This window comes from Rhinopithecus roxellana, chromosome 12, assembly GCF_007565055.1.
Source record: "Rhinopithecus roxellana isolate Shanxi Qingling chromosome 12, ASM756505v1, whole genome shotgun sequence".
NCBI lineage: Eukaryota > Metazoa > Chordata > Mammalia > Primates > Cercopithecidae > Rhinopithecus > Rhinopithecus roxellana.
The window spans coordinates 52,860,385-52,932,473 of NC_044560.1; the positions used below are offsets into that span (position 1 = coordinate 52,860,385).

The window sequence follows — 72,089 nt, forward strand, 5'->3', positions numbered from 1 at the left end:
ATTTTTTTAAAAAATGTTTTCCCTTTTGGCTGAAAGAGATTCAATTAGGTTTACATGCTGCAGAAGAAAAGGAAAGGTTAGAGCTCAAAGAGGGGATGATTGATGAAGCAAAATTTCAGAGAGGACTTAACCAGACACTGGAGGAAATAGTGGTAACTTTATCATCTTAGCGGCAGCTGGAAGTTCCTCACAGTCACCTTCATTTCGGGTTTTGGAAAGACCTGGCTCAAGACTCATCCTGTCTCTGCAGACTTTTCCATGGGTTCCTCTGCCCGATTTCCATCAGCTGTCACAGCTCAGGATATATCTTGGCTGCAGTGGGGAGGAAAGGAAATCAAGAAAGAACTGAAGAGAAGGATCCAGCATCTGCTTGCAGCTGGAAGCTGACTCCTACACTCAGCATCTTCCCCACACCCGGCCTTCTGCTGCTTGGGCTTTGCACTTTCCTGTGGAGTCCTCTTTATTTTTTCCCCCTGAATCAGAGTGGTTTGGGAAATATAAACACAAGAGTCATGACAAACTTGTCCATGGGGGAAAGAAAAGATGTCACTGCAGTTTTAGCGGAGCATCTGAGTAGCAGTTACAGCAGAGAAAAAGCAGGAGGACGTCTTTATGGCTAAAACTTTACTTCTTTTCCTTCCTTTCTTCCTCATTAAATAAACTCTTCTTTGTTCTATGGCAGAAATTCAGAGATGAAAAATTCAGAGATTCCCTGTCCTCAAGAAATTGTTGGTAAGTTGAGTAGAGATGTAAAAAATGTGATGTAACAAGGACTGAGACCCCTCCCGACTGAGTGGGAGCAAATTTGCAGGTGGGTTATGTCCGATCCCCAGGTCTGAGAACTGAGGATCCTAAGACAAGGAGAGACAAAAATCTGCCTGAAGGAAGTTTGAGCATGCACAGAGTGGGGTGCTGATTCTTCCTCTACAGCAGCTGGAAGAAAGAGAATAGAAAAAAGAAACAAGCAGAAGTAGAGGAGAAACACTGTTCACTGCTTCTTTAAACAATTAGAGGGCACCTACTGTGGGCCAGGCACTGGGTGAGAGGACCTGCAGCAATCTCGGTGGTGATAGCTCCCTTGGGCAAACTCAGAAAATTATAGTCTCTGGCCCACTGATCCCCAGCCAGGGCTTTCCAGACTTGTAGAGGTACAAGAAGATAGCAATGATAAATTGATGGGGTTTTAAAAAATATTTAAAACCTGAACTTAAGATATTTCAATAAGACCAAGTATAGAATCCAAGAGTGGGAGGGGCAGTTGACAACTCGCAAGGCATTATAAGCTATAACTCACATTCTGCCTCTGGTCATACTGAAATATTTTTCAGTTCTTCAGGAAGTCACACCCTGGGTGTGTGACACATACTGTTCCTTCTGCCTTCTCTCCTTCCTCTACTAGTTAATTTTAATGGGTCCTTTGAGACTGGGCTCAGATGCCATGTTATCAGGCCCAGAATGGGTTAGATTTCTCTTCTAGATTTCCATACCGCCTTGTGCTTTCCCTATGTGAGCTTTGATGACGCATTCCACGTTGGAATTCTGCTTCCTTTGATGTCCCCCCCAAGACTGTGAACCTCTCCAGCATTGGAAATATCTGCGATTCCTCCCGGAAGCTTCAACAGCCAGTGTGATGTTTCAGCTAACACAATATCCTACCTATGGAAGGTGCTTCATAAATGTTTGTTTAGTGGAATTACGGTCGGAGAAAGAGCAAGAGTGCTTCATCATGATTAAAAACTTTACTTCAGCCTTTTTCTTGTATTTTTTTTTTCTTTTAGCTGCTGTGGAAGAATCATCCGTATGACTGTATGGATGTTCAAACTTCCTTTCCCAGAAAAGAATTCTCCTTAAATTTGTCTTGGGACCCTCAGTTTTCAGTGTCAGGGACCCCGTAACTCACCCTGAAAGATCTCTTCTACTCCGAGGGGACGTGGCCTGATACTGCATGGGGCAACGCAAAAAGCACCGTCCAGAGAGCCCCAAAAGGTGCTTTCAGGGTCTGATTCTGCCACTAATTCCTTCTGTGGCTTTCACATGTTATTTTTCCTCTCTAAATTTCACTTCCTCCTTCTTAAAGTAAGGAGTGAGGAAGGGTTGGGGACCAGATGGGAAGCAGCATAGTGTGTGGAAACAGGAACAATATGGAATCGGATCTATCAGGGATCAGCTCCCAGCTATGCCACCTGCACTCTTTGTCATGGAACTTCCCTGAGCCTCAGTGCTTTCTGTGAGAAAAGGGAATGACAATATCTGGCTCTTCTAACCATTGTGAGAATCATAGGCAGGTATCATGTGCCTGTCATTGGTACATACTGAATAAGTCATATTCTTCCTCCCTTAAGGCATCTTTAGTCCTCATATTTTCATATTCAAGATTCATTATCTTCATGCAGTCAGGCTTAGTCAATACTCTCTTGGACTTTCCCTACATACTTACTCAAATACTTCATTCTTTTTCCTTTTTTTTCCATTAAATTATTTTTAAAAATATTTATTCCACTTATCCATTCAGTATTTTAAATAATTCACTTGGAAAAAAAAAATCCTACCTCTACTTGATGTTGACTGAGTGATCCTAGACTAGTGGTTTTCAGTTTTTTTTCTGGTCTCAAGAACCCATTACACTCTTGAAAATTATTGAGCAATTCAAAGTGCTTTTGTACATTCTATCTAGTGATATCAGAATTAAAAGCACTTTTGTTTATGTAGGTAATATCTATTTATATTAGAAATTAAAACTGAAACATTATTTTTAAATATTTATTTTAATATAATAATACATCATTACACACTTACAAAATAACATTTTTATGATAAATAACTATATTTTCTTTAAAAACAGTGAAGAGTGTAGCATCGTTTTATATTTTTGCAAATTTCTCTTATGTCTGACTTAATAGAAGACAGCTAGATTCTCATATCTACTTTTGCAGTCAGAATCTCTGCAATATGTTGTCTGAAGTTTATGAAAAAACCCAGCCTCACACAAATATATAGTTGGGTATAAAATTAATATTTTAAAAACCTTTTTAGATAAGTATGGGTATTCTTTGATACTACACCAAAACTTGGCAAGTGGTAATTCCTTAAAGATTACTTGCAATGTGAAATATAATGCCACATCAATGAGCTTGTTGTATTCTACTACATTGAAATTCACTGGTGGATCTCTTAATTTGAATGGATTATTTTTGCCTACACCTAGTTTTGAAACATTCTGCACTGGCTGTATGGAAAATATCAGTTCACTGAGTTATGCACATCTTCAAAATGTTGACTCATTTCTTTACACAATATCAAAAAATCACATTTCTTAGTATCACCAGAAGTCTACGTCATCAGAAAAGTCTCCAAGTATTAGTTTGATGTCAAGCTGCTGAAGGCAGATACAAGTTTTCCAAAGTTTTAGTTTTTGCTTGAAAATGTGAATTTAATCATTGGCAGAGAATGCCATGAGTTGTTTTCCTTCAAGGGACAGGCTCTTTTCATTCATTTTTGAGAAAACTTATGACATATACCATATGAATAACCATAGTTTGTCAGTTGCTCTTTCAAGTAATAAAATTATTTTTAATGCTCCATTAGGGACATTTTTAAGTGAAATTGACATTTGTTTTTATTTCTGTTTTTTAACTATGAGTGTATGTGTTAAATAATACAATAACTACTAATAAAGTTTATTGTCACTGCCTTGATTCCTGCTAAGGTACCTATAGTTTTACCCAAAGGATTCATGAACCACATTCTGGGAAAGATTGCTAATTTTTTTTAAAGGCAAAGTAGCCTCAACTGTAGACCAGACTAGACATCAAGTCCAATTTGAGAGCAGTTCTCACTTTTCTTTGACAATGACTGTGGCTTCTTTTCCAGATGACATCTGCCTAGTATGTAATTGGTGACTACATCCAAGTAAACATGTGGAAAATGAGGGCAAGAGGGTGTGTGGGCTCAGGGGGAATTGCTTGTTTGGTGGATGATGGAAGAGTGCAGTTCTGGAAAGAGATCAGTTCTATGAGTGTGTATTTCTGGTCTTCAAAAGATTACCACATACATGCTGTCATACAATTTATAATGTGCCAGAGGGAGATAAATTGATATGGAGAAAGAACATGGGCTTTGCAATCAGCCAGGCTTGAGTTCCAGTACCAACTCAGTTGCTACTGTCTATGCAACCTCTGCCAAGTTACTTTACCTTGCGAAGCCTTAATTGCCTTAATCACTTTGCTACAGTGCTTAGAATATCAGGATGCTGGCTGTTTAAAGGATGGAATATTGGATAGATCCTGTTATGGCCACATGGAACCCCTCTCTCCTTTCAAGAATGGAGGACTTGACTTCCCTAGCTGCAGGAAGGGATGCTGAAGACAGCCCTCAGTTTCAGTCCTCCTTAGCCAAGGTCACACCTCCTCTTGAGAGTCAGCCTGCCTCCTATGACTGATCTATGTCCTGGCCACTATATTCCAAATTGGTTTAATTCTGAAAGACCATACCAACACCAGAACTCCCCATGGGGTAAGCTGAGGCCTTTGTTAGAACTATATATTACAGCTTAGCTTCTCACTGTGTGCACCCTGCATTTTTTTCTTCCCTTTCCACAGCTCTCATCCCAATTAAGTACGCAAGAGCTCCCCAGTAAAGTCCTATAAGTTAATCTTCAATTCAGAGTCTGGTTTCTTTTGAGATCAACCTGAAGCAGATGTTTTATTAATATTATAATTTGTATTTATAGACCTCCACTCCCTCCCATGATGGGTGGACCCTCATAGCTGGAGAGCCCTTTGTATACTGAGTAGCCTGAGGATTGTAAGAGGAGCACTTGATCCCTGGAGCCAGGATAGGGCTCCAGCAAACTCTATATTAGTCTCCATAATTAGGTAGGAGTCAACATACTTTGTGGGAGGAAGAAATCAAGTTGTGATGAGAGAAGAGGTAGGGATGCTGGGAGAAGAGGATTAGAAGAACCTCCGGAAGAAGAGTAAGAAATAGGAGACTGGGGTTCAGACATGTCTGATGAGGATATTTATATAGTAAGGATTCTGGAACCATCCTGCTTGGGTATAAGACTTGGGTATAAGTCTGCCACGTACTTGCTTTATAACTGAGCAAGTTACTCTATACTTTTATACCTCATTTTCCTCATCTGTAAAATGAGAATAGTAAAAATTTCTACTTTCAAAGATTGTTTTAAAAATTAAATAAACTAATTAGAAATTAGAATATGAAAAATGTATATTTTCTCATATATTTGTTTCCTATCCAATAGGAACTGGGAGAAGCACACAAAATTATAGTAATGAATTTGTATGATGTGGATGTACATAATTTTAGTAACTGCACAGAAAATAGAGCTCCTTAAGGTCATATGAGAGACAGAGAAAAGTCGTTGCAGAAGTGGCATTTGAGAAATTGTAGAATAAGTAGGAGTTTGCCAGGAAGGAAAAATAGAGAAGATGACACTTGAGAAGGGTCAGAGATTGCAAGAATTTTGGAGACCACAAAGATTTCTAATGTTACTGGTTTGCTCTGACTGGAAGGTACAACAAACACCATAGCCATTCTCTCTCTGATTAATATGATGGCTCATTCCATATAGAACTATAGTTTCTTATTCTTTTATTTTTATAAATGTCTTCTAATTTGGAGGAACTTACATATGTTCTCTCTGGAATGGTTGGAGGGCATTTGTATGGCAGTATATAGTGTCACAACCACAGACATTCCTTTCTGTTGACCTTAACTTCCGAACACTATGATCTACTTTTAACTTATAGTTATTTCCTGGTCAACTCTGAGCTTGAGGACAAGCTCAGAATAAACCACGTTTGCTTGAGAGTTTCAACACTTATCAACTGGGGGAAGCATATTCCATACCCTCTTACCTGTCTCTCAGGCACAGTGTAATAAAATGAGAAGAACATTGGCTTTGAGGTCAAATATGCCTGTGTTGATCTTAGTTTTGTCCCTACTAGTTGAGTAAACTTGCCCAAGTTACTCAGCTTTGCTTATGTTGTCTGTCCAATGGAGGTAATTGTTATCTCATAAAGTGGTTGAGAGTATCAATAAATTATTAAATGTCAAATTATTGGTATAATGCCTAGTATGTATTGGGTACCTAGTAAGTATTAGTCCTCCTTTTGTCTCTTTGCAAATATGAAACCTGTTGGCCTTCAGATGTGCGCCAGTGCACATGAAGTCAGTGTGGGGAATGGCGTTGGCCTCTTTCACCTCCAAATTAAAATCAAGCTGTGCAGATTCTTAAATGCACCCAATTTAGACTACCTATAGATTAGAGAGCCACAGCACACTTCAAGTGATAAACAGTAGGATTATTTTAGTCAATTTGATGAATTGCTTTTAACAATTTTACAGGGGTATCTGTTATGCAATACTAACCCTAATCTTACTCATGTCTTTAATATTATCCATTCACCTTGCTGCTTCCAGTGATTTAAAGATATTTTATTTTTTATTGACACATTTTTGTAAGCTATTGCAAATTCCTTATGGAAAGAGTAAGATATACAACACACAAAACAATGGAATGAAGTACGATAAATAAAATAGCCAAACAAAGAATTTATCGAGGGCAACTTTCTGCCTTAGTGTGTGCTTTGCATCTTAATTAGGCTGAAAGCCTTGGGAAGCATACCATTTTATTGAACAAACACTGTTTGGCCTTTCTAATATTTTATTTTTACCCACAAAGAAAATATCCAAAGAATGAAACTTTCTGATATGGAACAAATTCTTTTTTTTTTTTTTTTGGCACATACTTTGTACGGGCTTGTCAAAGACAAAGGAATAAAGGCTCGCTGAGAGCCATGGGAGCGTGTGGTGTTTTCAATGCACCTGGCATTCCTGGCTCTTCTCCTACTGGGGCATAGGGCTGTGTGAAGGGCTGGACATTTTCAATCACACACTCTTGCTTTGTCTATAGCATTAACCCTGTGAGCCTTCTCCACCCTTTTGATGACACTTGGCAGCTAGCTCCTTCCCCAACCCTGGGCTGATAGAACAAACTGGTAGAAGCAGTTGACACAATCTCTATTAGAAGCAACTGGGCTCGTCTTATCCACAGCCAGTAACGCACAACACACAAGATGGCTGAAGTCCAAGGTTCCTGCACATTAACAGATGGAGGGGAATTATCAGTGGAGAAATACAACCAAGCACCATGTGGATGGGTGACAAGAAGTCTTCTGGCCAGAGGAACAGATTACATACCAGCACTGTCTTGGCTCACTGCCCCGAAGAAATACATAGCAATCCACACTCAGGGAAAATTCCATGAAATAGCAGAGCAGGAACATCCTGAAGCCAATGGCAACACATTCCAAGAAAAACATCCAATGAACCAAACCCAAAACAACACAGACCTCAGAAACGTAAATAAGAATTAACTGAAAAAGGAAACCTTCAGAGTCTTGGGAAGCAACACAACAGATTAAGTGACCACAAAACACTAAAACACCAACTAGTTATTTACCCACTGCTTTGCGGTAAATATAAGGCCCATAGTCTCCAGGAGGTTATTTCTGGGCGCCAAGGACTTAGCACATAGGCCGGCAAAGAGCATGGGCTTTATTTTCCTACCCAGGGGAAGTAGCATTTGTAATGGGCCTGAGAACCAGAAGGAAGATTTTTTTGAACTTCTTAGTCTTATGGCTATTTATAAGGATGAGAGAAGATCAGAGGGTGGGAAAAGCACTGGGCTTCAAGTTAGAAGACTAGGGTTTGCATTCTTACTCTGCCACTGACTAGCTCTGCTGTCTTGGCAAGCTACTTAACCAAACTGAGCTTTGATTTCCTCACTTGGAGAAATGAGTGGATAATAAAAATTATTATTTGTTCCTCATGGGGTTGATCTGAATATTAAATGAGAAAATGGAAGTAAACAGTGCTTCCTAAGAGGCAGAGTACAATGCAGTAGCCAGTCATTATTATGGTTGTTTCTATTGCTGTTACTACTTCATTACCCTAGGATCATAGGAGAATTCATGTTTGCTAACTTGAGGTGAATTTCCTGATAGCTGAGGTTTGCCCTCACCCCCAAGCATCTATCTCAATGAATTATCTACTTCCTTGAGAAGGCTATTGTACATAGTTTAAACTTTTCTTGATGACTTAGAACCAAAGATATGAACCTCTATTATTGTCCTCAGTAGCTTACAGTTAGTTTGATTTTCTCTCTTTCTTCTGTGAAGTCAAGCTTAGCCACAACTCACAACCCCTGACTTGTCTATATTTGTTTATTTATTTATTTTTGAGATGGAGTCTCACTCTGTTGCCCAGAATGGAATGCAGTGGTGCGATCTCAGCTCACTGCAACCTCCGCCTCCTGGGTTCAAGTGATTCTCCTGCCTCAGCCTGCCAAGTAGCTGAGATTACAGATGCCCGCCACCATGCCTGGCTGATTTTTCTATTTTTAGTCGAGACAGAAATTCACCATGTTGGTCAGGCTGGTCTCAAACTCCTGACCTCAAGTGATCCGCCCAACTCAGCCTTCCAAAATGCTGGGATTGCAGGTGTGAGCCACTGCACCCAGCCAAAACTAATTTCTTCCTGAGCTGTCTTAATAGCTTCTCCTACCTCCATTTGGCTTGCCTATTTCTAATTTGGTCAACCTGAGATGATCACACTTGGTAGAAATGAGTGCTAACTATGAAACAGAGAGTCTCTATTTAGAATCTTGGTGTTAAATACGAGGCATTCATACAGGGACTTTGAGATCACCACAGTAGAGTGTAGAGACGTATTTTGGCTTGAGATTAGAGAGTGGAAGGTGTCAGAGAAGCTAACCTCAGGGTGAGCACATAGTGTCTGAATTAGGAATGTTTTGGATATGTTTGGCTCACTCACATATCTCTCTCATTTTGATGTAGGTAGGTGCAAGTGTGATAATTATCAATTTACAGTTGGTGGGAAACAAAGCCTGAGTCAGCCTCATTAGGGGCAAGGAAGTATTTTAAAGACCTGCGGGAACAACTCACATGTGTCAATCAACACATAACAATTTAGATTGTTTTGACTAAATTAAACTTACTATCTAGATCTAGAGTCTTTCAGTTCAGCAAAATGACATCAGGGATTAGCTTCTTGGCTGAATCAGCTCGTCGTTTTACTGATTTCACCTAAACAAACTGTTGTTTAAGTATCCCAGCTTTTCACCATGGTAGAATTATGATAAAGTCACAGGACATAATGCTAGAAGAGCCCTTCCAGGTCATACATCTGTGTGGTTCCCAAGTATCACTCTGAAGACCCATGTTGGTCCACAACAAGTTTTCACAGGTCTGTGGAAAAATGAGAAAAAAATAAGGACAATAAGACGATTCGGCATTTTTTCCATGAGGTTAATATAATCATTTTAAAGTCATGTCTTATATTTCATAATTTTTCTTTTGTGGAGTTCCTTGTCCTTTAATTTGAAATGATTATAATGGTAAGTGACAGTTATTTTTCAAAAATCTATTTCTCAGATCAAAAAATTGCCCATATTATGTTAGGCTCCTGGTTGATACTATTTTTGTTGTTGTTGTTGTTGTTTATTTATTTGTTTGTTTGCTCTATAAACTTCAGAAATTTGAGAACTTCAGATCTAGACAAGCTCCTTCTTTTTCAAATGGAGAAACAGACTTCCCCAAATTGTCGAAGTTCACACAACTGGGAAGTTAGAAAGTTAGGACCAAAGCTTGGCCTCCCTGTTCTCTTTGCCCCATAGCTATCTCCTTCAACAGGTAGAATGTTATAATTATTACCAATTCTGTTGAATGAGAAGAATGAAGTTCTGAAAGAAGAAGTGGTCAGAGCAAAGGAAACTTCTTTCTCAAGTACACACCAACATGCCAGAAACTGATACTTCATGTGTGTTATTTTCTTTATCTCTTACAACAACCCTAAAAAGAGATACAATTGAATACACATTATAAATAAAGAAAACTAAGTTCAGAGATGTGATACACCTTAACAACTCAGAATCCATCAAACTGTAATACCACCAATTTACATGTTATTCAACAAATATCTATTGAGTGTCTTTCTTGTGCCAGGTAAGTCTAATGCTAATGTAATGGAAAGATTTTAGCAAATTATAAAGTGATAAGCAAATATTAAATGACTTTTTTTTAAAACTATCCATCTCAAAAATTCCTGTGAGGCTGGTTATTATTATTTTCATTTTATAGATGAGAGGCTGAAATTAGTAGAGTTCAAATGTGTTACCCAAAGTCATATTTTGGCATGTTGCTGAGACTAGCTTTCTGATTCCTAATCCTGTTCCCCTTTCTCTATACTCTGCTAAAGATATCTTTTTCCAGAGAAGAGGCATGGTGCACCAGAAAAACCTTAGTATGCAAAGAATCATGGGCCAATAGGCCACAATTATTTCTTTGAAAAGGTAGGAGTGAAAGAAGAGTTGATGGAGACACCAGGCATGAAAGGGTCATAAGTTCTGGGCTTTCCAATAATAAGCCATTCTCCTCCAGATGATTTTAATAATCTCTAGCACATGTGTTCTAACCCCTTGATGCTGTACAATATGTGTAACCAAATAAAAGATCTCTCCAGATTTAGAGATTTACTGTTTGTGATGGGAAAAGGCCAACCAGATGACATCATTTATATTCCAAATATGAGCTGCTGCCAAGGCTGGTGATGTTAAGCTGGAGAAATTGATCCTCAACATTATTCTTTGAAGGGAAAAATAAAAATGGTCTTGGCCTATATGGTGTCTTTTAAAAAGTAATTTATGTAAATATGAAGATGAGTTTAATAAACTATTTTATCCAGAGTTGCTTATGTCCAATGTCTGGGTTGTTTAGATACAAAATCATTTCCAAATAATTAAACAAACTGGGTTAGGGCATACGAGTTAACATTTTGTTGTTGTTGAGTGGTAATTGGTGGGGGATTGACCTGAGGCTCATCTGCCCTCAATCAGCAAAGCATGTAAGTTTCCAGGGCTGTGGTCACTCATTCAAAAGCAAAGGTGCCCAATTTGTAATTGTGGAGAACAGTAGACTCCACATCCATCCCTCAACTTCTTCCTTTATATCCTGGAGGACATGGATGCCTGAAGAAAACCATGGTTGTGTTAGGAAGGAGACAAAGGAAAGATTGATACCATTTCTAGTTCTAAAGATAGATCTCAATTAATCTAAGACAATAAACAAGTGACATTTCCCGCATGGTCGGTGATTTAGTAGTGACCTGTAACAAAGGTAAAGGAAAAGACTCTATTCCATTCTTGAGGAAAATACTTTTCCTTCTCTTTCTTGGTGATGACAATAAAGAAGCATCCAGCCCCAGTTGCTGCTGGCATCCATGTTACAGTCTCAAGGGGGGCCAACTTTAGGATGACACTGAATGCAGAGATGGAAAAAGCCAAAATGCTTGATTATACTATTGAGCCACTGATTGTGCTATGCCTTCTGAGTTCCTAGAGCTCCTCTTGTGTAGTTATTGCATTTCCTTATTCTTTAAGCCAGTGTGGGTTTCCATTTCTTGCAGCTGAAAGCATCCTGACAGGGAGCAATGACAAAATTTGCTTCCTGAGGTTCCATCAATTTATTGAACCATATCCTCATGCTGTTTTCAAAGATAGTCTTAAATTTGTTTTGATGGTTTTTTGTATCCAGCTGTCACCACCCTCACAGTGATTTTCTAAAACAAAAACTACTGCTAACACTCCCTGGCTTCTTGATATAGCCCCTGCTACCCTTCCAACTCCATCTCTCCTCAAGCCCACCAGCCCTCTCCCAAAGTCCTATTATTCTAAAGTGCCATACTTTCATCTCTGACCTTGTTCCTGCTCTTTCCACTGCCTATAACAATCTCCTCCACTACCTTCTTCCCCACACTCACCTTCCATCAAATCTTGGCTTAGGCATGACTTCCCTTGGGAAACCGTCCCTTCGTTAGTCCTCCTAATACTCTCCCAAGACCCCATTCATCCCCCATCAGAGCATTTTTCACACTACATGCAAATGACAGTCATTTCTGTTGGACTGTGGATCCAATGAAGACAGGAAACACCTGTTTTGTTTATGGTTTTGTCTCTAGGATTTAACATATAGTTGGTATTACATAAAATATTCATGGAAAAATTATGAACTAATTGCTTGAGCTATTCAAATATTCCCTCATTGCCTAGTGCCCAACTTACTTTAGTATGGTTTTTAATGATCTTGCCCTGACTTCCTGTCCAGATACCTCTCCTACTACTCACCCCTAAATTTCTTATTTAAAGTGCACTGATTCATGCATCCTCTGCTGTTCCATGTCCCAGTACCCATGACAGGCATCTTGCTATGTCCTGAAACTGGCCGCTGTTGTGTAGTTCTTCTTTAGGTTGAAATGTTGCTGTGAATTAGTGAAATGAATAAAAATTGAATTCCATACAGTATTTTCTCAGTTGTATGACACTGGGTGGTGTAATTAAACTCTCATCTAAAATATGAGAGGGAAACTGTACCCAATCAGGTTCTTGTGAGGATAAATGAAGAAATGAATGAGAAGTCACCTGGTACAATACTGCTTATGCCAAGTTGTTGGAAAAACCCTCTCTGCTGAATCATTGTTGAACTCTGCCCTCTAGTCTTAGAATGAACCATTAATTTAAAACTACTAATGTATTGCTTTGAAAAAGTAAAATCAGAGAATAAAAGCTGAGCATGAGTCTGGATTTGAAAAGAAAGTATCTGAGAAATAATAAATTGGTCTTGCTGAGTCTCTATTCTCTGCTTTAAAGTAGGGAGAGTTTCGGGTTAGTGAGAATGCTGTTTGGGGTTAGTGGCAGTACTGTTTGGGAATTTATTTGGTTTGGCTAAAATGGTTACTTCACTATGGCTGAACCTGCAATTTCCAGGAAGTAACTGAGTTCTTGCAGCTTCAATAACAATTGTGGAGCCCACAGGGCAATCCTTCAAAGCCTGATGGGAGCACCATGGCAAGTGTTTAGTGGTGCCTTTAAGATGCTGCTGGGCAACAGCTGAAGTGCTAGGTGGAAGCCCATTAAAGGCTTTCCTGACTGCTGGGGGGTGGGAAGAAAAAATGCTACATTTGCAGAATGAGCTGGATTCGGTGTTCTCACGACTCTTTCCTATATTCCTGGATCTTATTCTTTGACCACCCTCCTGATTTCTGATGTCAGCTTCTGCTGTATGCCTCTGTGGTCTGGGGCATCCTACCACCCTGGATAGCAACCAGCCTTTTCTAGAGACATCTTGGAGGGGTAGAGGAGGGGAAGAAGATAGCTTTAAGAAAGAGGTGAAGAGATTAGTGCTGCCTCTAAACGGGACTTTTTCCTTCAATTAAATGTCTTCATTTTGGGGGTTTTAGTTTCATTTTGTTTTTTCTTTTTAGACCCCATCCAATGCCCTATCATAAATGTCTTCGTTGAATAGCAGGGAAAATGTATGCTTTGAAACCAGAGAACTGGGTTTGAATCTTGGGTTCATCTACATACTAACTATAACATTTTAAATCTCAGCTTTCTCATCTATAAAATGGGATAAATTTGTCCTTCAGTTTTTTTTTTTTTTTTTGTAATGAAATGAGATCCTAGATGCCAAACATCTAGCTGAGTGCAGACTGCTTCACAGTGTTCAACAAAAGTGACTCTCTTGCTAATATTTTATCATATTGGAAAGTATATGTTTCTTGTAAACTGACTTTGATCACCTCAGTCAGAGTGTAATGGGAAGACAAGTTCTCTTTGGATTGGACTTACAACATGCAAGGGAAAAGACATATAATCCAGGAAGTATCAGAATCATAAGCATTTCACATTTTGACCTTTCTGAAAGCTTTATTAGTATGTCCAACACAATAATTTAGAATGTCAAGATCTAGATCAACATTCCTTCTTGTGGATGGAATGGAGCTAAGGGTGAAGGTGAGAGGTGGGAATGAGCTCTTCATGGATGAAGGGTAAGAGTGAGCTTAGAAACAATGGTTAAATGGGTAGAGAGAATGACAAGCAAATGTAGAAGTAGGGCTCATGATGATGTCCTGAGACTCAGTTTCCTTATTTGTAAAACAAAGAAGTGAGATGAGATTGGGGTTTCCTAACTGTGTTTTGACCTTTCTGGAAAGTTTATGAGTGTGTCCAACACAATAATTTAGACTCTCAAGATCTAGATCAACATTCCTTGTGGATGGAATGGAGCTAAGGGTGAAGGTGAGAGGTGGGAATGAACTCTTCATGGTTGAAGGCTAAGAGTGAGCTTAGAAACAATGATTAAATGGGTAGAGAGAATGAAAAGTAAATGTAGAGGTGGAGCTCAAGATGATGTCCTGAGACTCAGTTTCCTCATCTGGGAAACAAAGAGGTGAGATGAGATTGAGGTTTTCTAACTGTGTACTGCCAAATTGCTTATGTTTTGTTCATGGGATTCAAGGAGAGAGAATACAAAAGGAAAGACAGAGAGGGGAGAAATTGAATACAATCACTCTTGCTAAGAAGCAGGAAGGGGCAGGATAAAGGGAGTGATATTTTGTGCCTTTAGTCCATAGACTCATGCTAATGGTTAAGGTCTTCTCAGCTCTTTTCTTTCTCCTCTTTTCCTTCTCCTTCTTCTTCCCTCTCTCCTTCTTCTTTGTGTAAATTAAGAAGCAACAAATAATGAAGTTCGCAAGCAGAATGAGCTCAGCTCAATGAACATTGGTGAGGCAACTACGAGCAGTTATTGTACTAAGTGCTGAGGATATAAAGATGATTAGAATATGTTTTATGACTCCAATGAACCCTACAGTCTAGTTGGAGAGACAGATGCGATATGAGTTCTTGACAGGGGAAGCCCAGGGCTGTGGAAGCTCTGGGAAAGCAACTTGGCCGCAGACGTCAGGGAAGATGTCTCCATAGAGGTGATCCCTATGCCAAGATTTGAAGGATGAATAGGAGTTAGCCCTTCAAGGAGAGGTAAAGGACAATGTACCTGCTCAGAGCAACGATCCTAGCCATCCTGGTTTATTCCTCCCAATCACTCCCAGGACAGAAACATGGAAATCATTCCAAATCATTGGCTTGGGATGGTTTATTTTGGACGTGCTCAGCACTGAGTACATATTTTTCTAGGATTTGTGAGGAGATGGATTTCCATGTGTGCTGTGCTTCAGGGTGTCTCCTTGGGTATTTATTTACTGTGCTTTATTCCATAACCTAGCAGGGTGTCACAGCTGGAGGCAGCTGGTGATAAATAAACAGCTTCCATTACCCAATCCCATCACCATCCTCCATCCTGCTTCAAAAACAGGGTCTCGGCCCATGGATTCCTCTACCCTCAAATCCGTTGCAAAGTGTCAAAGCCCTGCAGAGTTGTATGAGTGTTTCCTTATAAAAATGAATTAAGAGGTAAAGCAAAGGACACTGTAGAGCACTATGGAATTCAGACTCTAAGAGAAGATAGCCTGTCTTAGGAAACTTTGATTATTACATAGGTTCCTTGATAGAAAAAGACACAAACTAACAAACAAATCAAACTTCTCATCTTGTGGTCTTCTGTGAAGGTGATTTGGAAGTTATTCAATTAAACATGGTTTTGTTGAGACTTTCCTATGTGTTCTTTGCTTTCACACATTTTATCTCATGTGGTGATTTTATGTTAGGTTTGTCAAACCAATAATGAATGAGGATGAGACTCAAATATGTCAGGAATGTTGGACTTATCAGAGTGGGAATTTAAAACAATTATGACTAACATGCTAGGGGCTCTAGTAGATACAGCAGAGAGTATGCAAGAACAGATGGGAAATGTAGGCAGAGAGACTGAATTTCTAAGAAAGAATGAAAAGTAAATGGCAGTGATATAGCAGAGTGTGTACCTTTTTCCTAGGTAGTAGAAATTCTGATACAGACTCACCATTTAACATGGCTTCATCATTTCAAAAACTACATCACAGAGAAGGAGGAGGCTATTCACTAGTTCATAGCCCAGCCACTCTCACCCCTTAACACCTCAAAATCACAGTTTTTCAGTTGTACACAAATACCAACTAAGATCTACTAGTTCTCCTCCATCTGAGAGGAGGGGTCTAATGGAATACAGGAAAGGGACAGATCTCATATTTATTAGTGGAGAGACAGGAAAGACTTACATTCCTAGGTTAGCCAACTCCAAGAAGGCTCTAAGAAGAGGGCTGAAATATGCATTTGAAAGTGAACACGGCTGCATCCATGTCCCTACAAAGGACGCAATCTCATCCTTTTTTATGGCTGCATAGTATTCCATGGTGTATATGTGCCACATTTTCTTAATCCAGTCTGTCACTGATGGACATTTGGGTTGATTCCAAGTCTTTGCTATTGTGAATAGTGCCGCAATAAGCAGCTGGAAACCATCATTCTTAGCAAACTATCACAAGAACAGAAAACCAAACACCACATGTTCTCACTCATAGGTGGGAACTGAACAATGAGATCACTTGGACTCGGGAAGGGGAACATCACACACTGGGGCCTATCATGGGGAGGGGGAAGCAGGGAGGGATTGCATTGGGAGTTATACCTGATATAAATGACGAATTGATAGGTGCTGACGAGTTGATGGGTGCAGCACACCAACATGGCACAAGTATACATATGTAACAAACCTGCACGTTATGCACATGTACCCTAGAACTTAAAGTATAATTAAAAAAAAAAAAAAAAAAAAAAAGAAAGTGAACACAGTATTTATCCACTAAGATAGTTAAGATTTATAAGTGGTCAAAGTATTTGTCCAAGGGAGAAAACTGAATAGCTATCATTTTCTTATGACTCTGTCTTCCTAACTCTACTGACCTGCAGTAGTGTCATGCTATAGAGGTACTTATATAATCTTTATTATCAAGCATTTTTATGTACCGATTTATACATAGGTGACACAACATAGCATCTATTAAATGTTACTTTCCTACCCTGTCCCAGCTCTTGTCTCCTTTTCTGGCAATAGAAATAGACTGGATGAAGAACCTATAAACATAGGTGAAGGGTGAGATTAATGCATAATTTAGGTATGTTTTCTTCATTCAAATCAAAGAGATTAGATTATCTGCTTTGCAATTGTAAAGCCCTTGAGGTCATAGAACATCATATGAGTCATAGTCGTAAAAACTCATCTAGCATTGACAAGCATGACAAGAATCCTCATAAATTTATCCAACAAGGATTGTATGCAGCAACCATTCTTTTGTACTGTGCTTCTCTTCTTGCTGCAGCTGTATGGTTTCACCACCACCACCTTACATGTTTGGCTTTGTCTTTTCCATTGAAAAAGGCCAGCCACTATGATCTCATTTTCTTGTTTAGAAAGTGGGAATAAAATTCCTATCTCTGAGGAGAGGAGGTCATGTGGGTATTAGTCAGATAATACTGTATGTACTTCCTGATATTGAGCAAGTTTTCAACATGGTAATTCTTGCCTTCCATGTCTCCCTTATTCTGAAGTTTAATACTCAATACTTTCTACTTCAGGAATAATCTGAAGTGCCCTAGTTAAGTGAGTATACTGACTAAGCTTCAAGTTAGTCTACCTGATAATTCTGCAATGGCAGTATGCCTCCTCTTTAAAGACTAGGGTTTGTTGTTGTTGTTTTAACTTTAATCTTAAGGAAAAAAATCCTCACCTTATACTCAAATATGAGCCTTTGGATCCCTCTGGACCAAATTTCCTAACTGGACCTGGTTGATGACCTCCTCCTCCCTGCTGTTCAGAATGAGCCCTGAGGCTTCTATGGCCTGTCCTGCTCCTCCATAGCTTCCTGGCAGACAATGGAAAGGTAGTCTAGCCTCACTTACCAATGGCCATTAGCAATAGTCTTAAGTAACATAGCTGGCTGATAGCTCTCCTTGAGGTCTAAAGAAGATTGGTTCTGGCCCTTATTTCTCTGCTCTTCCCAATATGCCTGTGATTTTTGGAGGCTTAAGTACTCATGGCCACCTCTGACTTCACCTTCTCTCTTGTGGATCACTCACTTTCATCTACTGTCTCTGTTCTGCATCATGTCAATCCTCTGCCTTGATTTCTCTACAAAAGCAGTTCAAAAAATCTGTATTTGTGGTACATTTACTAAAGATTGAAAGAGTGGTCAGAGAAGGAATTTACATTGCAGCAATGCAAATAATTTTAAATTTAGCATAAGGCTTGTGGTAGATCAGATCATTGTTTAGCAATTATCCACTCTTACTACCAGCCCTCCTCCATCAGAGGAGTTTACTTGCTCACTCCATTGATGGTGGGCTTGGTCATGTGAGTTGCTTCTACCAAAGATTATTATCAGAGGGAACATAGGAAGAGGCTTGAAATGTGCTTTCGAGGAGGGCTCCTATTCTTGTAATTGTGTTGTTTCCAAGAGAAAAATGTGCACTATGTAGCCCATTCATCCCAGAAGGATGAGAGCCTTGTGTCATAGACCTGGAACAGACACATGGCCTGGAGCCATACCCAGCCTAGGCCAGCCAACTTTCAGCTGACCCACAGATGCGTGAGCAAGAAATAGTTGCTTATTGTTGTTTTGAGTTTTGAGGTCATTAGTTATGCAGCAATATCTCACTGATACAAAGCTTTATTGTTCCTCAATGTCTTTTGGCAACCTTGGCAGTGAGGAGCTTTCACTTTTCTCTTCATGTTGTACAGTGGCCTATTCTCATGCCATTTCACTAATTGTTCTTCATTTCTCCTTCTCCCCAAACCTCTCTTTCCAATACCCCCAAACTCCTATTAATTTTTGATGTATTGTACATTATTTATCTCTTTTGGCGACCTTAGCTCATGCCAATGCATATCTCAAAGTGATGATTTCATTTCAATCTGCTTTAAAGAATTTTAATAAACAAAGATTCTTTCTAAGGGGAAAGAATGTCTTTCTGTGCTACCTGTTAAGACAATAACACTTTTTATTCTCATCTATTATCTGCTCCCACCTCTGCCCCTCATCACAATCTGACTTGGCTATTCCTTGGAAAATTAAACAATTTTATCAGGCAGAAGGCCAAGTCCGGGTGGTCTGCACTTGTGCAGGCTATGTTTTTGCTTGGAATTCCTACAGATCTGGGCTTTTTAACTAGTCTGATAGCTGCGTCATTAAAAAGGATTTAAAACCCCCTTATTCTGCCCCCACCTTTGACCTTGTTTCCCTGTCCATCCCAGCATCAATGTAGCACTAGGTCCTCTGGCTCTGTCTTCTGCTCTTCCAGTCTCCGTCACTGGCTTTGAACCTGGCATGTGTTCATCTTCTGACCTTTCCTATTCCAGGCCCTTCTGTGCAACTGCCAGTCCATCTTCCCCTCAAGTTCAATGACAAAAGACCCCCATGCCTCAGAATAGCACCCTGGTTTCCCTGATTGGAGGCTCTGAGACATGGATAACAAGAGTTTCTCTATCCACTCAGGGCTTCATGGAGGGATAGGGCAAATGCCACCTTCAATCGAGCCAAACTTGCCATCGCCATTCCTGTTTCTTGCCAGCCCTGTGTCCAGAATATCTTCCTGATGTTTCCCTCCACATTTTGGGTCAATTTTTCTGTCTGTGTTGTTTCTGGAGCTGCAACCTTTTCAGATCTAGGCTCCTGAGCCACTTATGTCCTGTTGCTGGTTGATTCTCAGGGTTCCTAGAACATGCTGTACCTGCTAGCCCTGTCTGGCTATGTGATTTGTGTATTAGTCACCTCTATTGAGCTGCCCGTCCACTGCTTTTTGCCCCATGTTCTTAAGCGTGCTGTTTCCCACACTCAGTGCCTCTCTGCTGTTGGCACATCAGGTGGCAGGGCCATGGGAGCTTTACCCTATCTTCTCTTAGGGGCTCTTGTTGACACTCGGTACCCAAGTACCTCCTGGATCAGGACCAGGGTCTTTATATGTCCACAGCACTGAAAGCATCATATTTCTCTCCCACATATGTAATTCAAAAATAAAATCAAATTACTTATTAGCCATTCCTCCTTTGCCAATGTCCTAAGCATGGGTTTAGTTCACTGCTGTTAGAGAATCCAGGACTGATGCACTTCTCTCAGTCTTGCTCATACCCCTCCTCCTTCCTGCCTGTGCTACCTGTGAGGCCTGTTATATACCTGCCTACTTTGCACTTCCTCTTACCATGCCCCTCTGGAAAGATGAGTGTTCTGCTATGCTGCTTAGAAAGGACATTCTCTTTTGTCTTCTCTGTTGGAGGGAGGAATTAACCTGGTTAGTATTATCAGTGGCTATTTAAATTGTGCTTTCTTGAATCTGGCTATCTTAGTTTTCTTTTCTCTCCCATCCACAGCCAGATCCACCTGACACCTATTTTTTGCAAAAGCTGTGGTGTTTATTGGGGAGATGGGACTGCCAATGGAGAAGAGGCTTCCTGGGGTCCTTTGGCAGCCAAGGAGCAGCATGAGAGCAACTGAGTTGGTAAATCATGGAGGGGAAGGTGCCACTACAAGGCCTGTGTCTGCCGGAGAAAATAGCAGTAAACACAGCCTTTTGTCTATATGAAGGACTCTACAGTTTATAAGGCGTTCACAGAATTTTCTCAATCCATCCTCACCACAGTCAATTTTATATTATCCTAATATTATCCTCATTTTATAGGTGAGGAATTAGAGCCTAGAGAGCTTAACTCACTCCCAAAGTTACCCAGATGGTATAAAAAAACTTAACCAACTGGAGGATTTTGTCAAAGTCTGGCCCATATTTGAGATTAATTTTGGCCCATTTCAATGCATAAAACTGAAAGAAGTGAGTTTTTTTTTCCAAATTTATTTATTTTAAGTTATTTGCACATATTTATATTTATACCCCATCTTATTTCAGACAAGATTTAAGCAAACACACATATACACTTACACATATCCCAACTGAATATGTGGGAACTGCATTTTTGAAAGATTTTTTTAACCCAAAACCTCAAATGATTTGTTTAGCTCTTGGTCAACAAACAAGAGCACTTGTATTTGTATCACTAAGTTTTTGCTTTTGCAGGGGGGTGAGTAATGTCTAGCAAAGCCTCCTCTGTTGAAACCCAAATACACTCAAGTCGAGCACTTAAACCCAGGCAGAGGAAGCCAAGACCCAGGAAGCCTGCCAGATGTTTATACTGCCTTTTCATGGAAAGCTAAGCTTTTTATTTTAGTTTGCTTATTTGTCGAGCTGTGGAAGGAAGGGAAGTTTGAACAAGACCCATTCCAGGGCAATGAAGGGCAGAATGTTAAGAGGTACGGATGAAACACATGGCTGATCTCTATGTGGGTAATGGTCTAGCTACTTGATAGCCAGGGAAATCTGGGGTCCTTGGAAGGCAGAGGGCACAGGACACTGGTTCTGGCTGTCACTTGGATAGCTGTGTAGTTGGTGGGCAAGTGACTTGCCTTGGGAAAAATGACTTTGCCACTAAGAACACAGGCCCTGCAATTAGGCATTTCTGGGCTTGAATCCTAGTTCTACCCCAGGTAAACCATATCCTATCTTTGAAGCCTCAGTTTCCTCATCTATAAATGGGAATAATTTCTTATTGGATTTTTGTTAGAAATTAATGATATAACCTCATTAAAGCCTTTAACAGAGTGCCTAGCACTGTCCTGAAGCTCATAGTTTCTTCACCTCCGGCTGAGCCATTAGGCCCCTTCTGGCTCAAATACTCTTGGGCTCTACGTGATGCCAGGATTGCTCTGGGCTGCCTGCTTTCACTGCCAGCTACCCTTTTCTTGGCCTCTAGATCTTCTCAAGGCTTGCCTTGTCTTTTCATGTTGCTGGGACAACTCAGGCACCAACTTGAGGGAAGCCTCCCTTCATGTGAATAAACACGTTGACGGTATGTATGTATCTTGGACCAGGGGCTGTGGCCTGTGTAACCAAAGAAGAATTTCCACTGAGTTACAAAATTAGCCACTGGCATTTAGACATTGGAGGCTGGAACATGCAAGGGCATACGTTTTGGGGGCTTTTTCTGTCTTTTCTTGGTACTTGCTCATATTGGACCCCTCACCTACAATGTCCTCTCCCCTCTTGACTCTGCATCTCAGACCTACTGAGAGACAGTATGGAGCAGAAGAGGAAGTGGGTACTTCATAGTCACGCACACCAGGGTTCCGTCCTGCTCCTGCTACTGCCTCGAAATGTGAACTTGGGCATGAATTTAAATAATTTAGTCAGTATGGCATGATGGTTAAGAGCATGGAAAATGGATCCTGAGTGTCTGGCTTCAAATCCTAACTTTACTGCGTATTAACTCTGTGACCTTGAACATGTTATGACCTTGCTCTGCCTCAGTTTCCTCATACTTAGGATGGGCAACTCTCATTGTTTGCTACAAGGATTACATAAGAAAGAGAGAGGTAGACAGATGAATAGATAGATAGATAATAAATGGATAGATGATAGGTAGACAGATAGATAAATAATAAATAATAAATGGATAGATGATACGTAGATAGATGATAAATAGATAGAGAGATAGATAGATAATCACTTAGAATAATGTTTCATGCTTAGTTAATACTAAGAAAGAGTTTGCTATATTATAATCTGTTGTTAAATTATTTACCTGTAAAATGAGTGATGATAATCCTACTTCTTAGAGTTATTTTGAGGTAAAGTGGTTGCTTTGCTTTACTCATATCCTCAGCTAAGCTCAGTTTCTATTTTCATTGTTTTCTTTTTTCTTTTAACTGTAGGTTTATTTTCTTTTCCAAAAAGTTCTGTCTCAGGACATAAATACAAATCAGAAAAAAGCGCAATTAAGACCTCAGAATATGGAGGACCATATGTAAGAGTGATATCATTTTTAGTTGGTCGAAAACAAAGCTGTAAGAACTGCTTTCACTAGAAGTGCTCTTTTCAAGGTTAATAAATCAACTAAGATTTAAAGTCATATATACAGTACAGCCCTCTCAGACATTCTAGTAAATACACAGGTGCGAACAACAACATAGGCAATACTTTTGTTCAATGTATTTTTTTTTTGGTACAATGTTTGTTGATGAGAAATTTGTTAGACAAGTCTGGTTTCATCATGACCTTTTAGCTAACTATGGTTGTCTTCTGATCCTTCCAGTATACATTGCCTTCCTCTTTCCATCTTTGTGTCCCCACCATGTGATACCTATTAAAAATTAAATAAATGTTGATTACAAGGATGATTAGAATAGCAGTCGAGTGCTTTCTTTCAATTTATATACCCTTACCTTACCAAAGTTATTCCTGGATTCTCCCAGGGTAGCTCTCTCTCAGCTTTTTCTATGTACTTGTGTTTTTGAGAGATGGTGATAAAAGCTACAAGGGAAGCGCTGTTTGCTCTTGATTAATAATCAAGACTGCTAACTGTCCCCAAAATTCCATTCTTCCCTGCCGATGTTTACACTACCTCTTTATGGGAAATTAAGGTTTTAATTTTTGTTTGCAAAAATACATCAAGATGAGATCTCCAGTTTCCCTTACATGAGGTATGACCATATAACTCAGTTCTCTGCAAGCCAGTGTGAAGCATGAGTAATGATCCCATCTCCAGGTTCAGCCCCCATCACCCTCCCCAAATGTGTCTCCATGCTCATTCTCTCTCCTAGCCCACTGAGATGTTGACACCTTGGGTAACCTTGGAAGCACCAGAGTAAATATATCAAGTTACCATCAGTACGGGGAAGAGTGACTCTGACAACACCCACCTAGAAGTATTACGTGTGCAAAAGTACATTTTAATTGTATTAATCCACTGAAGTTTTCTTTCTCTTTCTTGCCATAGTTTAGCCTAATGCAGTGTAGGACACATAAACAAATAGAATCTTTTGTCTAGGAAAATACAGCTACTAACTCAGCTGAGCTCCCAAAGTGAGGGGTAGAGGAAACTAAAATTCCTTTTGTGCTAAATACCAGACATAATACTTGGCAAGTACTGGGTGCACTGCAGAATTCCTCCCATGTAATTTGTCTTGGAAGCCCACGATGTTAGGTATTATGATCCCTGTTTAACAGATGAGGGATATGAAACAGAGAAAGGAGATATAATTTGCTTAGCAAGTAACTGAGAGAACTGAGATTCAAAGGCAAACCAGATAAAGTCCAAAGTTCTTTTTCCTGCTGGTGCTGCACCTGAGAGATGTCCAGTCAACTGCTCTATTCTCAAGATGTTTACTGTGGACAAAGAAAGCATCCTATAAGTTGATATGTAAGTCAGTCTTGTTTTTAGACACTTTGAATGAACAGTTTTTGCTTGTGCTTTTTAACCACATACACTTGAACTGTCTCCTGAGAAGTCTGCACTCCTTCAGACTGGGGAATTGTCCATCTCGCATGCTAAGTATTCACATGGGAGAGTGTATAGACAGCATGATGTGTGGCCTGGTGCCAGGTCAGGGCAGCTGACCAGCTTTCCTGGCCCTTTTTAGGGTTCATGGCCTTTTTGGCCTCTGTCATACCCATACTCAAAGTGGGTGCCTTGTCTACATTCCTTAGTCTTTCTGTATAAACAGAACACCCTAGCCCATTTATGCAACTTTCAAGAGAGCTTTATAAACATAGAGATGCCTTTAAGCCTCCTTTCTGTCACTTGCTCTAATAAAGTGCTGGGGTATAGAAACCAGCCTTCTTCTTTTGGGTCATCCTGAGAACATCTCTGGGCTTTAGTTTCCCCGTCTCCAAAAGAAGAAGGGGCCTAGAGCTGGAACTTTTTAATTTTCTACCACCAAAGATACCATTTTTGTAAAACTTTAATCTGAAGGAGTCCTAAGTTTTATGAAACCAAAGAACCATATCTTATCTTCAGTGCTTAGTACCATACCTGGCACAAAACTGTTTTTTTGCTAAATATTTGGTGAAGATACACAATCTACAAAACTCCATAAACTTGATAGTCATTACGGGTCTTCACTAAATATTTCAAATGCTCTCCCCTTCCAAGAACCGGATGGGATCACACTGCCAGGCCCCCAGGGCTATGCTGGGTCACTGGACTTAATCGGGCCAGTGATCTGCAAGAGAAACATTTAATCACCAGTGCAAGGTTCTCAAGAGTTCTCATCTTCCTCCACAGGAAGAATGCGATGTTCTAGATAGAAACTGTTTTATTGGCCTGGGTCTTGGAGTGAAAAAACACTGCAGAGCAGATCCCCCGGCTGATTCAGCGGATGCGCAGTGGAAGCAGACGGAAACCTCTGCTGTTTTGAGGCACTGAGATTTTGGAGTTGTTTGCTGTCATAGAGTGTTCTATCCTCTCCTAACTGATTCAATACGTTTATCACAATGCATTGGTTTTTCTCAGTCTTAATAACCACAGAAATACACAGCTGTCATTCAGAGCCTCTAACGAGAAAGTGGTGTGACTCATTAAATCGATAGCACTCCTGCCAAAACCAAAGCAATGTGATCATTTCAGTAGCAATTGTTGCAATAGAACCGTTTTATTATTTGTAAGATAAATGTAATTTCTGCTAGGCTTTTTCAGCCTCTGGATATAACTTAGATGCTCATGACTACTTCAGCTCTTGTTTTTACTGAGTGTGCTTAGTTCAGTTATCACTGGCTTATGTATCCCAGGAGCCCTTCCAGTTGGGCATGCTGGGAAAAAAAAAAATCATGCTCTTTGGAAGTATGTTTTTGGAGGTTCTTGAACCTCTCTGAACCTCAGTGTCCTTACTTATAAAACAGGAATTACAAATAGTACCTCACAGAGTGGTCATGATCATCAAATGAAATATCATAATTGCTGCTCTTCAAGCAGTGTATGGCACAGATACAGCTGACTCTCTGAATGGGTCAGGCACCTTTCAGCTCTAAGGAAGGTGGCCATGAGTTTAGGCTTGCCTTAAATGCTCCCAGTTTCTGCTACTTGTTCTTATATAATAATTATTATTTTAAAAATAATGATGCTTTTAATTTAATCTGGAGAAATTTTGTTCAGTCTTCCTATGTCTTTTGTGGCATTGACATTTTTATTTTATTTATTTATTTTTTTTTAAATTCCCCCCTTTAATTGACCAAAGTAAAGCCATGACATTTCATTTGGTAACCTGTTTAGAATTATAAAAATCATTTCATTTGTCCCAGCCCATACTGCCCAGGACAAATTCTAATGCCATCCAGCTTTGTTCTTACAAACTGCATACAAAAAAAAAAAAAAAAAAAAATCTTCAATGTCCTAAATGTGATGTGCCCAGTGCGAAGCATATCAGAGCTGGACGTGACATTTATGTCCTTGACAAGCCTCGATTATCCAGGTCCTTTACCTTGTATATCCTGACCAGCCAATGTTCTGTGGTATACGCTTCCTCCAGGACATCAAGCTCAAAGTCTTTATTCCCAATCTCAGCATTTCGGACACGGTCAAAGCCTGGAGGATGCTTGGCTTCTGTGTAAACCTGTCCAAAGCGGTAGTAACACATCTTGTACATGAGGCAGTTGAGCAGCACTGGAGAACCTTCACGGTCCACACGGAACTCCCCAGTTGGAGTATAATAGTCATTCTCCTTAATATGTTTGCCTGTATCTGTGCTCCCTCCAATCCGGACCATCCAAAGAAACTTGTTGATATCATCAGAGGAATACCCAGTGAGGCCTCCAAAAATGACCAGCACATAACTGACATCAAGCTCCCTCATGATCTCATAGGCTTTTTCCTCTGTGGACGCCATTGCCTGCCCTACTCGAGAAATATGGGTATTATTCCATGTGTTATTATCCACTAAAATTGTTCGGTTTGCCATAGCTGTAATCTGATAGCCATAATCCCACCAGGACATGACCTTCGCATCCTCTGGAGTATTGTGACGAAGCCAATAATATGCTTCTCGGAAGTCATCAAATATGATCCTACTGCCATCCCCACCACGGGCAGACAGTACAATGGATGGAGAAGAGTAGGCCTCAATGGTCACCCACGTTGAATGAAAGGTATAGGTGATAAGAAAGAAAGCCATGACCAGTATCATCCCACTTGCCACTTCATTCTTAATAGGGTAGGTAGAATCCTGTTGCTTCTTGCTCTTCTTGTCTGGACGACTTATGTCCAGATTCTTCATGTATGTGGATAGCACCTGGGAGACTCCAATGCCGGAGGGAATGCACATAACAGGTGCCAACACTAGCATTAGACGCACCATTACAGCTGAAAAGTACATGCTGGTCACACCATACATGATGATAAAAATCCGGGCATCAGACAGGTTGCTAAAGCAGTAATAGAGGCCAACTGGAAACATGAAGACGAGGAGCTGTAGGTCAAAATAGTATGAGGACCAGGTTGTGGGCTGATGCTCAGACACAGAAGCAATGATGGGGATGTTGTTCTTAGCGTAAGAAGGATCCAGCAGTGAGTAGAAACGCCCCGTCCAGGGAGATATTTTTCCTGTCAGCATGAGGAGAGCTCCCATGGTGAGAAGGACAAAGCCTACCAGAGAGATGACACTCCGGAAAAGAACTTCAAATTGTTGTGGATTCAACTTGCTGCGCAGGTAATCCACAAAGGCACGGATCTGGCAGAGACCAAAGACCCCAAAGGCTGCCATGTGCTCTGATGAAAGGACAGGCTGGAAACCCACAAAGGAGATCTGCATAGAAAGGATAGTGCCCAGGCAGTAAACAGTACAGTAGGCCACGTAGATCCGGTGGGAGAAACGGCCTGTGAGCATCAGTACCAGGACATGGAGAGGAATCAAGTGGATCAGGAACACATAACCTCCCCAAGACGAGACCATGTAGAAATAAGCAAGGGCACACTTAGCTGCCCAACAGATGGAACCAGTCTTTACTGCCTGGATCCACATGTAGTAGGTGAGTAGCACGCAAAAGATGGGAATCCCTTCATTATCATAGGAGCCAGCAACAGATCGGGAGATATATCCAGGAACTACAGCAATCACAGCAGCAGCAAGAAGCCCAGCCCCTGCATCCTTGAGCTCTTTGGTAAGGTGGTACGTGACAATGGTGGTGAAGGAGGAGAAGAGAGGGGCCAGGAACACACAGACATTCCGAATGTCGATGGTGATGTGGAAAAAATGGAGTACATGGTAGATTGCAGCAGAGGTGATCATTAAACCTGGGTAAATTGTTCCTCCAATGATTCGTCCCAAAGGGTACCAGGCTCGGTCATCAAACCAGTTATGGAATTTATAAAACACCTCCTCAGCCAGGAACCTCGTAGTCCGATAATTAAAGTACGGATCAAACTCATGGATAACACTTTCAAATCTCAGGACAGCAAAGAGACGAGTGGAGAAAGATAATACAGCAGCCATTGACAGAATGAGAAACTTCAGAAGTGTGTCCTGCTTCTCATAGGACAATCGCAAAAATCCGAATTTAGTCATCTTGACATGAATGGGTGGCCACACACGACGATCAGCTGGCCGGCTTTCCTAAGTGATCCGCTGGGCCCCCGGCATTGACATTTTTAAAGTGGACAGGTCAGTTATTTTGTGGAATGTTCCTTAATTTGGTTTTATCTGTTTCCTTATGATTAGATTTAGATTATGCTATCTTTTGGCAAAAATGTCACGGAAAGATGTGTGTTCTTCTCAGCACTTTATGTCAAGAGGCACAAGATGTGAACTTGTCCCCTTACTGGTGATGTTAATTTTGATCTCTTGGTTAGGTGGTATCTTCCAGATTTCTCTGCTATAAAGTTTATATTTTCCCCTTTGTAATTAATAAGTGACTTTTCAGAAGATAACTTAATATGATGCAAATATCTTGATAACTTCTGAAACTTTCATCCAGGAGTTTTAATATCCATTAATAATTCTTATCTAAATCTATTATTGCCATGGCTGCTGTCTCAGTTTATTTGTGTTGCTATAACAAAATACACAAAATACATGTAATTGATCAAATAACGGACACTTATTTTTCACAGTTCTAAAGGCCTTGGAATTCCATGATAAAGGCACCAGCAGATTCAGTGTCTGATGAGGGCCTGGCGCCTTGGTGCTAAGTCCTAAAGAGAGGATGAACATTGTGTCCTCACGTGGCGGAATGCAGAAGGGTAAAGGGCCTAGTTAGTTGCTGTCAGCCCTTTAAGGCACTTAACCTGAGAGCAGAGCCCTTCTGGCCTAATCACCTCCTAAAGGCCCAACCTCTTAATACTATCACATTGGTATTAAGTTTCAGCATATGAATTTTGGAGGACACATTGAGAGTATAGCAATTACCAAATGGTGATCTTCTAAATACAATATATATATATCTTTTACTTTTATTAGTTGGCTTTCTACTGTAAGGAAAAGCTTTCCCTTCCCCACCATTTGCTTACTCAGATCCACAGGGACTCACATATGTAGTCTTATTTTAGTCAATGGATTTTGATATTGATTTTATTGATTTTCTTTAATGCTCACATTGTACCACTGGCCATCTCTAGTCATTTTCTAAGTCTGTTTCCAAAACCATGTCTTTCGGAAGCCTGATTTAGTCCACTTCAGCCAGTCAGTAGCTCTCATTTCTGTGCTCTTCTCAATTTATGTACTTTGCACTCCTTATACAAGTTTCTTACTGGGTTGTACTTGTTGGTTTCCTTTCTCATATTAGATTGTGAGCTCTTGAGTATGAAGAAAGTGTCTGATTTATCTCTATAACCTTAATGCGTAGCACAGAGACTGGTGCATGGAGGAAACTCAGTTTTTCCTTATTAAAAAGCATGAATGAATGGAAGAAAGAAAAACAGTGCTTAAGTTTCTACCTACCAGTTCCAATCCCTTTATGGGGTACTAGCTTTAACTAGCAAAAAGAAATTATCTATAACATTCATAGCAGGCTGCTATGAGTCTTGCAATAGTGAGGCTGAATCAAGGTGGATTAAATTGTCAACATGTTTGAATTTAACATAAATGATTCTCCCCCCTATTTCAGAAGCTGCCTGCCAACTCTGATTTCATATCCTTAGTGATTCTTTACAATTAGCTTGATATGGTATTGTTTTCTCTCTTGGTTCCTCACTCATTAGGAACTGCTCTCCCCAGAGATGAAAAAAGGGATGTAACAACCTTTCTATCACAGGTGGTGAACCTAGAGGAGAGGATCTGCATCCCTGATCAGTGGGCCCAGGTTTGGTTTCCTTTCTGTGCAGCTCAGATGAGTGACTTTGGGGGAGTCGCCTAACCTGATTCGGCCTTTGCTTCCTTCACTCTGAATAACAATCACAGCACCTGTGACCCCAACTGAGGTACCTGAGTGAAAGAAAAATCACTTTGGAACTGAGGAACTGCTCTCTGGAACTTCTGCACCTTTGCACATGGCAATCCATTTGCCTGAGATGCCCTTCCTTGCCTCTGTTGTCTCTTTCTTGGCAAATCCTTTCTGATATCTCAGGGTTCTGCCTATGTGTCATCTCCCTGAGTGACATATTGTACTCCAGGTCTCTGTTTTGTCTGTGCACACATAAAAGGTCCCCTGGGTTATATACTTTGTGTTGACAGCCTAAGCCCTGAAGTGCACCCGGATGTTTCTCCTCAAGGTCATGACAGCGTTATGTGTTTATTTCTTTGTATAATAATGATCCCCAGTTAAACTTTTATCTTTCTGACCATAAAGTTATCTTTTGGCTCCCTCAAGATCCCCCTCAAAGGAAAAGGTGTACCCCAAATTCTCATCCGTGGGAATATCCTCTATGTGGGGCACTCATGCCTGCTCATCCTAACCCAATATATTTCCCCTAGATTTGGGAAGAAGAAAACTGTTTTAGGTGGCAAGATGGACTGCAGACACCAGAAAATATGTATTAAAAGAATAGACAATATTTTAATCAGGAATTTTTAAAAGGAGCCATATAGGTCACATTGAAACTTTTCTTTGGTGGCTCATTCCCAATAAAGAAGTAGTCAGACTCCACCTGATTTATCAGTTTTCACAACCAACTCTATTTTCTGTCTCTCATCCCCATCTTTCCTTCAAGTGCAATCTAGGGTGCAGCTGCTTTAATCTACTGTTCTTCAAACATGACTTTTTCCTTGTTTCTATGTCTTGTCTCAAGGTATTTCTTCTGCCGACACATCCTGTCCTATCCCTCAATGTTAGCTGGAAAATTCTTGCCTTTCTCAAAAATCATCTTTTCTGTGAATCATCCCAAATCATCCCCAAGGCAGTAGGTCACTCACTTCTTTGAACATTCCTCAATAATAGCACAGATCAAGGGTCTGTTCCACCTTCTGATCTGGAGCTGTGAATATTGCCTGCTGCAAAATGAATCCTCTATTCTGAAAAGGTGAAAGTGAAATAATGTAGGAGGGCGCTAATAGCCTTTGTTTATATATACATTCCAGGCAGAGGGTTAGAAGCTTTGAACGTATTGTATCTCAATTTTTACAACAACAATTTTTAGTAAATTTTCTTATTTTCAAAGGACACACTGCGGATCAGAGAGTGAAGAACTTGCCTATGGTCACACACCTGGTAAGCAGACATCATATACAAACCGTACTCTCTCCAATACATATACTATCATTTCTATATTTAGAAAATATGTCATAAATAGGATGTAAATGCTAACTTTTCCTATTTAATTTCCTGTTTCACTAGATTACATAAGAGGACACAAATGTTATAGTCTTCGTTTTGTTGCTTATCTATCTGTACGACCTTGAATACATTTTAAAGGAATTAACTCAAGTATCATCTCCTTTAAAAAGTGTTTCTTGAATCGCTAGGCTGGATAAAATGTCTTTCCTTTGTCTTCCTGCCGTGGCCTATGCATATCACTGGTGTTAATTCAAGTAATCATCTCCTTATTTGTCAATCTTTCCTACTAGACTGTTTTTTCCTTAAGAGCTGGGACTGTGTCCTAATTTATCTTTTCTTTCTTTGAGCCTCACTCAAGAACTGGCACATAATAAATACCTACTTACTATTTATTGGGTTAATAAATATATGAAAGAATAAAATTCCTTACCCTATTGAGGCTCCACCTTAAATATGAAAAATAAAAGGATGGACCAAGTCAAAGATACCACGAATATGGCACATGTGCCACACTGATCCTTTGCTGTGTCCTTGACAGACATTGCAAATAGATTACGTCTTTCTATTCTGGACATAATTGCAAAATCTTTCTCACTTTAGGGTGCACCTCCTACGAGTGAACTTTATTGCCATACTTAATTAGATCTTCTTTCTGGTCCTTGACAGTTTCAGATGCTCAGAGTCTGGTCCTTCCCAGTCAGAAGGAAGTATGTGTAAGATGCTCACCAAAGGTTGGGTCTAGGGGATGATGAATGATATTCCTGCCTCTATGTCACCTCCTGAATTTTCATCACTGCATTCCTGATTTGACAAGTGATTTAACATCCTAGGCTGGGGAAGGACCAATGGATGAATCGGTCCTCTGTGCATGGCTGTTGGACAGGAAATTAATAAGAATGCTAGCTGACATGATCTATGGTACTGTAAGCTCATTATGCCTGATTAGCTTCCAGCCTTTCACTCCCCCTGACAGCTACAGGGCCTCAGGGTTTCCAATGGCAACTATTTCCCTTTCTCTAATTGATTGCTAGGTCTCCAGCCATAAAACCAAACCCTCCCACAGACTTGTCAGAGTGGGGAACCTTTCTGCATCATATTACCTTCTCCCTTTTGGCAGTGTGAAGGTGAGCTCCTGTATCGTCTAAGTGGTGTTGACAGTAAAGCACTTTGAACTCAGGAAACAAAATTTGAAGGGGTCAATTCAGTCTAGTTGATCAAGTTCTTATCAAACTACTTACCATGTGCTGAGGTCTGTGTTCGGTAAGGAGATGGCAAAAGAAGTAGATCATATGACAATAAAATAGGAGAGAAGTTTTAAAATATATTTCAACAAACATTTATGATGTACAATAGCAACAAACACTGTGGCCTATATTCAATTGAATCCAAATTGAATTGATGTATGTGTGTATGTGTGTGTGTACAAAGCGAATATACACATAGAGGCATACCTTGTTTTATTGCCCTTCATTTAATTGCACTTCACAAATACTGTATATTTTACAAATTGAAGGTTTGTACCAACCCTGCACTGAACTAGTCTGTTGGTACCATTTTCCCAACAGCATGCGCTTGCTTCATGTCTCTGTCACATTTTGGTAGTTCTTATAATATTTCAAACTCTTTTATTATTGTGGTCTTACAGTGATCAGTGATCAGTGATCTTTGATGTTACTATTGTCATTGTTTGAGGTGCCAGGAAACAAACTTAATTGATAAATGTGTATTTTCTGACTGCTCCACAAACTGATGGTCCCTCTGTTTTCTTCCTTCTCTCTTCAGGCCCCCATACTCCCTGAGACACAACAACATTGACATTAGACCATTTAATAATTCTACAATGGCCTCTAAGTGTTAAAGGAAGAGTCGCACATCTCTCACTGTAAATCAAAAACTAGAAATGATTAGGCTTAATGAGGAAGCCACATTGAAAGCTGAGAAAGGCTCCAAGTAGGCTTCTTGTGCCAAATAGTCAAGTTGTGAATGCCAAGAAAACAGGCTTGAAGGAAATGTAAAGTGCTACTTCAGTGAACACATGAATAATAAGAAAGTGAATCAGCCTAATTGCTGATAGAAAGGAAGTTTCAGTGGTCTGGATAGAAGATCAAATCAGCCATAACATTCCCTTAAGCCAAACACTAATCCAGAGCAAGGCTCTAACTTTCTTCAATTCTGTGAAGACCGAGAGAGATGAGGAAGCTGCAGAAGGAAAGCTTGAAGCTAGCAGAGATTGGTCCATGAGGTTTAAGGAAATAAACCCTTTCCATAACATGAAAGTGGAAGGTGAAGCAGCAAGTACTTATGTAGAAGCTGCAGCAAGTTATTCAGAAGATTTAGCTAGGAACATTGATGAAGATGGCTACATTAAACAACAAATCTTCGACATAGATGAAACAGCCTTCTGTTGGAAGAAGATGTCATGTAGGACTATCATAGCTAGAGAGGAGAAGTCAATCCTTGGCATCAAAGCTTCAAAGGGCAGGCTGACTCTCTTGTTAAGGGCTAATGCAGCTGGTGACTTTAAATTGAAGCCAATGCTCATTTATCATTCAGAAAATTATAGGGCCCTTCAAAATTATGCTAAATCTACTCTGTGCCCTGTAAGGGAGCAACAAATGCCTAAATGACAGTACATCTTTTAAGCATGGTTCACTGACTATTTTAAGCCCAATGTTCAGACCTACTGCTCAGATAAAAAGATTACTGTTCATTGGCAATACATATGGTCACTCAAGAACTCTGATAAAAAAAAATGTACAAGGAGATTAAAGTTGTTTTCATGCCTGCTAACACAGCATCCATTCTGAAGTCCAAGGATCAAGGAGTAATTTTGACTTTAAGTCTTATTATTTAATAAATAAATTTCATAAGGTGATAGCTTCCATAGATAGTTGTTTCTCTATTGGATCTGGGAAAAGTCCATTGAAAACCTTCCGGGAAGGATTTTTCATTCTAGATTCCATTAAGAACATTCACGATCCATGAGAAGAAGTCAAAATATCACCATTAACAGGAGTTTTAAATAAATTCACTCCAACCCTCATGGATGACTTTGAGGGATTCAAGACTTCCCTGAAGAAAGTAACTACAGACATGGTGAAAATAGAAAGATTACAAGAATTAGAAGTGAGGCTTGAAGATGTAACTGAATTACTGTAATCTCATGGTAGAACTTGAATGGACAAGGAGTTGCTTCTTATGGATGGGCAAAGAAAATGTTTTCTTAAGATGGAATTTACTCCTGGTGAAGATGCTGTGAACATTGTTGAAATGACAACAAATGATTTAGAATATTACATAAACTTGGTTAACAAAGCAGTGGAAGAGTTTGAGAGGGTTGACTTCAATTTTGAAAGAAGGTCTAGTGTGAGTAAAATGCTATCAAACAGCATTGCATGCTACAGAGAAATCTTTTGTAGCAGCAAACTTCGTTGTTGTATTATTTTAAGAGGTTGCCCCAACCTTCATCAACTACCAGCTTGATTAGTCAGAAGCCATGAACATTAAGGCAAGATTCTCCATCAGCAAAATGATTATGACTCACTGAAGGCTCAGATGATGGTTAGCAGTTTTGGGAAATAAAGTATTTTTAAAGTAAGATATGTACATTGTTGTTTTACACATGATATTATTGTACACATAATAGACCATGATATACTATAAACATAACTCTGATCTGCACTAGGAAACCCAAAAAATCCATGTGATTTCCCATTTTATTGAAGTATTTACTTTATGGCAGTGGTTTGGATCTGAATATACAATATATCTGAGGTATGCCTGTATATATTCTCAAAGCATCTACTGTGCCTACTGTATCCTCAAAATCAGGCTAAACTCCCTCTAGAGTCTCCCCTCATCACCCTGGACACCATACTCTTGCTCTTTCAAAACATATACTTTTTTTTTTCTTATTTGTTTCAGCTTTTGCTTTTCACACAGCCGTAGATTAGCCTATAATTGCCACTCTGATGAAGCTATATAGGCTGAAATTTTAATTTCAATGGAGATGGACAAGCAAATAAATAGTAAATACATCTAATTTAAATAAATATTACTGGAAGTTTTTATATGATTACTCTTATGAAATGGGTTTTAAACAAACCCATATTTGATGATTCCTCTCCTATAGGCAGCCAAATGGAGACTTTTGCTAATATCTTGGTATAGCAGAAAGGGAATGGGTTTTAGCTTCAGGGCCAAACTCAAAAGTTGCTGTTTCAAAAAAGTTTTTCTCGATCCCCTCCTAAGGTCAGATTCTCAATTATATTGATTGAAATTGTGTCTCTGAAAGCACTCTATAATTTGTAAAGTGCTATGCAAATACTAGTAATTATTATCTACTTTTAGGACATAATCAGAAGGACATACCATGGTAAGATATGCTTTTATTTTTAACTGTTTGAAGTAGGTCTAGTTTTATTTTAGCCTAAGAAAAGGGTGAATTTTTATTCTTCTTCCCAATATTTATGACCAACCACAGGCGACCTCATTAGTGACTCAGTTGGTACTTACCACACTCCCAACTTGGCTCAAGAAGTGATGGAGTCTGAAGATACACATGACCTTAAAACAAATCAGAAATGAATGTAATGACATTTAAAAAATAATAACCAAGTGGACAAACGCAGCCTCCTCAAACCATCTCTAATAACCCCACAAGAAAGAAGGAAAGAAGCCATCTCTATAACATGAAAGTGCAAGACGAAACAGCAAGTTCTGATGTAGAAGTTGCAGCAAGTTAAACAAAACAATATTTGAAAGACTGGATAGTGCACTGCTCTGGGCAGATTTTGCGAATCTTAGTCCTCCAGTTAGAAAAGAGGGTAGAGGTCCATGCTCTTCTGCACTTCTTGGTCTCTTGTCATAAGTAAGACATTCTGGCCCAAATTTTATTCAATTTTTGAGAGATTTTCCTGAGTACATTAAGGTGCTGATTTTTCCTCTATTTCTTCCTCAGGGATCATGGAAGGTGATGTGGTTTGCTTGCCATACAAATTCGAACAATTTGTCTTTAAAGCTTCTTGTCTTTAAAGCTGCTTCCTCTTACATAAAATGAAGATCGAAATCTTTATTTGACCATGTCTACCTGCTAAATGTTTGTGGCACTGAAAGAGCAAAGAAAGGGTAGATCTCCTAAGACTCCAGTCCAGAGAAACACAAGGAGTCTTTATTATCAGGGGTCTTTGAAGGGAAGGAAGGTGCATTCTGTCTTAACAGATCAGCACCAAAGTTTTCAAAATCAAGTTGACACTTACAAATTAACAGCCCCATCTTGACACGCTCACTGGACAAGAACAAATACAGACACTGAAGCACTGGCTGACCCACTTGCCCCTGTCCTGTCCCACTTACTCAAAGTACATCTTTGTGGTTTTGGACAGCTCATATGGAGAAGCGATCAGCTTTAGTTTTCTTTCTCCTGTTTCTCACACGGCCATAGACCAGCCTAAGATATAGAAGCTGAAATTTCAATTTCAATAGCATTCAATAGCACTAGCAAGAATGAATGAATATTGAATAAACCTGATTTAAAAAAATATTTCTGGCAGTTTTTGTGATGATAATTCCTTTTTGTTTTTCTTTTTTTGAGATCGAGTCTCACTCTGTCGCCCAGGCTGGAGTGCACTGGCACGATCTCGGCTCACTGTAAGCTCCGCCTCCCGGGTTTACGCCATTCTCCTGCCTCACCCTCCCGAGTAGCTGGGACTACAGGCGCCCGCCACCACGCCCGGCTAATTTTTTGTATTTTTAGTAGAGACGGGGTTTCACTGTGTTAGCCAGGATGGTCTCGATCTCTTGACCTCGTGATTCACCTGCCTCGGCCTCCCAAAGTGCTGGGATTATAGGCGTGAGCCACCGCGCCCAGCCTATTTTATGATGATAATTCTTATGAATATGGGGCTCTAAACAAATTCACCTTTGTTGATGGTTCTCTTTCCTATAGACAGCCAAGCAGAGAGTTTTGCTCATATCTTGGTGTGGGAGAAAAGGGGACAGGTTTCAGTTTCAGACAGTTCTGGATTCCAATCTTGATCAAATTACTAATTTTGTACATATGTAGCATTAAAAAAGATTTTTTTTGTTAAACATTTTCAGTTGTATTTTCATATTTCATAATCTTATTGCCTGTGGGTCTTCTTACCCTTTGAAGCAATGAATTTCAGAGCTTAAGGAGAAGCACAACACCTTCCTACAAGAACAGAGCTATTGTTCATTTTGACTCTAAAATTAGACACGTGTTTGAATCTATAAGTTAAGACTTAAAGCTGAGCAAAATAATATATTAATTAGGATTTGTATTTGGTTGCATGTAATGGAAACCTGGCTATTACATCTTAATAGTGTTTGTTTTTCTCACCTAGCAAAGGCAGAGGCAGGCAGTCCAGAGCTACTGTGGTGGCAACTCGATGCTATTGGGACCCTGTGGTGGTCAATTTTATGTGTCACGCTGGCTAGGCAAGACCCCCACTTATTCAATCAAGCACTAATCCAGGTTGCTGTGAAGGTATTTAGTAGATGTGATTGAATTCACTTTAGTTTAAGGAAGGAAATTATCCTAGATAAGCTGGGTGGGATTGTTTTAAGCCATCTAAAGGTCTTAAGAGCAGAACTGAGGCTTTGCTGAAGAAACCTCATTCCACCTGTGGACTACAGTTTTATCCTGTGCCCCTGAGTTCCAGCCTGCCCTTCCTGATGGTTTGCCCTACAGATTTCAGACTTGCCTAGACAACCCCCACAATTGTATAAGCCAGTCTCTTGCAATAAATCTGCCTTTCTCTATCTGTCTGTCTGTCTATTTATCTATCATCTATCCATCTGTCATCTATGTATCTATGTATCTATCTATCTATCTATCTATCTATCTATCTATCTATCTATCTATCTATCTATCATCTCCCACTGGTTTTGCTTATGGTGGGACCATGACTGATACAGACCTAGATTCCTTTTAGCTTTCCCTGTCACTATCCTTGGTGCTTGCAAGTGGTTGCCGCAACGCTAGGCTTTGTGCATATATTCTTGGCAAAAGCAAGGGGAAAAGAAAAGGGCATAAACCAAAAAATTAACACCAACCAAGTCTGTGTCTTTCTGAAAAGGAAAACCCTACTCAGCAACTTCCACTCATATCTCCTTGGCAAGGACTTGGCCATGTGAGCAGCTCTAGCAACCTGTGAGTCAGGGAGAAGGAGAACACTTTGAAATGGGCACATTGTAGCTCTAAATAAAATGGAGATCTATAGTAAGGCAAATGGGGGTATTGGTTCAGGAACCACAGAGATTTTCTTTTTTTTTTGCTTGCTAACAATTTATTGTCTAATTTTTTTTTTATTATTGTACTTTAAGTTCTAGGGTACATGTGCATAACGTGCAGGTTTGTTACATATGTATACTTGTGCCATGTTGGTGTGCTGCACCCATCAACTCATCAGCATCCATCAACTTGTCATTTACATCAGGTATAACTCCCAATGCACTCCCTCCCTCCTCCCCCCTTCCCATAACAGGCCTGGTGTATGATGTTCCCCTTCCTAAGACCAAGTGATCTCATTGTTCAGTTCCTACCTATGAGTGAGAACATGCGGTGTTTGGTTTTCTGTTCTTGCGATAGTTTGCTGAGAATGATGGTTTCCAGCTGCCTCCATGTCCCTACAAAGGACTCAGACTCATCCTTTTTTATGGCTGCATAGTATTCCATGGTGTATATGTGCCACATTTTCTTAATCCAGTCTGTCACTGATGGACATTTGGGTTGATTCCAAGTCTTTGCTATTGTGAATAGTGCCACAATGAACATACGTGTGCATGTGTCTTTATAGCAGCATGATTTATAATCCTTTGGGTATATACCCAGTAATGGGACGGCTGGGTCATATGGTACTTCTAGTTCTAGATCCTTGAGGAATCGCCATACTGTTTTCCATAATGGTTGAACTAGTTTACAATCCCACCAACAGTGTAAGAGTGTTCCTATTTCTCCACATCCTCTCCAGCACCTGTTGTTTCCTGACTTTTTAATGATTGCCATTCTCACTGGTGTGAGATGGTATCTCATTGTGGTTTTGATTTGCATTTCTCTGATGGCCAGTGATGATGAGCATTTTTTTCATGTATCTGTTGGCTGTATGCATGTCTTCTTTTGAGAAATGTCTATTCATAGCCTTTGCCCACTTTTTGATGGGGTTGTTTGTTTTTTTCTTGTAAATTTAGCAAACTAAATCCAACCACAGAGATTTTCTAAGTTCCTATATCGTATTAAGAAACAAACCTGAACAACTTGGATCACTGAGTTTCTTCTATAATTGTAAAGTGATTACTCCTTCCACCTGTGGCAGCTGGGTCCAGAGGCTTACTGCCTTGAGGGAGAAGGGTGTATGTGTAGGAAGTAAGAACCCTGAAAGTTCATCTCTTCCGGCTTCAGAGGTTCTGGGAAGCAGACCTGAGAAGAAGATAGGAGAGGCAAATGGAGTGTGCCCTGACCTCCCTCTGTGCCTCAGTCCAGCTGATAGCTGTGGAGGGCTGGTAGGTGTTACGTGAGTGAGGTTGGGGAAGGAGTCATTCTTCTTGGCTTTCTATTTGGCACTCTGAAAAAAAGGTGCAAAGCAAACTCAGACAAGTAGAGAGGCAGAGGGACAAACAGAATTTGACTTTTAAAAACCACTTCTATTTCCTGTGATGAGGTGCCCCAAATTTCCCACAGGATTCTGAGGAGGCATGGAAAGTCATTGAGTTGAGAAGCAGTACACTTTCCATAGGACCCTCTAGCAAGGGCTGAGACCCAGGGACTGGAAAGAGACCAGGGCAGAGACTGGAGGTGACTTATCTGCGGCACTTGAGATGTCAGGAAGAAGACTGAGTTAGTAAGCATCCCAGGCCCTCATAAAGCTGAGAGGGTCGGGGAAATGAGGGAGAGATACCAGAGAAGCTCCAAATGGCCTCTCCACAGAAGGCACTAGTGACCTGAGGGCCTGCCTTTCTACTCTGCTGCCTTTGGCCTGCCTCTTAAACACCAATCTAGAGAAGATAAAGAGAAGAGGGCCAAAATATAAGAGACTCAGTACTTTTTACCCAACAAGAGCCAAACAATAACCCAAAAGGACTTTAAATTATTGCATAGGATATAAGTACAGCTGACTGGAGTATAGTCTTTGTCCTATAACTACTACCCTAAGTAACTACTGAGTAAATAGAGACTCATTAGCAGTTAAACTCGTGAGAGTTAAGGAGAAAATAAGCTGTATTTCTTTGCACGTCTGAATCAGAGTGTGGTTTTGCAACTCTCCTATGTGTAAAATGAAGACAATACTTTTTGTGAGAGGTGGTTGGGAAAACAAAAATGAAATCTTGCTCCGTCTGTAAAGAGCAGGTAAGAGTGATATGCTTAATATGTTAGCTTAATTTCAATCACCCATGCCCACTGCCCACTGGTGAGCAGGCTCTATGTAAAGCAAGGTTTCCTGTATCCTTGGAGTGGTGAGAGAAGGAAGGCATTCAGGAGCACATCTCACCATGAGCAGATTGTTACATTTTCTACCCCAAATCCTCTTCACTCCAATCACCCATATTGTTATCATATTACCTCCTCTCTTTTCTGTCATAGCATCACAATATTGTTTGTGTATGTTTATATGTTTATTGTACATCTCTAGAAGGGGAAGGGCCATATCTGACTTCTTTGAAACTCAGGTATGTGGTAGCTATGTAATAATTAATTGGTTAATGATGTCATTACTTCCCTGGGGCCTTAGAAACCCCATTTTTGTACGCCCAATGTGGCCAATCCATATGTAGGTACATTTTTGATCCAAGAGGAAAATAGTTTATAGAATATACTTGTTTCTGCAATCACTGTCTATTAATGCATTTTACTAATTTCATTTTAATTTTCAAACCCAATGGATTACTAGCATTTTAATAAACATCAAGTTTAAAATATTTGTGAATCAGGACTCAAATATATGATCTATTTAGTCTTTTTAGTAAAATATCAGTATTTTCTTATAAAACAAAACCATAAAATACCATGTTCAATAATTCTATATCCTAACCTTGCTTTTTTTCATTGTAATGTTTTTCAAGCCTTTTCTTCATTCTTAGTGTTGTGGGAGAGTGCCAGGGAGGAGTGAAACTTCTCTCACCTGTGACCCATTGTATTTTGTGGGAAATAAATTCTAGGATAGTTTTTCAAAGTATTTCTTCCAAAGAACATGTGTGCTGTGGTCTAAATGTTGTGCCTTCCCCAAATGTATATGTGGGGACCTAGTACTCAATGTGATAGTATTGAGGTGTGGAGCCCTTTGTCAGTGATTAAAATATGAGGGCTCCAGCCTCATGAATGGTGTTAGTGCCTTTATAAAAGAGGCTGAAGCTAGCTTCCTTGACCATTCCACTAGGTGAGCACACATAAAAAGTGCCGTCTGTGAAGAACAGGCCCTCATAAGACACCACATCTGCTGGTACCTTGGTCTTAAACTTCCCAGCCTCCAGAGCTGTGAGCAATAAATGTATATTTATAAATTATGCCACCTAAAGTATTTCATTATAATAGCCTAAAAGAACTAAGGAAGAAGCATGGTACTTCTGTAAGAAATACCTAAAAATGCAGAAGTGGCTTTGTAACTGGGTAATGGGTAGACACTGGAAGAATTCGAAGGAGCATGCTAGAAAAAGTATATATTTTTAACGGGAATTTTGGCTAGGGCTCAAAAGAAGAAGAGAGCTTCAGAGAAAGCCTTAACCTTCTAAGAGATAACCTAAGTGGTTATGATCAGCATGTTGGTAGAAATGTACATGGTAAAGGCCATTCAATGAGGTCTGAGACAGAAATGAGGAAGAAAATACTGGAAACTGGTGGAAAGGCAATTCTTGTTATAAAATGGCAAAGAGCTTGACTGAATTGCATTTGCGTCCTTGTGCTTTGCAGCAGGTCAGAACATCTGAGCAATGTAACAGGATATTTGGCAGAAGGAATAGCTGAGTAAAATGTTGAGGACACAGCATGTCTTCTCTTGACTGTTTATAGTAAAATGTGAGAAGAGAGAAATGAATTAAAGAAGGAATTTATAGTCAAAAGGGAAGCAGAACTTAAAGGCTTGAAAAATTCTTAGCCTGGCCATGTTGTAAAGAATACAAAAGCATGCTTGGGAAAGAAAGTCAAGGATATACCCAAGTGCCCATCTGATAAGAAAATTATTGTGGATGAGTGGAAGCCTGGCGCCATTTATCAAGACGATGGAAGAATGACCCCCAAGGCATTTTGAAGATCTTCAGCACTGTCCTATCACATGCCCAAAATGCTAAGACCTTAAGAGCAGAAGGATTTCAAGGCTCCACTCTCCACATTTCAGTGCAGTGCTTCTTGACCACCCCAGCTGTCACTCGAGTGAGCCCAGGTGCAGTTCAGGTTGCCCCTCCAAAAGGCACAAATGGTAAACCTTGGCAGTGTCCATACAGAGCCATTTTCACCATGGTGCAGAATGCATGTGCTGTGGGAGTGTGGCTACATCCACCTAGATTTCAAAGGATGCCCCCAGAACCTTGAGGCCCAGGCAGAGAACTGCCACAGTGGTAGAGCCACTGCAGAGGGCTCCACTAGGGCAACGCCCAGTGAAGCCATGGGAGCAGGTGCACCCCCAAGACCCCAGACTGATAAAGCCACCAGCATTCAAATTCAACCTGGAAGAGTTATAGGCATGAGACTCCAACCTGTGAGAGTTGCAGCATGGGTTAATGCCATGGGCTGGAGCCCCCCCTGGGGCCTTGGAGGGCCAAACTTCCACTTCACTGTGTCCTGAGGTGAGGCTTTGAATCAAAGAACTTTATTCATGCCAGGTGCAGTGATTCAAGCCTGCAATTCCAGCACTTTGGGAGGCCAAGGTGGCAGGATTACTTGAGCCCAGGAGTTAGAGACAGCAGTGAACTGTGACCATGCCACTGCACTCCAGCCGGGGCATCAGAGTAAGACCCTGACTCCTAAAAAAGAAGTTTATTCTGGAGCCTTAAGATTTAATGTTTGCCTTATTGGGTTTTGGATTTGGTAGGGATTTTTACTTATTTCTTCTTTCCTATTTCTCCCTTTGAAGGGAGAGTAACTATTCAATGCCTGACCACCATTCTATTTTAGAAACACATAACATGTTTAATTTCACAGGCTCACAGCTGGAGAACAATTTTCTTCAGGATGAATCATACTTTCAGTGTCATCTATATTTGATTTAGATGATATTTAGGTGAGACTCTGGATTTAGGCCTTTGGAATTGGTGCTGGAACAACACCAACTATTGTTTGGGGCTCTTAGGATGGAATGAATGTATTTCACGTATGAGAAAGACATGAATACTGGGGCCCAGGGTGGAATGGTATGGTCTGAATGTTTGTGTCCTCCCCAAAGTGCATATGTTAGAACTTAATACCAAGTGTGACCACATTAAGAAGTGGAGCCTTTGGGAAGTGATTAAGTGATGAGGGCTCCATCCTCAAGAATAAGATCATTGTCCTTATAAAAGAGGCTTGAGCAAACTTCCTTGCCCCCTTTCACCATGTGAAGACACAGCAAGGAGGAAGCAGAAACCAAGCCCTCACCAGACATCAAATCTGCTGACACCTTGATCTTGGGTTTCCCAGCCCCCAGAACTAAGAACAACAAATTCCTAATGTCTATAAATTACTCAATCTAAGGTATTTTGTTATAGCAGTGCAAACAGACTAAGACGATGTATGTGTATGTATGTATGTGCTTTACATAAATACACACACACACATATTTGTGTGTGTTTTATCTACATAAAATTGGCACCTATATTTAGCAGGCACACACATATGTATGCATTTGCAGCATATGAAGGGGAATCATAGAGTTATAAAGGCAAAACCAGAGGCTCCTCAACACTATGAGTCTAATTCCCTTGTTTTAGAGTTGTAGAAACTAAAGCCCAGTGAGTTCAAGTGACTTTTTGGAGACAGACATTCTTGAATGCCAGAGGGGGCTTCTCATGCAGAGATCCTGACTTTGGTTGAGAGCCCTTTGCAGGACCCAAGCTGTCTTCAGTCAATGTGTCTCCCATCTGGCTGGGAATTGGGTCCACATGACCAGCCTAGACACACACCACTCCATTTAAAGACCATGATGAGAAGGCTCAATTTATTGAACCCTATCAGTGAGAGAGCTCTTTTGGCACCATGTCCATCCACAGGAGACTTTTCACCATACTCTCCTCTAAGCCTCATTGTTATTACATCAGGAAATTGGAAAAGATCTTGTGCCAAAAATGCTATGCTAAAATTATAAAGCCAGATAGAGCCACTGATGGAGGGGGTCTGTGGGAGCGAGGGAGCTACATGGAGAGAGGGGGCTAGGGAGAGGAGAATAGGCATCGTGATGGAGAAATGAGAAGAGAGATGATGAAAGAGACTGTGACAGACTAGAGATAGGAGCAGAGAGAGACAGTGTAGTAAGGACGAGACACAAAGACCGAGGAGAAAAGACGAGGCAGCAAGGAAAAACGGAGGAAAGGTGAAGGCACAGATGCCTTCAGGATGTCCAAAAGTCATACGATGGAAAATAAGATGATGTTTAAACAGCATAGTAGTTAAATTTTCAAGTAATATGTTCAATCTACTTTTCTTTAACCTCAGATACCTTTTCAGATGAAGTAACTCCATATTTAAAACATTAGGTCAACTGTTAATCTAAAAAGCTCAAATGAACACACTATTTTCTTTGTATTTTCAGGATTTTTGTGGTATACTGACACCTAAGAAAGAGAGAGTGAGGAGAAGAGAAAAGGGGGAAGGAGAGAGAAGAGGAGACTGGGAGAGGAAAACCTAGAACTAGAAACAAGATATAGAGGCAGATTCAGAAACTTAAAGAACGAGTGCAGAAGAGCATGCTTATGTGCCTGGACTGAGGCATATACAATGTGCTCTGTAACTTGTCCTCAGAGGTGAAGAAGGCAGGAGGTCTGCGACAGGAAATTCTAGAAAAGCAACAGCCATGGGTTCTCATTGCTCAACTCCCAGAGTGAGAACATGCAGTGTTTGGTTTTCTGTTCCTGTGTTAGTTTGCTGAGGATGAGGCTTCCAGCTTCATCCATGTCCCTGAAAAGGACATGATCTCATTATTTTTTATTGCTGCATAGTATTCCATGGTGTATATGTACCACATTTTCTTTATCCAATCTATCATTGATGGGCATTTGGGTTGGTTCCGTGTCTTTACTATTGTAAATAGTGCTGCAATAAACATACGTGTACATGTGTCATTGTAGTAGAATGATTTATATTCCTTCGGGTATATACCCAGTAATGGGATTGCTGGGTCAAATGGTATTTCCGGTTCTAGATACTTGAGGAGTTGCCACGCTGTCTTTCATAATAGGTGAAGTAATTTACATTCCCACCAACAGTTTAAAAGAGTTCCTATTTCTCCACAGCCTCACCAGCATCTACTGTTTCCTGACTTTTTAATAATCACCATTCTGACTGACGTGAGATGGTATCTCATTATAATTTTGACTTGCATTTCTCTAATGATCAGTGATGTCCAGCTTTTTTTCATGTTTCTTGGCCATAGAAATGTCTTCATTTGAGAGGTATCTGTTCATATCCTTTGCCCACTCTGTGATAGGGTTTATTGGTTTTTTTTTTCTTGTACATTTGCATAAGGTCCTTGTAGATTCTGCATATTAGACCTTTGGCAGATAGGTAGGTTGTAAAAATTTTCTCCCATTCTGTAGGTTGTCTGTTCACTCTGATGATGGTTTCTTTTGCTGTGCAGAAGCTCTTTTGTTTAATTAGGTCAAGTGGGAGTTGAACAATGAGAACAGAGAACACATGGACACAGGGAGGGGAACAATACATCGGGGACTGTCAGGGGGTTGAGGGCAGGGGTAGGGAGAGCATTAGGACAAATACCTAATGCATATGGGGCTTAAAACGTAGGTGATGGGTTGATAGGTGTAGCAAACCACCATGGCACATGTATACCTATGTAACAAACCTGCACTTCTGCACATAAATCCTGGGAGTTAAAGTAAAAATTTAAGATTAAAAAAAAAGAAAAGAAAGAAAGAAAAGCATCAGCCAAGTGACTTTCCTGGGTGAGATGATTTAAGTGGAGGTGGAGGTGGAGTTAGGACTGTGAACTGCAGGGACATGGGGAGCTCTCTTTCAAAGAATGGATTGGAGGGTTCTTTCCTATGAATGAATCTGAAGAAAGAAAGTTCTCTTTTTTTCCACTTTGATTATTTATGCTATAAGTTAAAGAGGTGTTATAGACTGATTTGTGTTCCCCAAAATATATATGTTGAAGCCTTAACAAATATTTGGAGATAGGGCCTTTAGGAAGTCTATTAAGGTTAAATGAGGTCATAGGGTGGGGTCCTAGTCTGATGTCCTTATAAGAAGAGGAGGAAACACCAGAGATTCAATCTCTCTCTCTTTCTGTGTTTGTGTGTGCCTGCCTGTGCAGATAGAACAGGCCGTGTGACTATCACATTCACATACAGACAGGCAAATGTTACTTCTTTTTAGATTCAGTTTCCTGAAAGTCCCACATCAGGTAAGCAGCACAGGCTGAACTTGTGTCTTCTGACTGTCTTCATGCTGACTTCAGCCAAAAATCTTTTAAAAGGAAGAAGTTAAAACCTACTTGAAGTTACCACTTGTTTGAATCTATCTGAAAAATAAAACGTGCTCTTTCAGGGCTCAATGTGATCACAGCCAGGAATTTTTGGCAAAGGTTTTTATTATCACAATATGTTCTGCTCTAATGGGTTGATGGGGATGGTGAAGCGTGACATCAGTCCATAATGCATGGCAGGGTGGGGGGATGTGGGCAGTAAAAGGAAGGGTAAGCAGAGCCCGTTTGGAAATGGGGACACCATGTGAACCACTGGAAGACCGGAAGTTACACTAAACAAAGAGGAAGACTGTTGAAGTCCTGGAACTTAAGAGAAATTCAATATTAGAGTTTCAAGGCAGAATAATTTAGAAATTTGGGGCAAGAAAAATAGAAAATGACATCTGATATATGAAAATGTCTTTGACCTGAACAATAAAATAAAATTAGCCTGCACTGCATGTTGGAAATGCAGGGTTTTAAAGAAAGAGAATTTTGGCAATGATTAGTCACTTAGCTTTATGCAAATGAAAAATTCAATCATGCATTGATACAAATACTTTTCCCTTTGATTCCTGGGGTGAAAGTTTCAAAATGCATTTATTAAGCACCTGTCTACCATAGCAGTGGCCCAATCAAAAATGTTTCCTTCTGCTGGCTTTTTATCTTTGTTTTTCTCCTGTTCCTCGTCCCTCTATCCTAGATTCACTTTCTATGTAAACTACTTGCATACAAGACTTTGTCTCAGATTCTGCCTTTGGGGAAATGCAGGTTAAGATAACTGGTTACATGAGAGGTCCTAGAATGCAGACCTTCAGGATAAGTTTCTTGAGACTTGATTGTTAGAGTCTGCTGGATTAAAAGTCCCAGTTCCCAAGCTGGGGACACTTATGTTAGGAGACACAGTAAGCTATCCACTAAACTTCAAACTGTGTTTCTACCTGGTCATTTGGGCTCCTCATCATTGCACCAATGGTAAAAAAAAAAAAAAAAAAAAAAAAAGGGGGGGAGTTGCTGGACTGGTGGGGATAATGGACCCTGAATATGAAGAGGAGTTAGGGTTGATACCACAAAATAGAGGCAGGGTTGAGTATGTCTGGAACTTAGTGGAATCAACAGGATAATTCCTGATATTTTCTTGCATGGTCATAATAATGAACAGGCAACTGAAGCAATCATGCACACAAAGCAGCCAAGGGCTCAGGGCCCTTTAGGGATGAAATTCTGAGGCATCCATCAGGAAAGCAGCCTAGGCCAGCTGAAGTATTGGCTAGGAGTGAGGGAAATCTCTAGAGGGTGTTGGAGGAGGGAGATGAATGCTAATGAAGGCTTGGGACAGCTGTGGCTGTGACGATCTAACTTACTTCCCTTGAAGAACAGCAGCTAGGCACCTCCTTGGAGGAGGTGATCTTAATGAAAAGCACAAGCAGTCTGAGTGTGGCTAAGGATGGACCATATTAGATGCCTTTTATGAACCACTTCAAACCTTCTCAGCATAGTGTTATTTTAACCAACAAAGCCAGGAAATGTCCAAGTGTGAATGCATTAATTCCCATGGGGTAACCCTTGGCCAGTAGAATTGAGAGCCAATGAATAAGTTCTTCCTCCTTTCACCACCTTGGGAGAAGAGTTCTGAGATGCATTCTAGAAGGTTCCTTAGGAGTCCTCATAGGATCAAGCATCCCTCTGCCACAGTGGTGACCCACTCAATCATGCATCCTCATATTGGTTTTCTCTCTGTGTTGCATTTGCCCTGCTCTTCACACCTGCTTCCAGGAATCACTTCCTGAATGAACTATCTGCACACAAACCTTGTCTTAGTGGCTGCTTTTGGGGGAATCTATCCTAGGACAATGTAGCTTTGGAGTCTGTGGTTGCATCAGGTAATTGATCTAACAATACTATTTTCAGTAAATAATATATCTAATATATCATTTGATTTTTATTTATTTGTTTTGGAAACTGCCTTTTAATTATGGAATATTCAATTATTCATATTTATTATTACACTTATAGTTTTGAAAACTGTGTTTTTCTCAAATTCTTTCTTGCTGTCTATTGCTATCACCAGATGTTTGCCTTCCCATTCCTGGTTCTCAGAATAATGACATTTGGGGTTTTTTCTAAAGGGCTGAGGATGTCTATGAAATGGCTAATGCCAAAGTGGGTGAGTAATTGCTCGCGTTTGCTGTGAGTCTTTTCCCCAGTCTGTTGCTTACTTCCTAAATTAGTGTGTTTTTTAAAATATTGGTCTTATATTTAAATGATTAATAATAGGGAATGGTTAAGGAGATTGGACTATATGCACTAAAATAAATAATACTAGTTCCTAAGGCTACAATTATTACCAAAAATATATTTATTGTATGACATTAAATGAAAAAAGAGAAGACAAACTGTATTATATAGAATGCAATAACTACAAAAAAAAGACTGATAGTGACTCTTCCAAGATGCTAATAACTACAATATTCTAGTCTTGGGCTCAAGGACAAAACTATTTTGAAAATCTTACCTAATGCTGTTACATTTTTTAAAAATTAAAAATAAATAAGTTAAAGACACACAATTTTTGGTGTTAAATAAACTGATGTAATTCAAATGTCATTGAGCCTGTCTTTTCCATGCAGTTGGTTACATGCAGGGCTTTGTTCTTTCATTTGGAAAAAGTCACACTTTATTAATAATAACAACCCAATCTCTTGAGAGATTGCCGAGCAAAAGCACAGGGTTTTGGAATGCTGGGCCCTGCCCCTGCTTTCAGGATATTTGGAGAACATTTCCCTGGAAGCTATAGGAACAGTGAGTTTGCCTTCTTTCAATGGCCTCCTCAAACACATGTAACTTACAGGAGCTTAAAGACTTACATTTGTAAAAGCCATTAGTGTCGATTAATGTAGACAAATGATTGAAATTGGGACACTGGGAGGTGCAACTCCACACCTTGTACCATTTATGGGCAGGAAATGAGGAACAATTAGGTTGGTGAGGCTGGAAAACAGCCCTCCAGCCCTGCCTGCATGGGGTCAGCTTCAGGAAAGTTCCATGGGGGTGTAATGGGAAAAGGAGCCAGGGCCAGGACAGCGACAGACAGGAGCAACAGGCCCCAGTTATGGCCAAAGCAGATTTCTCAGCTCAGCCACCCCATATTCAATGTTGCTTATAACAATGATAACAACTTAAATTTGTTGGCTCTTTACAAATAGTTTTGGGTTCTTACAACCATCTTGGAAGTATACTCATGTAGTTGTGGATTTGCTCATCCATTTTTTTCTGTCAATAAATATTTTCTGAGCATTTAATTTGCTTGCGGGATCACATGGTAAATAGACCATCATCTTTACCTTCATAGAAGTTACAGTCTAGGCCATTTCTAGGTAGTATGGTAGCAAACGAAGTCTATGGGAGCGCATAGGACAGCTCTTAAATCCAGTCTTGGGTGTTCTGAAAGGCTTCTCTTAGGAGGTGAGGTCCAAGGCAAGACATGATGATAAACATAAATGCTCATTTTAACAATGAGAAAATTGATTTAGAATTTAAGCAACTGTTATGCCATCTAAAAACAAAGTGGAAGCCAACTTTGGTTTCAAAGTCAAAGTAACATAAACACATTTTTTTTCTAATGGGAACTGACTCACTAATGTGCCCAACACTTTTTAAAAGCATTTTATTTTTCATTGAAATATTTGTGAAAAGTTATATTTTACACCTTCTGCCTAAGCAGTGTAGAAACTAGATGGCTCTAAATTCTCTTCATACATTTTTTTTTTTTCTCAGAAACATTTAATGGGAACTTATGAACAGAAGCTATGTCTGTGTCTTGGGCAGCAGCAATACACGATGATGCATCCCTGTGCAATTACTCTCTCAGATGCAGAGCTTATGTTCCATAAGGGAGGGGTGGTTCAGAAAGGATGTGTAGGACAATTGAAGTACATATGATAACATCAAGGTTGTTTGACCTAAGGGCAGGAGTTAAGGTAAGTGCTTGCTCTTACACAAGAAACAATAGATAAACTGGAAATTTTAGAGGCCTTCCTGGAACAGCAGCTGATAAGAAGCCAACTTGGTGGATTAGCTTTCAAGATGGAGTTGCTTCAGCCTCCACATTCCACCTCCCTAATCTGGCTCTTACAATCTCATGCACCCTTCTGTTTCGCAATGGTCCCTCGGCCTTTACGGAGGGTGCTTGGTATCGAAAACAGAAACTGATCCAGGCCCAGTGGGTTTGGAGGAGATTCACAAGTTTTGCTGAATCATCTCTCATCCTCTAGTACCATGATTTCGGTTTTCTCGAAAATGAAACAATGAGAGATACATAACATTAATAATTTGAATAGTAGAACTATAATACACACAAAGATTATGGTCAGAAAAGAATTTGTATGTCATCCATTAAGGAGTATGAGGAAAATTAAAACCCAGTTCTCTTTTAGAGAGACTTCTTATAGCCAGGCAAGGATTCAGGATTTAGCCCAAATTGTACGCGAATAATAAAAACTTAACACAATGGTCAGGGCTATAATCTAAATTTTTTTTCTCCTGTAGTTTCTCTACTTTTACCAAGAATAAATTATAATAGGACTAATTTATTTTCAAAATAAATTTTAGTCTCTTTATACCTGGTCTGCTTACTTGCATAAAATGTAGTAAGAACAGTGATCAGCCATATAGACTCCTTTTAAGTTGGCTTTGCTGGAACTTTTAAATTATCTTAATACAATTTATTCAAACATAAACTAATCAAATAACTACAAGGCACTTTGCTTCACCCTAAAGGGCATACAAGCAAATTCTATAGTGTTCCTGTGCTCCAGAGATTTATAATCATGTGGCGGTTGAGACAAGAAGTAGAACAGAATTTCTCAAATTGTGCTTTGTGAGATGTACAAGTAAGAAATTCCTTCTGAGTATGATTGAGATATTTTAAAATATCTAATAAGGAGGTGTAATATTTGAGTAAGGCCTTAAAGTGGGTGGCAGGGGGCAGGATCATCCTTATAAGCAAGCATTTGTGTAACACGGTATTACTTTGAGATACTACATTTTGAATTTATTTTCAATGTGGTGATTTATTGTGATAAGTCACTATATCTGCTGTTGGGTTTTTCTTTTTCCTCATCATCAACTGTATCTATTCAATATCCATTTTCCTATCAGCTAGTTAATATAAATGCACTGCTAGTTTGATGCTTAAAATTGTGTTTGGACTGGAAAAATTGATAACTCAACTCATTGAAGCATATGGTAGATTAGATAAAAGTTCAAAACAGTCTAAGTAAAGGCATAACACAGGGATCATTAGTTCAAAAGCACAAAAATAAAAGAAGTGGCTGAGCATACGGCAACAGGAAATCTGGGCACGGATGATGCACTGGGAAGCATGTGCCCTTTTTAAATGGGGAATGCTGTTACTTAGTCCCAGTGGATTGTGGCCAGGTAGGAATAGGTTCAAAGAGTTGCTAGACTTTCTGATTTCCCAAAGGGAGCTGAGAATGTAGTATTTTGTGTGTGTATAATCTGCAAAATTTTAAATGTTGGCACTACATCACTGGTTAAAAATATAGCATATAAAACAATTACAGTTAAAATAATCTGCAGTTTGGATCCTACCTACAGGCCAAATGGCCCAGTAATAATAACAACAACAAAACTAAACTTTTTGAGCACATTTTTAAGTGCTTTATTCATATAGCTCATTTAATTATCACAATAATCCTTTGGAAGCAGGGATGAAAGTGTTGCCCATTTTACAAATAAAGAAACGAGATACAAAGAAGTTAATTAATTTTGTGAGGATACTCAGGTGGCAAGTGCTGTGGCCAGCCTTCAATCCAAGGCAGTATGACTCCAGAATTTCTATTCACAAGTAGTATACTATACTGTTTCTCAACATGGATGGCTTTTGTACAAGGATTCCATGCCAATTATTTGTTTGTTTGTTTTGAAACAGGATCTCACTCTGTTGCCCAGGCTGGAGTGCAGTGATGCGATCATAGCTCGTGGTAGCCTCAATCTCCCTGGCTCAAGCAATCATTCCACCTCAGCCTACCAAGTAACTGGGACTACAGGCATGTACCACAATGCCCAGCTATTTTTTAAAATTATTATTCGTAGAGATGGAGTCTCACTAGGTTGCCCAAGCTGGTCTCAAACTCCTGAGCTCAAGTGATTCTCCCACTTCAGCCTCCCAAACTGCTGGGATTACAAGTGTAAAAATTATAATAATTCTCATTATAATTTTGTTCCAGATGGTAAGGATGTGAAAGGTTAAAGTTCAAAGACTTTGATTACTGCATGCAAACTCACTTATCAAGTTTATGTTTCAGTATTGTCAAACTATAATACCAAGGTCAAAGGACATTGGAAGTATAAAGTTTAAGCCCTTGCTCCTTTACTTTATTGACCTATTGGCTGAGTGACCTTGGAAAACTTATTAACCTGACTTAGTCTTGGCTTTATCATATGAGCAAAGAGAATGATGAAAATATCCTGCAGGTTGTTATCACAAATAGTAATAATGTGTGAAAAATATTTACTTCAAATAAATGCTTAATTATAGACATTATAATGACAATATTAATTTGGAGGGAGTGTATTTAACTAATACATTTAAGGTACTATCTTGTGGAGAATTAAAATTCCTATATAGTTCCTACTGTAAGAGAGTAGAGAAGTCAAGTAGTTAAATAAAGGAGTTGAGGCACCTGTATCAATTGTGGTAATATAAGATTCTAAAAGAAGTATGCAGCTGACAGTGACATATGTAGGGGAAATTAGTATCCACTGGAGAAGATAATGAAACCTACTTGGAGGAAGTGGCATTCAAGCTGGGTTTTTAAAAGGTAAGAAAGCCTTGGGTAAGAGGACTTGAAGTTAGCAAGTCTGAGATGAACTGCGCTAGCACGAACAGAGAGGCACCAAGATGAGATAGACTGTTCCTGAAATATAAATTAGTTTACTGAAACCAGAGAGCAGGATGTGTAGAAGACACATGTGCAGAGAGTTCTGTAGGACTAGTGTTCAGGTTCCACCAACAGGTAGCAGTGTTGTTAATCACATACAAGGCCAGAGAAGGTCTGTGTTTGCACATTCTCTAGGCTGTAAAGTGAAATACAGGGGACAGTCGGCAAGCATGAGAACTAGAGGTAAAAAATTTAATTTCCTGTCCAATCTAGGTTCACTGACTTGTAGAGAAGGAATTCCAGTTGGAAAGCCAGATGTTCTCATATAAAAGCAGGAGGGAGATGTGTGGAATCAGAAGATATCTATAAAACAAGTTGAACATTGGGAGTGGTAGAAGTATCTACTCAAAAGAAGCATTTGAAATCAATTGTCTCAACCTAAACCTTCAGGACTTTTCTATGAGCAGAATGGAATGTTCATCTGGACTATTATCTCTTCAGAATTAAGAGTGTGGCAAAGCAAATAGACTGTTTTATGGTAGGAAAAGGGCAGCATGTAAAGTGACTCACACTGGGGTCTAGGTCTGGGTCTTCTCCTGGCTCACTGTAAGAACCCAACAAGTCATTTGTCTTATAGCTCCAGTTTCCTTATCTATACAATAAACGTAATTATATTTACCATTTTTAATGATATAGTAATAAAGCATTGATGAAGATATGTTTAAATGAGATATGGTGTAGTGATGCAGTGTAGCATTGCCTGCAACAGTGTGAACTCCTCATCTATTCTCATTGGTCTATAACCTCAATGTGGTGTCTCTGATTAGTATAGTGTCCTGACATCTGTCCATCACCTCTTTCTAATTTCCTTCAGGCTACATCCTATCTCTGCATCCTCCCAATATGTCCTTTCAAATTCTACCCAACCAGGATGAGGATAGGATAGACAAGCACAGGCAAAAGCAGCATGGTACGGTGGAAGGAATAATAGATTCCAGTCCAACGTCTTTGATTCCTAACTCTGGCTCTACCAATTATTGAATGGCTTTGGGCATATTGCCTTTGGAGCCTCAACTTCCTCATCTGGAAAAAAGAAAAAATGAAGCAATGAGACAAGATATGTGAGAGTATTTGATATAGTCCTGGAACTTAGTGTATGCATAAAGACCAAAAGGAGTAAGCCAAACAAATCTTGGTGCCGGAGTTGGGGAAGTGGTGAACCAAGACCACAGAGGCTATCTCAGAATGACAGAAGGCGAGGAAGGCAGGAGATAGGGGTTTTCCAAAGCTTCTGGAGCAGATAATGACAGTCCTTGTGTGACTTTGCTGACAGAATATGAGGACTTGTTTCTCCATCCCACCTGTACATATATTTAAGCCAGCCAGGGGCTCCCAGATAGAGACCAGAACTGTTTTTACTTCCTCGAACACCTCCTGCATTTTTAATATTCTTTCTCCATTATTTCCCCATTCTCTCCACCTGCAATTATTTTCTTCTATATTTGACTGTCCACTTCTTTTGCTGAAAAGCAGCCCCAGTGTGGCTGAAAGTTGAGTGTTATTTTTTATGGTGTCTCTTCCCACATCTCCTAACCTCCTTCCATGTATGTGGTAGTTTATCAGGAGATTTTTTTTTTCCTTAGGGCATGTGTATTAGTCAGGGTTCTTCAGAGGGACAGAACTAATAGGATATACATACATACACACACACACACACACAAAGAGGAGTTTATTGAGGAGTATTGACTCACACAATCACAAGGTGAAGTTCCACAATAGGCTGTCTGCCAGCTGAGATGCGAGGAAGCCAGTTCAAGTCCCAAAATCTCAAAGGTAGGGAAGCCGACAGTGCAGCCTTCAGTCTGTGGCCAAAGGCCTGAGAGCCCCTGGCAAACCACTGGTGTAAGTCCAAGAGTCCAAAAACTAAAGAACTTGGAGTCTGATGTTCGAGGGCCGGAAGCATCTAGCACGGGAGAAATATGAAAGCTGGAAAACTCAGCAAGTCAGCTTCTTCCAACTTCTTCTGCCTGCTTTTTCTAGCCACACTGACAGCTGATTGGATAGTGCCCACCCACACTGTGGGTGGGTCTTCCTGATGGTGGGTCTTCCTCTCCCAGTCCACTGATTCAAATGGTAATTTCTTCTGGCAACACCCAGAAACACACAAATAAACCCAGAAACAATATTTTGCATTCTTCAATCCAATCAAGTTGACACTTAATATTAATTATCACAGCATGGATAAAAAAATAGATGTTAAGAGTTAGAAAAGAACTTAGATAATCTTTCTAGTCCAGTATGACCATTTCTTAAACTAACATCCACAAACTATAAATGGAATTCTGTGAACTACTTGAAAATATAGGTAAAATGTGTGTAAATCTGAATGTCCATTTTTTTCTAGGTAGAATATTCATAGCTTTTCTCATATTTTCAAAGTAGAACATGATTCATAAAATTCATAAGAATTTACCCTTTTACTTTATAAATAACATGTCAGGAAAGTATATGTTTTGGTTAAGGTAATATAGTGGCTAAAATGCAGATAGAGCTAGGAGAAGAAGCAAGAATTATTGTTTTTCCTCCCAGAATCTTTGAAAGTGTAGGGCAAATGACTCTGTCTGACAGCTTTGAAGAGAGCAGTGGATCTCCCAACATGGAGGTTGAGATCTGAGAACGGACAGACTGCCTGCTCAAGTGGGTCCCTGACCCCTGAGTAGCCTAACTGGGAGACATCCTCCACTAGGCGCAGACCGACACCCCACACCTCACACGGTGGAGTACACCCCTGAGAGGAAGCTTCCAAAGTAAGAATCAGACAGGTACACTCGCTGTTCAGCAGTATTCTATCTTCTGCAGCCTCTGCTGCTGACACCCAGGCAAACAGGGTCTGGAGTGGACCTCAAGCAATCTCCAACAGACCTACAGCTGAGGGTCCTGACTGTTAGAAGGAAAACTAACAAACAGGAAGGACACCCACACCAAAACCCCATCAGTACGTCACCATCATCAACGATCAGAGACAGATAAAACCACAAAGATGGGGAAAAAGCAGGGCAGAAAAGCTGGAAATTCAAAGAATAAGAGCGCATCTCCCCCTCCAAAGGAATGCAGCTCATCGCCAGCAATGGATCAAAGCTGGACGGAGAATGACTTTGACGAGATGAGAGAAGAAGGCTTCAGACCATCAAACTTCTCAGAGCTCAAGGAGGAACTATGTACCCAGTGCAAAGAAACAAAAAATCTTGAAAAAAGAGTGGAAGAATTGATAACCAGAATAATTAATGCAGAGAAGGCCATAAACGAACTGACAGAGATGAAAACCATGACACGAGAAGTACGTGACAAATGCACAAGTTTCAGTAACTGACTCGATCAACTGGAAGAAAGAGTATCAGCAATTGAGGATCAAATGAATGAAATGAAGCGAGAAGAGAAACCAAAAGAAAAAAGAAGAAAAAGAAATGAACAAAGCCTGCAAGAAGTATGGGATTATGTAAAAAGACCAAATCTACGTCTGATTGGGGTGCCTGAAAGTGAGGGAGAAAATGGAACCAAGTTGGAAAACACTCTTCAGGATATCATCCAGGAGAAATTCCCCAACCTAGTAGGGCAGGCCAACATTCAAATTCAGGAAATACAGAGAACGCCACAAAGATACTCCTCCAGAAGAGCAACTCCAAGACACATAATTGCCAGATTCACCAAAGTTGAAATGAAGGAAAAAATCTTAAGGGCAGCCAGAGAGAAAGGTCGGGTTACCCACAAAGGGAAGCCCATCAGATTAACAGCAGATCTCTCGGCAGAAACTCTACAAGCCAGAAGAGAGTGGGGGCCAATATTCAACATTCTTAAAGAAAAGAATTTTCAACCCAGAATTTCATATCCAGCCAAACTAAGTTTCATAAGTGAAGGAGAAATAAAATCCTTTACAGATAAGCAAATGCTTAGAGATTTTGTCACCACCAGGCCTGCCTTACAAGAGACCCTGAAGGAAGCCCTAAACATGGAAAGGAACAACCGGTACCAGCCATTACAAAAACATGCCAAAATGTAAAGACCATCGAGGCTAGGAAGAAACTGCATCAACTAACGAGCAAAATAACCAGTTAATATCATAATGGCAGGATCAAGTTCACACATAACAATATTAACCTTAAATGTAAATGGACTAAATGCTCCAATTAAAAGACACAGACTGGCAAATTGGATAAAGAGTCAAGACCCATCAGTCTGCTGTATTCAGGAGACCCATCTCACATGCAGAGAGATACATAGGCTCAAAATAAAGGGATGGAGGAAGATCTACCAAGCAAATGGAAAACAAAAAAAAAAAAGCAGGGGTTGCAATACTAGTATCTGATAAAACAGACTTTAAACCATCAAAGATCAAAAGAGACAAAGAAGGCCATTACATAATGGTAAAGGGATCAATTCAACAGGAAGAGCTAACTATCCTAAATATATATGCACCCAATACAGGAGCACCCAGATTCATAAAGCAAGTCCTTAGAGACTTACAAACGGACTTAGACTCCCATACAATAATAATGGGAGACTTCAACACCCCACTGTCAACATTAGACAGATCAACAAGACAGAAAGTTAACAAGGATATTCAGGAATTGAACTCATCTCTGCAGCAAGCAGACCTAATAGACATCTACAGAACTCTCCACCCCAAATCAACAGAATATACATTCTTCTCAGCACCACATCGCACTTATTCCAAAATTGACCACATAATTGGAAGTAAAGCACTCCTCAGCAAATGTACAAAAACAGAAATTATAACAAACTGTCTCTCAGACCACAGTGCAATCAAACTAGAACTCAGGACTAAGAAACTCAATCAAAACCGCTCAACTATGTGGAAACTGAATAACCTGCTCCTGAATGACTACTGGGTACATAACGAAATGAAGGCAGAAATAAAGATGTTCTTTGAAACCAATGAGAACAAAGATACAACATACCAGAATCTCTGGGACACATTTAAAGCAGTGTGTAGAGGGAAATTTATAGCACTAAATGCCCATAAGAGAAAGCAGGAAAGATCTAAAAATGACAATCTAACATCACAATTAAAAGAACTAGAGAAGCACGAGCAAACACATTCAAAAGCTAGCAGAAGGCAAGAAATAACTACGATCAGAGCAGAACTGAAAGAGATAGAGACACAAAAAACCCTCCAAAAAATCAATGAATCCAGGAGTTGGTTTTTTGAAAAGATCAACAAAATTGACAGACCGCTAGCAAGACTAATAAAGAAGAAAAGAGAGAAGAATCAAATAGACGCAATAAAAAATGATAAAAGGATATCACCACCAACCCCACAGAAATACAAACTACCATCAGAGAATACTATAAACACCTCTACACAAATCAACTAGAAAATCTAGAAGAAATGGATAATTTCCTGGACACTTACACTCTCCCAAGACTAAACCAGGAAGAAGCTGAATCCCTGAATAGACCAATAGCAGGTTCTGAAATTGAGGCAATAATTAATAGCCTACCAACCAAAAAAAGTCCAGGACCAGATGGATTCACAGCTGAATTCTACCAGAGGTACAAGGAAGAGCTGGTACCATTCCTTCTGAAACTATTCCAATCAATAGAAAAAGAGGGAATCCTCCCTAACTCATTTTATGAGGCCAACATCATCCTGATACCAAAGCCTGGCAGAGACACAACAAAAAAAGAGAATTTTAGACCAATATCCCTGATGAACATGGATGCAAAAATCCTCAATAAAATACTGGCAAACCAGATTCAGCAGCACATCAAAAAGCTTATCCACCATGATCAAGTGGGCTTCATCCCTGAGATGCAAGGCTGGTTCAACATTCGCAAATCAATAAACGTAATCCAGCATATAAACAGAACCAAAGACAAAAACCACATGATTATCTCAATAGATGCAGAAAAGGCCTTTGACAAAATTCAACAGCCCTTCATGCTAAAAAACGCTCAATAAATTCGGTATTGATGGAACGTACCTCAAAATAATAAGAGCTATTTATGACAAACCCACAGCTAATATCATACTGAATGGGCAAAAACTGGAAAAATTCCCTTTGAAAACTGGCACAAGACAGGGATGCCCTCTCTCACCACTCCTATTCAACATAGTGTTGGAAGTTCTGGCTAGGGCAATCAGGCAAGAGAAAGAAATCAAGGGTATTCAGTTAGGAAAAGAAGAAGTCAAATTGTCCCTGTTTGCAGATGACATGATTGTATATTTAGAAAACCCCATTGTCTCAGCCCAAAATCTCCTTAAGCTGATAAGCAACTTCAGCAAAGTCTCAGGATACAAAATTAATGTGCAAAAATCACAAGCATTCTTATACACCAGTAACAGACAAACAGAGAGCCAAATCAAGAATGAACTTCCGTTCACAATTGCTTCAAAGAGAATAAAATACCTAGGAATCCAACTTACAAGGGATGTAAAGGACCTCTTCAAGGAGAACTACAAACCACTGCTCAGTGAAATCAAAGAGGACACAAACAAATGGAAGAACATACCATGCTCATGGATAGGAAGAATCAATATCATGAAAATGGCCATACTGCCCAAGGTTATTTATAGATTCAATGTCATCCCCATCAAGCTACCAATGAGTTTCTTAACAGAATTGGAAAAAACTGCTTTAAAGTTCATATGGAACCAAAAAAGAGCCCACATTTCCAAGACAATCCTAAGTCAAAAGAACAAAGCTGGAGGCATCACGCTACCTGACTTCAAACTCTACTACAAGGCTACAGTAACTAAAACAGCATGGTACTGGTACCAAAACAGAGAGATAGACCAATGGAACAGAACAGAGTCCTCAGAAATAATACCACACATCTACAGCCATCTGATCTTTGATAAACCTGACAAAAACAAGAAATGGGGAAAGGATTCCCTATTTAATAAATGGTGATGGGAAAATTGGCTAGCCATAAGGAGAAAGCTGAAACTGGATCCTTTCCTTACTCCTTATACGAAAATTAATTCAAGATGGATTAGAGACTTAAATGTTAGACCTAATACCATAAAAACCCTAGAAGAAAACCTAGGTAATACCATTCAGGACATAGGCATGGGCAAGGACTTCATGTCTAAAACACCAAAAGCAACGGCAACTAAAGCCAAAATTGACAAATGGGATCTAATTAAACTAAAGAGCTTCTGCACAGCAAAAGAAACTACCATCAGAGTGAACAGGCAACCTACAGAATGGGAGAAAATTTTTGCAGTCTACTCATCTGACAAAGGGCTAATATCCAGAACCTACAAAGAACTCAAACAAATTTACAAGAAAAAAACAAATAACCCCATCAAAAAGTGGGCAAAGGATATGAACAGATATTTCTCAAAAGAAGACATTCATACAGCCAACAAACACATGAAAAAATGCTCATCATCACTGGCCATTAGAGAAATGCAAATCAAAACCATAATGAGATACCATCTCACACCAGTTAGAATGGCAATCATTAAAAAGTCAGGAAACAACAGGTGCTGGAGAGGATGTGGAGAAATAGGAACACTTTTACACTGTTGGTGGGATTGTAAGCTAGTTCAACCATTATGGAAAACAGTATGATGATTCCTCAAGGATCTAGAACTAGAAGTACCATATGACCCAGCCATCCCATTACTGGGTATATACCCAAAGGATTACAAATCATGCTTCTATAAAGACACATGCACACGTATGTTTATTGCGGCACTATTCACAATAGCAAAGACTTGGAATCAACCCAAATGTCCATCAGTGACAGACTGGATTAAGAAAATGTGGCACATATACACCATGGAATACTATGCAGCCATAAAAAAGGATGAGTTTGTGTCCTTTGTAGGGACATGGAGGCAGCTGGAAACCATCATTCTCAGCAAACTATCGCAAGAACAGAAAACCAAACACCGCATGTTCTCACTCATAGGTGGGAACTGAACAATGAGATCACTTGGACTCGAGAAGGGGAACATCACACACCGGGGCCTATCATGGGGAGGGGGGAGTGGGGAGGAATTGCATTGGTAGTTATACCTGATGTAAATGACGAGTTGATGGGTGCTGACGAGTTGATGGGTGCAGCACACCAACATGGCACAAGTATACATGTGTAACAAACCTGCACGTTATGCAGTACCCTAGAACTTAAAGTATAATAAAATAATAATAATAATAAAAAGCTAAAAAAAAAAAAAAAAAGAAAGTGTATTAGGTCATTTTCGTATTGCTATAAAGGAATACCCAAGACTGGGTAATTTATAAAGAAAAGAGGTTTAATTGGCTCATGGTTCTGCAGGCTGTACAAGAAGCACAGTGCCATCTGCTTCTGGGAGGCCTCAGGTAGCTTCCAATCATGGTGGAAGGCAAAAGGGAGGAGGCACATCACATGGAAAAAGTAGGAGCAGGAGAGAAGCAGGAGGTGCTACACACTTTTAAATAATCAGATCTTATGAGAACTCACTCACTATCATGAGAACAGCACCAAGGGGATGGTGCTAAACCATTCATGAGATATCCACCCCCATGATCCAATCACCTCCTACCAGGTCCCACCTCCAACACCGGGAATTACAATTCATCATGAGATATGGTCAGGGACACAGGTCCAAACTATATCAACAAGTGTATTCATTCATTTATTCATTGAACCATCCCTAAGTGCCTACTATGCACTATTCACTATTGTAGGTGGTAAGCATAGAGCACTGAGTTAAGTAGACAAATATCCCTGCCCTCATAGAACTTACCCTCTAGAAGAGAGAGTCAGACAATACACAAGTAAACAAATAAAACCTGCGCTGTGTCAGAAGGTAATTAGTGCCATGGAGAAAAACACTAAGAAAGGGGATAGGAAGTTACCTTAGGGGAGGGGTCGTGCTGCTTTGAATACAGAAGTCAGGGAAAGTCTCTCTGGAATGGAGACTTGTAAGCTGTCAGTGAGTTACAATCAATTCTTGTTTATTTTGTGGAGTTATGCTCTATAAAGTTGCCACAGACATGGAATTAGCAAGTACTAAACCATTTTTCTCAGAGAAAAGACAGGACCAGTCTCCTGTGAGCGTCTGGTCACAACACCTCCATCAACCAATCAATTGATAACTTTGTTTTATGTCTGTTCCTGTCTAAAGACATCTTCTTCAATACATATTGTTGACTCATTGACATTAATCTCAAGGGCAGCTGACTGTGACTCATGCTTGAATGAAGTTTATACAGCATGTATTTTCTCTGTTGGACATACAGCATTCTTGCATGTAGGAACAACAGACAGCACTTCAGGGATGTGTTGAGGACATTTTAAACAGTCAAATCACCAGCAGAAAGAAGGAAAATGTAAAAATGTGGCACAAATAGGCTGCAAAAGGCTCTTGTTCACAGTGTGGGGCTGAAACAAGAAGTTGGAACACTGCCTTGTTAGATCTCACCCAGGGATGCGTGTGTGTCGGGCGTCTCAAATTTTTCACCACCTTGAACATGTTCTTGAATGATTACAAAAGAACCACAAGTGTTGACTTTGGGGTCATAAATACATTTTAGAAAGCAGGTGAATTTGCAAATATGGAATCCACAAATAATGAGACTCTACTGGTGCTGGCTTACTGGAAAAAGAAGGAGGATTTCTTGGAAGGTGACTTGAATTGATAGCAGCAGGTTTCCTGATTCCCTGCTCAGTGCTCTATAGTGGTTTAAATTTTGTGGTTATTTTAGCCTGGGCATGGTGGGTCATGCCTGTAATCTCAGTAATTTGGGAGGCTGAGGTTGGCAGATCACCTGAGGTCCAGAGTTCAAGAACAGCCTGGCCAAAATGATGAAACCCCATCACTACTAAAAATATAAAAATTGGCTGGGTATGGTGGCAGGCACCTGTAATCCCAGCTACTGGGGAGGCTGAGGCAGGAGAATTTCTTGAACCCAGGAGGCAGAGGTTGAAGTGAGCTGAGATTGTGCCACTGTACTCCAGGCTAGGCAACAGAGTGAGACTCCCTCTCAAAAAAATGTTTTTGGTTGTTCTAAACATTTGTTTCCAATAAGCTTTGGTATAAGACTTTCCTCTACAAGGCACTCGAATGCTATTGAGTGGAAAAAAAGGAAAGAGTTAGAAAAGCCAGACGCGGAAGCAGAGAAACTTTTCCATCCAGGAGTGTTGTTCTGGCAAACAGCCTGCTTATGTTTCCTGCAGACCTTTAAATTTGGGGACCTAATTCTAGTCACTGTGCAGGCATAATTCGCAACTCATTCCAGTGTAATTAATTCCTCCTCCCCACCTCACCTCTAACTCCCCCACTTCCCTATTTCCAAACATGACCCAAAAAAGGAATTAACAAAATTTCTTTTCTGACTTGTGACTTGTCCCAAAGAGCATGGTGCCTCTAATTGGGTGATTTCTATCAGAAAGTTGGGAGCAATTTTATGTTGTCTTTAAACCAGAACTCTTCCCTTCTGGGCAACACAATTCCAATTTTTATAATGAAAATCACTGGAAACAGGAATTTTTGTAAAAGGTAGTTTGAGAAAGGCAGTTACAGAAAACAGGGCTCAGCAATGCAGCTAGACCATGGTAAGAAAAGTTCTTGAGTGGAGTGATTGTATCTACGCTCTGGATTGAACAAAGGACAAAACTCAGTGGCTAGACCCAGCTTTATTAGTCTGTTCTCACACTAGTATAAGGAAATACCTGAGACTGGGTAATTTATAAAGAAAAGAGGTTTAATTGGCTATGGTTCTGCAGGCTGTACAGGAAGCATAGCAGCTTGTGTTTCTGGGGAAGCCTCAGGAAGCTTTCAATCACAGCAGAAGGCAAATGGGGAGTGAGACATCTCACATGGCCAGAGCAGAAGGAAGAGAGGGAGGGAAAAGGTGCTACACACTTTTAAATAGCCAGATATGAGAACTCACTATCATGATGACCGTGCTAACGTGGATGGTGTTAAACCATGAGAATCTGCCCCAGGATCCAGTCACCACCTGTTGCAGGCCAGAAGAGTGAGGGTCATGATCAATTCAGTATAGCACTGGAGGCTCTATGAGTAAATAGCAAACTTCTCGTGAAAGCAGGTTGTTGGCAAACTGACAAACTGCATCTGCCACCCAGAAGGAATGCTGAGTGCAGTCACACCCCAAGTGTAGTGTTTTTTGTCATGAGACATATCTGAAGCCTGTTAGCAATAATGCAAACCTGTGATCAATTAAGCAGCTGACCAATCATTGCCTCCTCCACCCTGCTCTTTCTACCCAATTATCGGGAGAACCCGCTCCCGATGGCTAACGTGGGTTCTTTTCTATTTCCTAGGTGTTTCAGCTGGTTTGAGAAATAAAGGGAAAGAGTACAAGAGAGAGAAATGTAAAGCTGGGTGTCCGGGGAAGACATCACATGTCGGCAGGATCCGTGATGTTCCCTGAGCCGTAAAACCAGCAAGTTTTTATTAGCAATTTTCAAAAGGGGAGGGAGTGTATGAATAGGGTGTGGGTCACAGAGATCACATGCTTCATAAGGTAATAAACTATCACAAAGCAAATGGAGGCAGGGCGAGATCACAGGACCACTGGATGGGCGAAATTAAAATTGCTAATGAAGTTTCAGGCATGCATTGTCATTGATAACATCTTATCAGGAGACAGAGTTTGAGAGCAGACAACCTGTCTGAGCACTACAGGAGACCAGGGCTTATTTCATCCCTTCCCCTTCGACCATAAAAGATGGCATGCTTCCAAGGGGGCCGTTCATAGGCCTGCCCTCAGGGGCGCATTCTCTTTCTCAGGGATGTTCCTTGCTGAGAAAAAGAATTCAGCAATATTTCTCCTATTTGCTTTATAAAGAGGAGAAATGTGGCTCTGTTCCACCCAGCTCACTGGCGGCCAGTTCAAGGTTACCTCCCTTGTTCCCTGAACATGGCCATTATCCTGTTCTTTTTTAAAGATGCCTAGATTTCTTATTGTTCAAACACACACGCTCTACAAACAATTTGCACAGTTAACACAATCATCACAGGGTCCTGAGGCAACATATATCCTCCTCAGCTTATGAAGAAGATGACGGGATTAAGAGATTAAAGACAGGCATAGGAAATCACAAGGGTATTGATTGGGGAAGTGATAAGTGTCCATGAAATCTTCACAATTTATGTTCAGAGATTTCAGTAAAGACAGGTGTAAGAAATTATAAAAGTATTAATTTGGGGAACTAATAAATGTCCATGAAATCTTCACAATTTATGTTATTCTGCCATAGCTTCAGCCGGTCCCTCCGTTCGGGCTTCCTGACTTCCCGCAACACCCAATAAATACAAAGGGCTATAGAAGCTCAGGGCAGCTGCCCTTGCTCACTAGAAGCTGGGAGCCCTCTTCTTCTTCCCTGGCCCCTTCCTTTAAAATAGTTACTTTGGTCTTAAGTTTTTATTTCTACATTTGCCCCCTTCGTTCAGTCCCATAGTAACCATGGCAAACCACAGCAACCTCCCACAAGGCCCCACCTCCAATACTGGGGATTATCATTGAACAAGAGATTTGGGTGGAGACTCAGATCCAAACCGTATCAGCAGTCCTACTTGTACTTACTGTGTAACATTGCACAAGTCTTTCTTATTTTCTGTTCTTCCATTTTCTAATTGTGAAATGAGGGGTTGAATACTTCAGAAGATAACTCGCAGCCTTAACATTCTGGGACACCAGAAAGACGAAATAAAATCAAAGTATACTGTTTGTCTACTTTATTAATTTATTTAAAAGTATTTTGAAATAGATTTTGACTTACTTCACTTCTAAACAAATCTTGTTAAGGCCAAAATATTTTAGTTTTTAGGGTTTTAGAGTCTCCACTGACGTGCACTACATGTCTGTATTTATATAGTCATGTGATATGGTTTGGCCATGTCTTCACCCAAATCTAAACTTGAATTTTATCTCCCAGAATTCCTACGTGTTGTGGGAGGGACCCAGAGGGAGGTAATTGACTCACAGGGGCTGGTCATTCTCATGCAATTCTCGTGATAGTGAATAAGCTTCAAGAGATCTGATGGGTTTAATCAGGGGTTTCCACTTTTGGTTCTTTCTCATTTTCTGTTGTCTGATGCTCTATGAGATATGCCTTTTACCTTCCACCATGATTCTGAGGCCACCCCAGCTACGTGGAACTGTAAGTCCAATTGAACTTCTTTTTGTTCCCAGTTTCAGAAATGTCTTTATCAGCAGCATGAAAATGGACTACAGTACATTGGTAACGGTAGAGTGGGGTGCTGCTGAAAAGATACCCAAAAATGTGGAAGCAACTTTGGAACTGGGTAACATGCAGAGGTTGGAACAGTCTGGAGGGTTCAGAAGAAGACAGGAAAATGTGGGAAAATTTGGAATCTCCTAGAGACTTGTTGAATGGCTTTGACAAAAATGCTGTTAGCAATGTGGACAATAAGGTCCAGGCTGAGGTGGTCTCAGATGGAGATGAGGAACTTCTTGGGAACTAAGAAAAGGTAACTCTTGTTATGTTTTAGCAAAGAGACTGGTGGCTTTTTGCCCCTGCCCTAGAGATTTGTGGAACTTTGAAGTTGAGAGAGATGATTTAGCAGAAGAAATATCTGAGAAGCAAAGCATTCAAAAGGTGACTTGGGTGCTGTTAAAAGCATTCCATTTTTAAAAGGGGAATAGAGAATAAAAGTTCAGAAAATTTGCAGCCTGATAATGCAGTAGAAAAGAAAAACCAATCTTTTGAGGAAAAAATTCAAGCCAGCTGTAGATATTTGCATAAGTAGCAAGGAGCCTAATGTTAATCCCCAAGACCATGGGGAATATGTCTCCAGGCCATGTCAGAGACTTTCATGGCAGCCCCTCCCATCACAGGTCCAGAGGCCCAGGAGGAAAAAGTGGTTTTGTGGGCTGGGCCCAGGGTCCCTATGTTGTGTGCAGCCCAGGAACTTGGTGCCCTGTGTCCCTTGCTGCTCCAGCCATGGCTGAAAGGGGCCAACACGGAGCTTGTGCTGTGACTTCAGAGGGTGGAAACCCCAAGCCTTGGCAGCTTCCATGTGGTGTTGAGTCTGCAGGTGCACAGAAGTCAAGAATTAAGGTTTGGGAACCTGTGCTTAGATTTCAGAAAATGTATGGAAATGCCTGGATTCCCAGGCAAAAGTTCACTGTAGGGGTGGGGCCCTCATGGAGAACTTCTGCTAGGGCAGTGTGGAAGGGAAATGTGGGGTCAGAGCCCCCACACAGAGTCCCTACTGGGGCACCGCCTAATGAAGCTGTAAGAGGGCCACCATTCTCTAGACCCCAGAATGGTAGATCTATTGACAGCTTTCACTGTGCACCTGGAAAAGTCACAGACACTCACGGCCAGCCCATGAAAGCAGCCAGGAGGGAGGCTGTACTCTGCAAAACCACATGGGCAGAGCTGCCCAAGACCATGGGAACCCACTTCTTGTATCAGTGTGACCTGGATGTGAGACCTGGAGTCAAAGGAGATCACTTTGGAGCTTTAAAATTTGACTTGCCTGCTGCATTTCTGACTTGCATGGGCCCTATAACTCCTTTGTTTTGGCCAATTTCTCCCATTCGGAATGGCTGTATTTACCCAATGCCTATACCCCCATTGTATCTAGGAAGTAACTAGCTTGCTTTTGATTTTACAGGCTCGTAGGCAGAAGGGACTTGCGTTGTCTCAGATGAGACTTTAGACTGTGGACTTTTGGGTTAATGCTGAAATGAGTTAAGACTTTGGGGAACTGTTGGGAAGGCATGATTGGTTTTGAAATGTGAGGACATGAGATTTGGAGGGGCCAGGGGTGGAATGATATGGTCCGGCCATGTCTGCACACAAATCTCAACTTGAATTATATCTCCCAGAATCCTCACATTTTGTGGGAGGGACCCGGGGGAGGTAATTAAATCAAAGGGGCCAGTCTTTCCCATACTATTCTCCTAATAATGAGAATCTTCCTTCTCTTTATGACACCTATTCACCTGTGCTCTCTCTTTGGAAAACCCATGTTCCCATTTGTTCTTTTAGGAGGGGTTCATTTGTTCAGTTTTTAAGAATACGCTTGTGTCTCGCCTAAGCTGTGAAGCCTTTCAATAACAGGTTTATTTGCCAGGTTTATTTGAATTTCTCCACCCCATATTGGGGGAGAGTTCCAGCAAAGTTTTGGTAACTCTGGTAAACTTACTGATTTATACATTCATCTTCCTCACTAAACTGTGAATCGTTGACACACACGGATAAATCTCATGAAATCTGATGGGTTTATCAGGGGTTTCCACTTCTGCTTTTTTCTCATAGTCTCTTTTCTGCCACCCTGTGAAACATGCCTTTCACCTTCCACCATGATTGTGAGGCCTCCCCAACCATGTGAAACTGTAAGTCCAATTGAACCTCTTTTTGTTCCCAGTTTTGGGTATAGCAGCACAAAATGAACTAATACATTGTAGTACTCTTGGTAAGAAAGTCTAATTCCTTAGCGAAGGATCTAACATGTTTCATTAACCCTTGCCTACCAACTCAGTCTTACCTCTCCTCATCCCCCCGCCTCCCACCTTTCCCATTATTCACCCCACATCAAACCATGCAGAATGTTTTCACTTCCTTCTCTTTATCAGACCTATTCACCTGTTCTCTCTCTTTGGAAAACCCATGTTCTCTTTTGTCCTTTTAGAAGGGGTTCATTTGTTCAGTTTTTAAGAATACACTTGTGTCTCACCTAATCTATGAAGGCTTTCAAGAACATTGCCAGGTTTATCTGAATTCCTCCACCCCATACAAGTAGAGAGTTCCAGCAAAGCTCTGCTAACTCTGGTAAACTTACTTATTTATACACTCATCTTCCTCACTAAACTGTGAATCCTCGACACACATATATATAGCCATGTACTGCATAATTATGTTTTGCTTGGATATACAATGATGGTCCCATAACATTATAATGAAGCTGGAAAAAATCCTATCGTCTTATGATTTGTATCCTCATGATGTCATAGTGCAGCACATTAATCACATGTTTGTGGTGATGCTGGTGTGAGCAAACCTACTGCACTGCCAGTCATATAAAAGTATAGCACATACAATTAAGTACAGTACATAATACTTGGTAATAACCATAAATAACTATATTACTGGTTATGTATTTCCTATACATTTATCATTATTTTAGAGTGTACATTCTCTACTTTAAAAAAAAGTCAACTGTGAAACAGCCTCAGGCCAGTCCTTCAGGTGGTAATTCAGAAGAAGACATTGCTGTCATAGGAAATTTCACAGGAAGTAGGTAAGACATGTGAACCTGATGTTGAAATGCTGTCTCCTATGACAACTCCATGGGTGTTATTGCCCCTGAAGACCTTCTAGTGGGACAAGATGTGAAGGTGAAAGACAGTGATATTGATGATCTTGACCCTAAATTAATGTGTGTTTGTGCCTTATTTTTTAACAAAAAAATTATAAAGTAAAAAAAAAAAAGAAAAAGTTTATAAGTGTATAAAGAAAGAAAATATTTTTGCACAGTTAAACAATGTGTTTGTTTTTTTAGCTAAGTGTTATTACAACAGAGTCAAAAAGCTAAAAAGAGTGTAATAAGTTATAGTAAGCTAAGGTTAATTTACTTATTGAAGAAAGAAAGTTTTCTTAATGAAGTGCAGCTTAAACATAAAGTGTTTATAAAATCTACGGTAGTATACAGTAATGACCTAGGCCTTCATATGCACTCACTCACTCTCTGACTCACCCAGAGCAACTTCCAGTCCTGCAAGCTCCATTCTTGGTGAGTGATCTATACAGGTGTACCAGTTCTTTTCTTTTATATTGTATTTGTATTGTACCTTTTATATGTTTAGATACGCAAATACATAACACTGTGTTACAATCACTTACAGTATTCAGTACAATAACATGCTATACGTGTTTGTTGCCTAGGAACAATAGGCCATACCATATAGCCTAGGTGTGTGGTAGGCTATACCATCTAGGGTTGTGTAAGTCCATTCCATGGTATTCACATTAGAAAATCAACAAATGACGCATTTCTCAGAACACATGCCCATAATTAAGTGATGCACGACTGTATCTTTTTACCCAAAACCCAGAGAAGTGTTTGACACATGGTAGATACTCAAGAATGTCTCATGAATGAAGAATTAACTAATTAATAGATCCCAAATAAAGAACATATGTGGAAAACTGAGGCATGCTTACCACAAATGAAGGAGTCAACTTCTACTTAGCACTAGCTGTGAGTGCCATGATAAACATGGGCCCAGTATTGCCAGATCTTCCAGTTTTTCAAGACAAGCAAAAAACTGTGATAAATGTGATTGTATTATGGAAAATATTATGATTTTTAATATTTTCAAGTCCTTTAAAATTATTTAAAATCTGGCCTGGCAAATATAATGTACACTTTCAAGTGTGCAGTCTTTACCTGGGAAGAAAATCCACATTCTTTTGCATATAATCCATGCCTTTCCAAACTGGTACTTGCCTGCCTATATTCTCAACTGTGCACTCTTGACAATCACTTTCAGTTGCTATTTTAGTTTCAGTGTTTTGGTAACAACTCATATTCTGCAAGACCATTTCCCATAATGGGTTTCTCTTTCATTCTTTATTAGGAGAAATTTTCTCACATTTCAACCCCAGGTTCACATGTCTTACCTATTTCCTATGAATACTTCTACTCCATAGAAAGAGACACTGTCCCTTCCAGGATCCAGTAGAGCTCTGGGTGGACTTCTATCATTGTTCTTGACCCTGTATAGTATAGTTATTTGTCTGTGAGCTATTCCAAAGCATTCTTTTACTTATATATTTTGGAAAAATGTGCTCATTTCCTTCACTGTGCTAGATAATGTGTGACTATTAAGGATTCAGATGTAAAATCAACATTCTCCCTGCTTCCAGGGAGCATTCCATGTAAAAGAGACTGTATTTGTCTCTGTATCTCTATCACTTTGCACCAAATGATAGGGACTCAGTAAATTTTATTAAACGAGTAAAGCATACAGTGCTAATTTTCTGAGGGTTTATGATGAACAGTGCACTGTGGAGGAAGCAGAAAAATATCTTATGGTGTCTTGCACATAGTGGGTACCATAGGAATACTTGGAAATGTGAATAAGAAGTGAAGTCCTCTGGATTTTTATGATTTTCCTGGGAATATCTATATATCTAGCTGCATCTATATCT

General features: G+C 40.1%; 1 pseudogene across 1 annotated transcript; it reads right to left on the minus strand.

Annotated features, from left to right (window-relative positions):
* Window positions 1–25,903: 25,903 nt before the first annotated feature.
* On the minus strand, window positions 25,904–28,315 carry LOC104664290 (annotated as a pseudogene). The gene has a single exon (XR_748251.2). The product of XR_748251.2 is annotated as a dolichyl-diphosphooligosaccharide--protein glycosyltransferase subunit STT3A pseudogene (transcript).
* Window positions 28,316–72,089: the final 43,774 nt, after the last annotated feature.